Here is a 70,611-nt window from a genome sequence, read left to right on the forward strand (position 1 = left end):
GCTGCGGGGACAGAAGAGTGCCTGGGGACTGGCAGGGCGCGTCAGCGCTCGTTCGCCTGCCCAGCGCTTCGCTTGGGGGCAGAGACCGAAGCCTGAAGCGTCACTGAATTTCCCCTTGCAGTGTTCGGTTGGCTGCTGGCATCTTCGCCTTGAAGAGAGCTTCCCCTGCAGCCTGGGACGCGTGACAAGGCAGGAGACAAACGCAGCGAGGTGGCGGCGCACCAGGAGACCCGGCCACGCTGTGGGGCGCCGGCGGCCAACGCTGGCAGCCCAGGTAGCGCCCAACCTTCTGCAAGCACCGAGGCAAAGGAGGAGCTTCGCAAGGGACTGACGGACGCTAAGCGCGCAGCCTTGCGGCGCCTGCAGAGCGCTCCTGCCTGGTGGGACGGCAGTGGCTGAACTGTGCCCGGAGGTAATCCCCTCCTTTGGGGAATCTGAACGCTTTAAATCTCGTGGTGGAGAGTTAGCAGAAGGGAGATGCACCTTAAAAATGTGCCTTCCCCTCGGTTCCCCCGTCAATGCTGCCGGGTGCCGGGGACAGACCCAGGGGTCAACGTGGCTTGTCCTAGGGCAGACCGACCTGGCCTCACGCTGCACCGGTGGCAATGCCGGTGGGCTGTTTCCGTGGTGGAGACCCTCGTGCAAACAGTCCGACGGGCTGCAAGGGGCGTCCGTACGGTTTAGAGCCCGTTTCAGCGAGCTGTTGTTCTCTTTGCGCTCACAAGAAAACCTATTCAACATGTTCATCTTTCCAGCTCACATTCTTCTTACGCTTCATGTCGCCGGCAGCCACTTTCGCATCGGCAAGCCTGGCCACGCACGCAATACGGAAAGCGGCGTTTGTTAAGCACAGTCACCTCAGGATCTAAAACAACGCCTGTGAGCTTGGCTACGCTACAGCCGCTCACGCGCCCATCAGTCCTGATGGCAGATCTTTAAAAAAGCAAAGGCCAATTACATCGCTTCGGAGTTTGTAATGAACCTAAAACCGTTTGATCGCTCCAGCTCCTGCTGCGTGACCGCCGCAGAGGACGAGCCGCCAGGCCGCGGTGGCCGCGGCTCCGGCTCCCGCAGCGCGTGGCTCTGCTGCCTCTGCGTGGCCAGGACGCTCAGAGACTCGCAGCCGCTTTTCACAGACCGGGGACGATTCCTCCTGCTTTCTTACGGGAGCGCATACAGCAGCCCTCCGTCAGCGTATCTAAAGGCATTAAAACCTCCTTGCCACCTTAGCGAACAAACTGACTCGAAGCTGCGGTTAAGACCTGAACACGATGGACGCGCTGCTCCGGATTACAAAGCTGCTGGGATGCGAAGCTGCTGCGCTGCTCCACCCTGCACGGCGGTATCGCTACCAACCACTGTAAACCCACAGACACGTGCTGTAATCCCAGGGATTGCCGTTAATTACAGTCGCTTGCAAATGGGATTGCTTGGCTCAGGGGCTGCTGGTGGGATTTCAATAGCCAGTGTTACGGGAGAAGTAAAACTTGGTGCAAAAAGGAGAGCAAGAGAAGCATGTGTCGGGCTACTGGTTGTGGCTGGGCCTGAGCTAAGTGCCCTGGAGAGAGGTGGCAGCAAACCCCCGGGACATCCGGGAACGTCCGTCTCTGTGCACGACAGGAGAGGCAGATGAACACGATAAAACGTCAGGAGAGGGAAAAGGCCCTGTCTCACGTAGCGACTGTTCCTCTATGCTACGTAACGCAAAAAGCTGCGTTTAGATTGGGATATCACAGCTACCGCCCGGGTTAAGAAATAATCCTATTTCTGGCAAAAGTCAGTCTCCATTGCCGCCAGTGCTGCCAAGCCTGGCTGGCCACGCTTCTGGCTATATAAACGAAAGGGGGGACACTCTCCTCCTCCCGGGCCAAAAGCCCCTCAAAGAGTCAGGCTGGGGGGGTGGAGGTGCTTGAGCACTCAAGCGCAGGGACCTCGTCTTTGCATATTCCTGATGACGTGCCAGGACACGGCTAGAGCTGTATGTGTGCATATTTACACATACACACACATATATATGCATAAAATTCAAACTATTTCTAAGGTAGCTAGCTGCAAGAGGTGCTTGTGCGCGCAGGGGCACTTTGGAGCTGGAGCAGCCCACCAGCTGGCAAGGACAGGGCCAGCTCCACGTGTGAGCTGGGCCACCTCCAGCGTGACCTGTGCAAGGAACTAGAGACCGAGCTGGACTCACCAAGCACCTGATCTCTGCCGCTCGCTAATGCCAACCTTCCTGCTTGGGGAAAGCTCGGGGCACACCAGCACCGACACAGGCACCTACAAACCACGTTTCTACTTCCTTAAAGGTTTCTTGGGCTTCCTCATTCATAAATGAGCATTTAGCTGGAATGGGCCCACAGTTTCTGGGAATGCTATAAATTTGTGAGGGGGCAGAGGTGGAAACTGAGTCAGTCACGGCGGTCCCGGTGCAGGGCTGAGCCCAAAGCAAGCACTGCCCTTGCGGAGGGACAGCCCCTCTGGGACGTGCCTTGGGCATCACCCCAGGCTGGGCTGCTGTGCACGCAGGTACTTACTGCTCCCTCCAGGGCAGCTCTCCAGCAGGACCAACCATCCCTCTCCTCCTGCTGTTGGATACGGTTTGCACCCTATGACCCGCTGCTGCCTCTCCTCTGCTTTGGAGCCTCCAGTAGGTGACAGCTCACGGAGGAAAGTAAACCTAGGAAAAACCCATTGCTTGCATTTCCGCACAGGATGCCTTCTGGGTGAACAGCGGTGAATCGGACTATGTGCCAGGAGAGGGCACTCTCAGGAGCCTGCTGCCACCTTGCCAGGGTGGGAAACGGCGGATGGCCAGAGCAGCGGGGCTCGAGGCCGGGAGAGCTGGGCTTCGTACCACTCAGCGCAAATAAGTCACACACACAATGAAACGATGCATCAAAAAAATAGTGTTTTTACTAGGGAGAAGAGAGCTGAGAAAGAAGAGAAACAGAGAAAGAAGGTGAAGTCGTGAAGAAAGGCGACGTGGCCATCCAGCAGCAAACCTGCTGCGGAGTCAATGAGCACGTTTTCCCGTGCCTCCCCCTGGAGAAGGGGGTGTGCAGGAAGTGGTGGGTCACGGAGCACAGTTACACCACCAGCCCCTCCTCGCTACATCAGCAGGACAGCAGCTCAGCACAGACGTCCCCCAGCGCCAGCTAGCACAAAGCGCACGCTGGCCAGCGGCGCCCTGCGAAGCCCCGAGCCGGCTCTGCGCCTCATCTGCCTCCGTGGACATCTGCGCCACAGGGCTGCCGGTACATTTCCGGGACAAAAACCAGGTTGCACACAGATCTAGCCGACCAGCGATCTAGCCATCTTCTAATTTGAGGCATGCTAACTCAGAGTGTAATTTTCCCTCGACCTTTTTGCAGAGGTTTTCTTCACCCCAGCTTTTCTCTCTCTCACATTCAGTTTGCAGCCCCAGGAATTCCACTTTTGTAAAACCAAGTGGGAACAACCAAGTCTGGTGAAACAAAGCTTGCAACGTGATGGACCCAGCATTTGGGGAGCTACCAGATGGCCTAGCATACAAAACCTTCCCTCACTTCTATGGTAACCCAACGTATGGGTGATGGATACAGACCGGTTCTGCTCTTTTCATAGTGACCCATCTTCTCCACTTTGTCACAGACAAATCCCAGTTGTACGCGTTCTGCCTGAATAATTAAAAAACAAAAACCAAACAAGGATTCTCTCAGCTGGAACAGCATGTTTTGGACAGCAGACTATCCACAGCCTTCATAGGAAGGAGAATACCCAGTTAGTTCAGTAATCCTTCCTGTAAAAGTTTGAAGGAGTACTGCAGATCACTTTTCCCCTTCCTCTTGCACAGCGATAAATGCCTGCAGGGCTTTTTGCGTAACAAACCCTTGGAGAGCCTGGCACAGAAAAAGGAACAGAATAGGAAGAATTTACAGATGAAAATGCTGCTGTCCACCAGAGAGCCTCTTGGAGCCCCCAACACTAACAGCTGTGTTAATCCATTCGGTTACGATTACCGATGGCTGAATCTACAATATATTGAAGATTCACTTTAGACACACTTGAATCTGGACATAGTTGTTAATAATTAGTGCCAAGGGACCAGAATGGTAAAAGGCTTCAGAGCGTGCTTTGGTACACGGCAACACACTTCAGCCAGATTTAATATTTTCTGCCTACGCTGGGTATTATAGAGAAGCAGATTGCTGGAAAAGTGAAAATTTGAGGAATTGCCTCCTTTCCCTGTAATCTTTTTTAATTTTCATGGCAAAACAGAATCTATGGAACATATTAAACACCTAACACCCTCCAATTTTCAACAGTTTTTCAGAGAAAGTGTTTGCAACTCACTGCTTGAAGCTCCTTCTCCAATACTGATTTGCTTTCGGGGTGTTTTTGGCTCAGGTGTGAGAAGTATGAAATAGAAAGTTTTCACGCTTGATCCGCGCAAATCTTTTTATTCCTGACCAAACTGACATAAAGAGTTAGAGCCCACGAAAGGCTGAAATAAGTCAGTCTCCAAACCTGTAAGCTCCACATCACACAAGCTCTGTTAAGAAATAGAGGGGTTTCAAGCAATTTGTGGTGATTCTCTTTTTACTTGCTTGGAACGCATCTAGGAAAAAACCCACTGAGTTTATTTGCGGGAGGAACAGCAGATTGTGTTCATGTGAAAGGTTTGCTGGCAATCCCTCCCCAGGCCAGACATGCTGGCAGCAGAGGATGCCGTCCTCACGTCTCGCCAGCCTTCCTGCACACTTTTGCACAGGGGCGCTCCTCTTCCACATCCTTCCAGCCTTCCTCGTGCAGAGAGCACCGTTCCTCCTGCCGTGTGCTAGAGGGCTGCGGCAAACTTTCCCACAGAGCAATAACCTGGCAGCCAGAGAAGGATCCGTCTCTGCTCTTTCCTGCCTCACTTCCGGGAAATACGGAGCCTTGGACACAGACTAGTTAACAACAAACGCAACATAGCTGTTCCCATACAAACCTTCGCAGTTGTCACAGAGGCCAAGTAAATGCAGGAATTGAGCAGCTGCTGACATGTTCTTTGGAAATAACAAGCCCAGGACTTCTATCACTGGTGTCTTCAATCACTGTTTAACTGTTTAAACATCGGAATTGCTGGAGATTTTTATGGTCTGATTAAAAAGCAGAACGATTCCCCTTATGGAGAAGTCTGCAGCTACAATTACCCTTCTGTTGCAACCTGCCAGGAGCAACTGAACATGTCTCCCTGCTAAAGGGCCAGGGGGTACTCTGCCCGCCTTGCACACGTGCTGACACAAGGCATGGTGGCACCTGCAGGCAGCAGGACAGGGCACAAGTCAGGGATGGTGCGGGGAAGGCTATGACTCACACAGTGACCAGCTCAGCTCTTACCTTGCCTTTGCAAACTCTGCAATCAACACCATCAACACAACCGAGAGCACGTTAAGGAGAGATGGCAGCCTGGGTTCCCAGATCGTCCCCATAACCAGTACAGTCTCAGGGCACTTACTGACCCTCCCGTGCAAGCCAGGTTCAATCCCACATCCCCCCAGATTTCCTACCTGCCTTGGTGCAAGTTAATCCAACTCTCTGAGCCTTCGTTCTCCATCCGCACAGCGAGGACGACAGCAACGTGTAACTTCACTGCACCACTTCGAGGTCAACCGTGCTAAAAAGTGTGACACCTCAGATACTGCAGTACTGAGGGGCAGCCTGGTACTCTGGACAGACAGCCCAACAGCCCCTTCCAACCCCCAATGCTGGAACTGGGCAGAAAGCAGTAGAGGCTTCTCACGAGGACCACGGGCCTCCGGGACCTGCTCCGCCACCCTGAGCCACCGCCGCAGGCAAAGGGTGCTCCCTGTTTCCCTGGCCTGCAGCTAGGCAGGAAGAGCAGGAGAGCGCAGTCAGAGAGAGGTTAACAAATTTGTTCTATTTACAGCAGGCAGAACGAACAGCGGTGTGAAGGAGCCCAAGTGACTTCATGTTACATTAACAAACGGACCAAATTATTTGTTAATGTATTTCTAGGAGACTGTCAAGGGCACCAACTCGCTGGGCACAGAGCAAGAAAAATCAGAAAACCAGGCAAAGCTACACTATTTGACTTGCAAAACTCATTCATGTAATAGCAAATTAACCAACAGATGGCACTAAGGGAAGCAACTCCTCCCTCAGTCTTCTGTGGCTTTCACAGCCGTCACGTCAGCTTTTCTTTCCCTGCCGTGCTGGGTTCACAGGGGCTGACTTACCCCTAACTCATTCTGGCTCTGAATAAGCAGCCAAAGAACCAAATCAAAAAAGGTATTTAAGTTCACTTTATTCAGTAGCAACTGTAGCTGTTCTTTTTATCTGCTTCGCTCCCTCTCTTCGTACAGACGTCACTCAGCCCACAGATGTTCAATAGCTGTAATGAAAATTGCATACAGGGCTAAGGTGTGCTGTTACTGTATTAGCTGGCCTGACCCATTCCTTCAGGCTCTCCCATGAAAGAGCTGTCCTTTGCCAGGGCTTTGTCTGACTGATCTCTGTCATTTGGGGTAATCACCGGTACCTGTTTGCTGGTAGGATGGAAGGGTGCAGAGAATTTTTAAGCATCTACTTTCAGCTGAGCAGCCCCATTACCATAGCACTGAAAAAGATTGTTGTCTGGACAGAGAAGTCATCACAGCAGCTGAATAACCTGTGGAGTGCAAGTGCAATCAGGCAACAGCAAAGGCACAGCTGACAGCCGCAATCAGCCCCGAGGACAGAGGCTGCATGGCAGCAATGCAACAGAAAGATCACTGAATGGCCGCTGGGCTCATGCGCTATAGGATACTGCTGTGCATCTAGCCACAGAAAGGGAAAGGATGCAGGGAATCCACACCTTAAGGGGTGTAGCCTAGGAAACAGGCTAAGAAACAGCATGAACCCATGCGCGTGTCATCCTATCTCCTGCACCTGTGGTTCATTCACCTTTTGCCTGGCACACTTCAGACTTGCGGTAAGAGAGCACTCTTCACCAAAGGCATAATTAGGCACCGGCTTCCAGAGAGGTAAAGAGCCCAATGAAAAGGGCAAAGAAATTTCACATTTTTCTTAGAGATACAGCCACAGATTCATACGTTCACTGTATCAGATGCTCTTATTCTGCAACATCCTTTCTCCTCTACACTTTGCACAACATACAGCCCGTCCGCATCCCATTTTGTTTGCTAACCCCTACAGTAAGGGCTTTCTTCTAAACCTCCTGCCTGACTCCTTGTGGAGGATCTCGGGGCTGACTGTCAGCTCCGAGTACATAGCTGATGGGCTATTTCTATTACACACACTCTCACGGGCCTTCATTTTCACAAGTTATTTGGGGGGAAAACAGAGGATGACATTTGCTGTCGGGGAATGACTTGGAGCATAGAAACCACATTATCAATACCAAACAGCTGACTGAAGAGTTATTAACGAGTAAGAGGAATTCGTTGGTGGGCTGAGTGTCTCACCCAGGAAAAACACCCCCATATTCTACACACAGGTCTCAGGCACGGTTCAGCAGCTGTAGAAACACCAGGAGCCAGAGGAGCACGGACGTGGTGACGTCACACTGACGAACGACCATCTCCCAAGGGGAACTGCTGGTCACAAATACAGCAAGTGTTCATGTAAACAGGCCCCAAACATCACTTTCTGGAAAAGCTTCTCTTTTTGTTTTCTACGTTCTCTTCAGCTACAGACGATCCGACTAAATTTCTCATTATTATCTAGGGGAAATACAGTCTGAGCTCAGTGGAACAGTAAGGCTTTAAAAGCATTTATAAAAAAGAAAATACATAGCATGCAAATACTCACAGAAGAGGAGACAATAAGAACTTCCTATTCCAATAAGAGGAGCGGAAAAGAAGAGTTTGTTTAGGGGAGAGAAGAGGGGGCACCTCAGATCCAAGGAAGGGACTGAGTTTTGTAAGTGTGCGATAGGAAGAAAACTACACAGAGAATTAGGGTGCTTGCAACTCTTCCAGCCTCCCTGCCTTTGCTTGCACCAAGATCCATTCCAGCTGCAATGCTGTAGTTTAAGAGAAAAAAAACAAAAAACAACTTATGGCTGTTCTTACAAGCAAAGATGTGCCTTCACTCTCAGCTTCCTAGAAAAGCAGTGAACTGAGAACTATGTGCTCACTCTGTATCCAACAGTTTAGCACAAGCATCGCTATCTCAAATAGCCATGTCAAAGAGTGGGAAACAAAGGTGCTAAGCGATGCCAGGAAGAACTGGTACATGTAACGCACCTGACTTCAGTGAGCACGGGTCATCTGGGAGACTGTCGCCGATTCCTTGGGCTCTTCTCTTTCCAATATAAGATACTGTTGAAAACGGTTATTAGTGGGCCTGGAAGAAGCAAAACACTAAGAGCCTAATCTAAAGAACAAAGTAACTGAGAATAATTTGATTAAGATAATATTTGAACATGAGCACCTATATTTTATAAGTAAAAAAGCTAGCTTTGCCCCAGAAAACCAGAAGCTTGCTGGTTTTCCATGTTCCTTCTTTCAAGGAGAAGGAAGGAAAAATACAACAAAAAAGGGAGAAACCACACTGGCATTTTCAAAGCATGTCTGTGGAGAATTTAAAATGTTTTCCTATTCTTTTGTTGCTCATTTAAGGTCTCACCTGTGCAAGGGGACAGCCATCAGCAGAGTCTGTCGTCACGTTCTGCGAGTCAGCGTACTTCAGCAGCCTGCACACGGTGCACCACGCAAGACCACAGCAGTAGTTTGTGGATGCCCAGTGTACGTGAAGAAAGTCGGTGAAGGTAAAAACGTTGCACACGCTCTGAGCCAAACCCAAGGGGAGCCAGTGGGGAGAAATGCAGAAGAAAGTAAATGAGGCTCCAGGGAAATTAAGGCAAAGTAGAAGTCCTGGCAGAGTGGGGTAATAATTCCCTTTCTGAATGAGTAACTGTTGAGAATTTAACCAGGTGAACACAATTAAACCAAATTAATAGAAACTCTAGGTGCAGTAGCAAGTAATGAAGTGAAGAAGATGAACAGAGCCTAATTAACAAGAAAGCAGGATATGCCATAATGCATTGAAGTCTAATGAAAAGTGAAGGCTGAACTTCCCCTCTCAAAATTTTTCCAGATGGAAAATACCAGTGTTTTACATCTTACGTCTTCCGAAACAGCCAGAGAATTACAGTTCCTGAGAAGAACTGTACTTACCGTTAAGAGCCCCAGCAGAAGCGGCGCACGGGGGAGAGGGGAGCTATTTCCGCACAGCTGCGGGGGCGCGGAGCGACGGCTGCTCGGGACTGCCCGAGCACAGCGGCAGAGGCGGCCGGCCGGGGGGAGCGCAGCGCGGCGGCAGGAGCACCGAGCAGCGCCCCCTCGGCGGGCCAGCTCCACGCCTGCCTCCTGCCGCCCGCTGTCAAGGGCTCCGGCCGGCCGGCGCCGCCGCTGAGGAGCGGACGGCTGCAAGGGAGCGGGGAGCGTTACGCGGCCTACCTCCGCGGTGCCGCTCCGGCCCGCTGCGCGCCGGGCCGGGCCAAGGAGGGGGCGCACGCTGCAGAGCGCAGACCCCGCGCTGCCAGGGGAAGAGCCTGGCCAGGCGGCGGCGGCGGCTCCTCCGCCCGGGCCGGCCCGCACAGCTGCCCGCCGCCGCCGCCATAGCCTCCCCGCCCCGGCCTGGCCTCCCGCGCCGCACGGCGCATGCGCGCGCCCGCCCCGCCCCCTCCCCGCCGCCGCGCCTGCGCAGAAGGGCGGCGGCGGGCCCGGCGGCAGCTGGCCGGCGCGGTCATGGGCGCGGCGGCGGCCGAGGCGGACCGGACCCTCTTCGTGGGCAACCTGGACCCCAAAGTCACCGAGGAGCTGATCTTCGAGCTCTTCCACCAGGTACCGGCGGCGCCGCCCGCGCACTTATAGTCCGGCCGGCGATTGGGTTGGGGGGGGGGGGGGAGGCGGGCTCCCGGGGCCGCCACGGCGGGCGGGCCCTGCCGCGGCCTACGGCGGCCGCGCGGAGGCAAACCTCCGCGCCGCGCCCGCTAATGGCCGTGGCAGGCGCCGAGCCGAGGCGGCGCGCCCCGACCCTCCTTCCCCCCTGCACCCCCTCCCCGCGCCCCCACACGGCCCCGCCAGTGCCCCGACCGCCCCCTCTGTGTGCCCTGACCACCACCTACCCCTGCCCCAAACACACCCCCTATATATACTCTGACTGCCACCCGTGCCCCCCACACTCCCTGTATCGGCCCCAAACACACCACCTCTGCCCGCACCGAACAGACCCCCTATACGTGCCCTGGACACCATCTCTATCTGCACCGAACAGACCCCCATACGTGCCCTGGACACCACCTCTATCTGCACTGAACAGACCCCCTATACGTGCCCTGGACACCACCTCTATCTGCACTGAACAGACCCCCCATACGTGCCCTGGACACCACCTCTATCTGCACTGAACAGACCCCCTATACGTGCCCTGGACACCACCTCTGCCCGCACCGAACAGACCCCCATACGTGCCCTGGACACCACCTCTATCTGCACTGAACAGACCCCCATACGTGCCCTGGACACCACCTCTGCCCGCACTGAACAGACCCCCCCATACGTGCCCTGGACACCACCTCTATCTGCACTGAACAGACCCCCTATACGTGCCCTGGACACCATCTCTATCTGCACCGAACAGACCCCCATACGTGCCCTGGACACCACCTCTATCTGCACTGAACAGACCCCCATACGTGCCCTGGACACCACCTCTGCCCGCACTGAACAGACCCCCCCATACGTGCCCTGGACACCACCTCTATCTGCACTGAACAGACCCCCTATACGTGCCCTGGACACCATCTCTATCTGCACCGAACAGACCCCCATACGTGCCCTGGACACCACCTCTATCTGCACTGAACAGACCCCCTATACGTGCCCTGGACACCACCTCTATCTGCACTGAACAGACCCCCCATACGTGCCCTGGACACCACCTCTATCTGCACTGAACAGACCCCCTATACGTGCCCTGGACACCACCTCTGCCCGCACCGAACAGACCCCCATACGTGCCCTGGACACCACCTCTATCTGCACTGAACAGACCCCCATACGTGCCCTGGACACCACCTCTGCCCGCACTGAACAGACCCCCCCATACGTGCCCTGGACACCACCTCTATCTGCACTGAACAGACCCCCTATACGTGCCCTGGACACCACCTCTGCCCGCACCGAACAGACCCCCATACGTGCCCTGGACACCACCTCTGCCCGCACCGAACAGACCCCCTATACGTGCCCTGGACACCATCTCTATCTGCACCGAACAGACCCCCATACGTGCCCTGGACACCACCTCTGCCCGCACCGAACAGACCCCTATACGTGCCCTGGACACCACCTCTGCCCGCACTGAACAGACCCCCCATACGTGCCCTGGACACCACCTCTATCTGCACTGAACAGACCCCCCATACGTGCCCTGGACACCACCTCTGCCCGCACTGAACAGACCCCCTATACGTGCCCTGGACACCACCTCTATCTGCACCGAACAGACCCCCTATACGTGCCCTGGACACCACCTCTATCTGCACTGAACAGACCCCCCATACGTGCCCTGGACACCACCTCTGCCCGCACTGAACAGACCCCCCATACGTGCCCTGGACACCACCTCTATCTGCACCGAACAGACCCCCTATACGTGCCCTGGACACCACCTCTGCCCGCACCGAACAGACCCCCCATACGTGCCCTGGACACCACCTCTATCTGCACTGAACAGACCCCCTATACGTGCCCTGGACACCACCTCTGCCCGCACTGAACAGACCCCCATACGTGCCCTGGGCACCACCTCTGCCCGCACCGAACAGACCCCCTATACGTGCCCTGGACACCATCTCTATCTGCACCGAACAGACCCCCCATACGTGCCCTGGACACCACCTCTATCTGCACTGAACAGACCCCCTATACGTGCCCTGGACACCACCTCTGCCCGCACTGAACAGACCCCCATACGTGCCCTGGACACCACCTCTGCCCGCACCGAACAGACCCCCATACGTGCCCTGGACACCACCTCTGCCCGCACTGAACAGACCCCCATACGTGCCCTGGACACCACCTCTATCTGCACTGAACAGACCCCCTATACGTGCCCTGGACACCACCTCTATCTGCCCCACATTTCCCTGTGTGAGCCCTGAACCCTACCTATATTTGCCCCAAACTCACCCTGAGCACATCACCTCTAGGTCCCTGAAAGCGTCACCTACAGGTGCCCCAAATACACGACCTATATGGGCCGCAAACAACCCCGCAATGCCCCATACCCCCCACCGAATGTATGCTCCCCAAAGGCACCCCCGTGCACGCGCAGCAGCACCTGTGCTCGCACAGCTGTGCTGGCCGCCCCAGGACTTTGCCTGAACCTCAGCCATGTCCAGCACAACGCATGTGTGGGAGCCTTCGCCTCCGCTTCCTTATGAGTTGCTTGGCTCAGGTTTTTTTCTCCTTTTTTTTTTTTTATTATTATTGTCAGATTTAAAAGTTTTTCGAGCTGCTTCAATTTTCTTTAATGTCTTTTGTTTCTTGATTCGCAGGCAGGTCCAGTAATTAAAGTTAAAATCCCTAAGGACAGAGATGGTAAACCAAAGCAATTTGCATTTGTGAATTTCAAACATGAAGAATCTGTCCCTTATGGAATGAGTCTGCTTAATGGGATCAAACTTTTTGGAAGGCCTATCAAAATTCAGTTCCGATCAGGTACCCACAAAAAGAAAAAAAAAAAAACAACCCAAAACTATTAAATAACCTGATTACTGGAGAGAAAGCAAAGCTGCCGCCTTCTTCCCCCCTCCCAAAGTCTGCCCGATTTATATTTAATCCATTAATAGCGTTCATTGCACGTGCTTTGCATCACATTGTCACGCTTACCTAATTGTGGACAGTCTCATGGAGCATTGGGGTCAGAACAGGTCTGTGCACTAGCTGTTTTCTTTTGTCCTCTTGCTACAGCAAGGGACCTTTCTGTCAGCTGTGGCCAGGTATAACCCGTGAGCTGAGTCTTTTGTTTTATTGATGATTATCCTCTATGTACCCTTGGAAGCTGTTCTACACTGTCCCGTTAGTAGTAAAAGTTGCATTTGAGTTCAGCTAAGTGAGGCACGTTGGCCAGAACACTGCACCCGGTTGCATCTTTGCCATTGGGTATTCAAACAGTTGCAGTATCTTGTTTTGGGAATTTGATTGTATGCTTTTGCAGATGACTGATGAAACTCAAAAGCTAATTAAGCATTTGGAAACCATTAGCATCTGACAAGTTCGCTTCATATCCAAGTTACGCTAACTCATGTTTGTTGATCTTATGAAATGTTTGTTTCTCCTCAGGGAGCAGTCATGCATCTCACGATGGTAATTCATCTTGTTCCCCACATGGAAGTGCCAATACAAGCCCAGCCGGCACACCGCATTCAGCATCAAATCCTAGCAGGTAAGACCTATTCTGGTAAGCAAGCATTGGGTCCCTTTTCTTGTAGGCACAGGAGCATAGCTTGAATTAGGAAACAGTATCTGCACAGTTAGCTTTCCTGATTCTCCTTCCAAACACAAGGTAATCTTTCTTCCCTGTGGAGTAAGCGCTTGCGTTCTCAGTACTCTTGGAACTCGGCATTCTTGGTAGCTGAAAGCCTAATGGAAAAAGAGCAGCGCCGCCTTGAAAGTGGTTGTTCTCAAAAAGAGCTGTCTGCCAGTTCTTCTGGCCCAAGTGACTTGCCCGTTTAAAAAGCGTTTTGACGTGGCAACAGAAAAGATCCAGTGACGCGAAGTGGGGAGATGACCGCTGTCAAATACATCATGCAAGCACGTCTGCACTATTTTCACACAACAGTAGTAAGTTCCAGCTAGTGTTTGCAGGGTTATTATTTCGTAGTCAGAGTAACGTGACTTGGCTGCACAGGCTCCCTTAGACTGCAATAGTCTCGTCCTGAAATTCTTAATCTTTCTTTTTCTGCAGATATGATAGGAGTCCTGATCACATGGTAGCGGCAGGATTCACATCTGTGCAGAGGTCTCCCGATAACCTTCAGAGACAAGCCATGGTATGCTGTTCTCTTACGTTAAAATTGTCAAAATCTCAGGTCACCCACAGACGACAGTTGTGAAAGAACTGCCTCTAATTTTGAGTACTTGGACGTTGCCTTTGATGACCGTATTACATCACAGGAATGTGTTTATGGAGTGTTGAAACAACAATTCCAAAAGGTTTACAGTTCCTGCTGCTCTAAGTGTTTACTGTCTGGAAGCTCTTTGAACTTTAGGTGTTCAGCTATAGATAAAGCCATCGGTACTAGCTGTTCTGAAAGTTAGCAACTAGCCTTGTATTGTTGGCAAGTTTTCAAATCAAAGCTCGCTTGAAATGGGGTGTAAGCAAGGCGCTGTAAAGAATGGTGTTAACAACTGTTTGAATAAAAAAAAAAAAGCAGCTCTGATTTTTTTCTTTTTTTGTTGTTACTTGAATATTAACTCCTGAAAATCAACGTGTTTAATAGGCAGGAAGGAAGTCACTACAATACACAGATGACCCAGAGAAATTAAAAGGAATAACGGGTATCTTGGTTAAGGTGCATCACTTCAGTCTAACGTATACCTTGGAAAGCAACTAACTATGGGCTTTGTTTGATTATATTTAACATAATTGAACAATAACCGAAAAGGAGCAATAAATGGCATTAGAGTCTTCACTTAAGCACAGTATTTGGTGCTGTTCTTGGCACACAGTGCTTTCTCTTGTGTTTACAGTGTGGTTAATGTAGAATGTCAAGGCCAGCACAGGAGGTTAAAATTTGTCAAGCCCTTGCACCAAAGAACGGTTTATGCACTCTGTCAGTCAGGTACCAGGGAGAAAGTCCATCCAACCCACTAAGCCTTTTTCTCTTCCTTTTGCAGATGAATAGTGCTATGTGGCAGCAGCCTCAGTACAGCGGGAAGTTCGATCAGCCTGGCTTTCCTGTCTCAGGGTACCAGCACGGTCATCCATTTAATCACTCGTCAGCCCCTCAAATGCAGTGGCGCCCAGACGTACCTTCAGCACTGCGCAAGACCCGGATGAGTTCCCATCCCTATTTCCCGGAGGGTCGCCATTTCAGCCGCGAGCAGCGTTTTGGGGACCGTGGGCCCGACTACTGCAGGGGCAAAAGGGATGACTACAGCTACGAAGACAGAAGTCGTGACGCTGATCATCATTACAGGGGGAACAGAGATGACTCTGGCTACGATGACAGGAATCGCGATGGCTGGAGCCACGAATACGACAACAGAAGAGAGAACTACAGAGAGGGCAAATGGTGCCCATCGCGGCATTAGCGAGCCTTCAGGAGGCTTTAAAGAACTTGCTGGGAAAAGGAAGTTGAATCTGTTCTTAATTGTATATGTGTATAAAAACTCCCTCAAAGTTACCTTTTAACGTTTGTAAAACCATTAGCAGTGTAATCCTCCAAACTAGCATCTTAATTTTTAATGTGTTAACTCTTCACCTCAGGGTTTTGTGCAGGAAAAAAAAAAAAAACGTGCCACCATTTAAGGGAAATCATTGCCGTTTGCCTGTATTATAAAGAAAATCTGTTTGTATTTTTGTAGTGCAGTTGAAAGAGGAGCCTCTGTATCAGATACGGGCGTATGTCCTTTAAACAGATTTGAAGCAGTATGATGCTTTGTGGCATCTGATATATTTCAGTGTTTTGCTACAGAAACGGTCCCTTTGAACATGTCTTGGAGAAGAGGATTAAAAGTTTTCCTGTAAAATCGGTGGATAACCCATGCTCATTTAAATGTTTTGATAACACGTCTTGATTGATTCGATTTGCCTGCGTGTTTGTTCCTACCTTACGGCTTCTGATACTGATTTTTTCTAAATCGCTGTAGCAGTGGGCACTTTGGGAGTACTGCTGGTTTTGGTTAACCCAAGCCACGCCGGCAGCAGTTGCCTCTTGACCGCTTCCTTTTTTTCCCCCCCCCTAGGGTTAGAAAAGAGCAAGAATTTATAAAGTGCGTTAAAAATACAACAAACAAACAAAGCCTTATTGTCCGGCAGGCACAGTAATCCTTCGGCGACGTACGCTCCCGACTTGGTTGCGCCGGCGTGGCGTTAATCCAGCTAACGTTTCTGCCAAGCACGCAGGAACTGGGGTGGCAGCTTCGGGTATTCAAATGTTTAGATAACGGGGGGGGGGGGGGGGGGGGGCGGCCTTCAGGCCCCGGCGGGTCCGGAGCGGCGGCGGCGCCCAGCCCAGGCCAGGCCGCGGCGGCCGCGCACTACAACTCCCGGCAGCGCCCGGGGCCGCCGCGCCGCGCCCGCTGGGGCCGCCGCCGCCGCGGGGGCTGCCGGGAGGTGTAGTGCGGCGGCGGCGACCCCTCGCGGCCCGGCGGCGATGCTGGGCGGCGGCGGCGGCGGGCTGGGTCGCCTGCGGAGCTGCGGCGGGCGGCTGCGGGGGGGCTGGCGGCGGGCGGCCATGGCCGGCGGCGGCGGCATGGGCCAGCGGATGGTCTGGGTGGACCTGGAGGTGCGGCGGCGGCGGGAGGGCGGGAGGGCGGGCGGCAGCGGCGGGGCGCTCATGGCGGCCGGGCCGTGTGTGTGTGTGTGGCAGATGACGGGCTTGGACGTGGAGAAGGACCAGATCCTGGAGATGGCGTGCCTCATCACCGACTGCGACCTCAACGTCCTGGCCGAGGTGAGGCCCCGCCGCGGCCCCCCGCCCCGCTGCGTTTTGCCCCCCCGGCCGGTGCCCGGGCCGCGGCCTCGCACCTCGCCGCCCGCCCTGGCGCCACGGGCGGCGGCCCCGCTGGGCTGCACCACCCCGCCGACGCGGCGCCCCTATCCCCGCGTCCAGCTCCTCGCGACCAAAGCACCGCCGCCGCCGCCATCACTTTCCAGCTGCGAATGCAGGTGCTCATCAGTGACACGCGATCAACAGCTGCATGAGACATCACTGAGATGCGATCAACAGCTGTAAGGACCCGCTCAGGCCATCACCACCTTTTCTGCTGGCCTCACTAGTACCCTGTACCTACACGGGGAACATCTCCCACACAAACTTGAAGGCTGCTGCGCACAGCAGCCTTGCATTTTAAAGCTGAAACTGTCCCGGTTACCGTTTGGTATAAAACTCTTCAACAAGTCCATCATTGGGATTTGCTCACCTCTGTGTTTCTTTCTCACCAACAGGGCCCGAACCTGATCATTAATCAGCCGGACGAGCTCCTGGACGGCATGTCGGAGTGGTGCAAAGAGCATCATGGGAAGGTAACCATTCTCCCGCGGCCACGTTACAATTACTGTTTCTTTGTAACACTAAGAACGACATATAATTCAGAATTATTAGTTGCAGTACAGTCACCTAAAAAGGGACAACTCCTGTGCTGAACAGTTTGCAATGAAACAGAGGAGATAAAGAATGGGAGAAAGTAAGTACCGTGCTTATTTTGTAGCCAAGGAGCTGATGCGTAACGTTTTACCCAAGGTCTCACAAGTCGTCCATAGCACACCGGGGAACTGGTCTCGCGTATCCTTAAGCTTAAGCCTGTATCTGAACTGCAAGACTTTCCTGTAGCGGCCTACCCTTAGCTAGCTTGGCTTTTCAGAAAAGCGAGTGCTTGAAGCCGCTTTCTAACTTGGGAACAGAGAGCATCAGCAAAGGCCAGCAGTCAGGGAACGGACCCAAGAGATGTCTGGATCAACAGCTCGCAGGAAAGCCACGGGCAGGAACGAGACAAGCGTCCTCTGCTTGTTCTGTGGGTGCTTGCAGGGCTCTGGAGAGGAGCCTAAAAAAAAGGACCAGAGCTTTGCTGGCTCATGGTGTTACCTTCCTACTGTGTCAGCCTTGTAGATGAGCGAGCCTCGGAATAGGATCCGCCACTCCGATACGTGCAGCTAATTCCCAGAGTGAAAAATGCATGCTGAGCATTATGCCTCTCAGAGTGAGATTCACCATCCTGAGTCCAAAGGCAGCTGAAGGATCCAATTTGAAATGCTCACGAGAAAGCAAGTCTTGCAGCTGTGTCATCCTCAGGGATTTAGATGCCAAACTCTGGAGCCGCAGGGAGTACAGTCACCCGCTCATGAGTCACAGAGCCTCCGCTGCCCAGAGGCCGCTGCCATTCTTACCGTTTCTAAAAGGGTGGAGGCTCACTCCTTCCGTGTAAAACCAAACGTTTCTCCCACTCCCACGCTGGATCCTAGTGGGCAGAGCAGTCATGTGGTAAGAAGAAGCTGGGTTCAGTTCTCCGGTCTGCTTGCCGAGCTATCCGCCACGCCTGCCTCCTGCGGGAGCCCAGCTTGTAGGCCAGGCTGCATGGACTCCTCTGACAGCTGCTCTTGTTGAAGCCTGTGCTGTATTGCATAAAATAATTCAGAGATTACTTTGAACAGAGATCGGGAAGACTGGGTTTGAAATCCCAAGTTAGAATAGTTAAGAGAGTGGTGTTGAATAGTCCGGAGCTGACAAAATGGAAATTTATCAGTGACGATTTAAGTATCTGTAGGATCAAGCACAGCAATTTACTGCAAACATACTGGACTGTTATTTTTTTTTCTCCCCTATCCTCCTTAAGCACTGTAAACCTAGCTCATTTTTTCACCAAAAGCTTAAGTTTTGCAGAAATAGATTATTTTTAGCTGTTTCAGTCTCCAAGAAAGCTTCCCCCTTGCCAGGAGCAAAAACGTGAAAGGATTTTCCAGTCCCTCACTGTGAGTTGGAATTCAAGGTAGTTTTCAATCAAGTGCGGAAGTTTTAAGAAATCCGTAAACATCCCCCACCCCCTTGAGCATCCTACTCTCCCTGGGAAAGATGAGCAGCAGTTTAGAAAACAAAAATTCATTTACTACGACGGGTGCTTTTCCCCTTCTCCAGTGGAGAACTCAGACTCTAGTTCGCAAGTGATTGAGGATGGTAGCTTAAGCTACCACTGCTCCTGAGGAGCTACTTATTTTTAATTGACTAAGAAAAGAGAAGCCATTAAGATATAGATGAAAATGCAGCCACATAATGAATTTTTTAACCACCACTTGGATCTGTCAAGCAGATTTTTGCAGCACAGTCATGGAAATGTATATAGCACAGCCAGATGGAAATAAATCATTGAGAACACTTAAAGCAGATTTGACAGGATGACATTGAACTGTTTAAAAAAGGAAGGAAGGAACTTTTCTGATTCATAGGAATCCTGATACATACTCAAAGCAAGAGCTTCTACAGCTTGCACTTCTGGTTCTTTACACTACTCTGCGTGTTGGGGAGCTGAATGCCTGTTGTTAAACAGATAGAAGCAGTGTAATAATTAATCTCCTGGACTGTGCACATACAGGCATGTAAATGAAGGCTTGCATAAAGTCTCAGTAATTGAGAAGAACCCCCCTAGGGAGCGTAGCAAGCGTGTGGGGAGGGAAGTCACAGCAATTTCAATGTTGTCAGGACTGTTCTATTGTCACCTTTACTTTTGTAGATTTTTACTTAATGAGCGGTGCCCTCGAAGTCAGCGAGGCCTGCCTGTAAAGTTATCCAGCGTGAATAAAGGAAAGGAGATTTCCCAGAACGCGAGAGCACAGACTTATGTTGTCCTTTTAATACTTTCGGTCATGTTGGGGAATGAAACAACATTTTAATGGTTAATCTGTTGCTGTTGAGCATTTCTGGAAATATCTTTTATGGTAGTATATACTTGATTTATGATGGATGGCTCTTTCTTGCAGTCTGGCCTTACAAAGGCCGTGAAGGAGAGTAAAATTTCATTGCAGCAGGCAGAGTATGAGTTTCTGTCCTTTGTACGACAACAAACACCCCCTGGTCTCTGTCCTCTTGCAGGTAAAATATGTACTTTCTTAATACTAATAAGATCATCCCTCCTGCGGTTCCCAGTTGGACGCTGGAAGGCCTGTTGATGCACATGGCAGGGATGCTTTAGTTTTTTTACGCAGAGATCTAGCATGCAAATCCAAATCTGTTTACTTAAGAAAGGTTCAGTAATGTGATCACCCATTCTGCAAATCCTGCACGTCATTCGTGCAGGAAACTTAAATTCTTTTCAGTGTTCACGTTTCATTGTACAGTTATGATCGCGGTGGGCGAGGTAACTGCTGACAGCAACCAGTGACTGTAAAACCTGAAGAGTAAACGGAGCAGCGTCTTCTCCTCGCTGACCGCGTGTATCAAATGAAACACCAAATACTAATCTTCCAAATGTCCTGTTACTTGGAACTAAATGCAGGGCATTCACATACAGTCTTAGGAACATTGCTGAGTGAAATTAATACCGATGCTTATTTTCACTTGGTGGAAAACCAGACGCTTGTGTAATACTACTATGACAATTTCTGTCAAGCAGATATTTAATTATCAAAGTGAGTGAAGTGTGAGCATATAGGAATAACGTATTTAAAGCATGTGTGATCCTAAAAGGAAGATCTGACAAGCCTTCCCGATCACATTTACTAGAAAACGAGTTACATGAGCTGCTCGTGAACAGCTTTTTATGCCCTGTGATCTTTCCCCAGCTTGCTTAGCCTGCTTCTAGTTCAGCTGTCGTTCACAGTAGCTTTGGACCGTCTTTGAAGACATCTCTTGTTTTGTGTCTCTGTAGGCAACTCTGTTCACGCCGATAAGAAGTTTCTTGACAAATACATGCCTCAGTTCATGAGGCACCTTCATTACCGGATCATTGACGTGAGCACTGTCAAGGAACTTTGCAGGTAACTATTCCTCAAATTATAGACGGCTGCATAAAAGATAACCTAGGGAAGCCTGTTAAGTGGCACTAACACACCCTCTTCCAGAACAAGGGTGAAGGCTGCTGGGAGACTGCTGTGTGCGGCCCTCCTTCTTTCATCCGTTCTGTTCAGGCTGAGGCACGGAACAAGCCGTAAAGTACTCGGCAAGCTGTGCGCACGGGCATTTGCAACACTTCAGTCCTCAGGGTTGTCGCTTCTCTGTATGCCACTGACACTGAAATTCTTTCACCAACTGTAACAAACCCGCATGGACATGTTTTTGACTCTTGCTTTACTGTTAACAGCAGCATTTTCTTTCACTTCCAGACGCTGGTATCCAGAAGAATATGAATTTGCACCAAAGAAGGCAGCCTCTCACAGGTGAGGCTTCTACTTGCCTCTGTAGAATAGGGGTGCCATACAGGAACCATGCTCTTCACGAGCAGACTATGGAGCCGTGTGCCTCCAGACATGCTTGTTCTAATGCGGAAGATGGAGGTTGTGCGATTTGGCTCCCCATCACATAGTTTATATTGTGAAACGTGGTTAGGGTAAGGAAAGACATCATAAAAATAAAGAAAACCAGAAGTTTCCCTATTTGTTACGATTCACTGTTTACTGTTCCAAGCCGAGATACCTGTGCGGCAATGCAGTTATATCACTGCTGAGACATCACATGGAAAACGTAGCTTAATAGTGTTTTTTCGATCCTTGTATCGGGCAGGCTTGTTCAGAGATGCTAAGACTAGAGGACTGCAAATGGGGAGATAACGTTCTGTTCCTGGCCACTTCCTGAGGGCGTACTATGTTAAAAGAATCAGTTTGCCTTTCAGCGAAGGAGTTTAATTTTGAGTTACGCTCCTGTCCAGGTCTGAGGCATCCTTAAAAGTTTATTTGCTTTGAGGTTTTGGAATACAAGACACTACATAGGATTAGCACTTCTAGGCAGCTGTCTTTTCTAAGATTGTAAGCTGTTCTGAACAGAGGAAGCAGCGGGTCTCGTGCAGCGAGATCCATAGGCTTTGATGAGTTCTTACGTTTTCCTCTATACTGTAGGCACAGTAAGTGCATCCATTTTGCTCTTTTATCTACTCAGACTACCTATAGACAAAAATGCAACACACCTTCACACTACTTTTTGTGGGTGTTATTCTTTTGGTACTTACAGTTCTGGACTTTCCTAAGCGACAGTGAAAAAGAGCAACTGATTCATCTTTTCTCCTTGTCCTGACGTGGCCTTGCTAGACAGGAGAGGAGGCTCTGGTACAAAGAGAGGAGGAACGACTATTGCAGAGGTCTTGATTGAAATCCAGGATTGTTGTGCTGCCCAGTAAAAATGCACAGAAGTACAGCTTCTCTGGGGGCCTTAGCATCTAAACAGGCAAAGTACAGTAAGGAGAGGCGCAGCAACAGAAATGAATCAGTCGCACCTGTGTGTGGTACAGAAACCAGATGACTGGCCAAAGCAGGAGCTACCGCCAGGTCTCCCGAGTCCTTGTCTCTTGTTTGCTTTCTTGGATTGATAGTGAACTGCTTTCAATCGTTGAAGCCGTAGAACCTGTTGGCCTTCCAGAACTTGAACGTCACAGTGACACAAACTAATAAAGCTGTATGTTACTCCCTGACACGTCAGCACTAGTGAATTTTTACTGCTTTCCACATACCGAAGACTAGTGAAAGTGTCCTCCCCCCGCCGACGGACTCGTCATCCGTGCATATCAGAGTTATTTCTTATAGCCTGGATTCTTTTTTTAAAGAGCATTACTATCCAGATGTAGCTGAAGGTGTGTGCATGCGTTCTGAAACCCTCCTTAATTCTTTTCCAGGGCGCTTGATGACATCAGGGAAAGCATCAAAGAGCTTCAGTTCTACAGAGACAGCATCTTCAAGAGGAAAACGGATGAAAAGAAAAGAAAACTAATAGAGAATGGAGAAAGTGATAAAACTGCCAGCTGATTTCTCTTCTTACAGTGCCATCCCACAGCATACACTAGACGTATCTCCTGGTTCTTTTTTGTTTGCTGTTCTCTTGGGAAGCTGCACCCTTCAGTTACCTTGTTTCTTAACAGTTGTTAAAATGCAGACGGAAGTCTCAGTTACTGCTGCTTTTCTGTTTGAGCAAGGAATCTGCCCATGTAAGTCTTGGCAGCTCCTTCATTTGTATGTACTAGGTGAAATCTGCTGTTTGATACTCCTCTTCATCTGGTTTTAGATGCAGTCTTTCGCTACACAATAAAACCAGTTCTGTTGACATAATACTTTCATGCCTTCTTTCTTTAGCGTTAGCCACAAGGTGGTGGCGGCTAACGCTGCTAGGTGAAGCAGCCTCCCATAGGTCTGCGAAATAAAATGCTATGGGAAGTTTCTTTCATTCTTCATATACGGTCATCTTATGTATGCATTTTGCATTTGCGGGCATTTAACAAGAAAACCCTTTTTGTGCAGCACCTCCACTTAGAAACAAGCTGAGGTTGCACATCAATGAGCATAGCCTACCAAGCGGTAGGCAATGGAGTGGGAAAGGGATGGCCGTCTTTTCTCTCTCTCCAGCTTATGTGCAGCAATTCCAGTAACAAAGCTGTCTTCAGTTCCAAGGTGGACATTAGTTTGCTTTATAGAACTGCCACGTGGGCAGCATGTGTGTGTAAAGGAACTGCCCAAGAAACTTGATTTGTGATCAAGCAGATGACGTTCCAGTTTACGGAAAGACCCAAGTGCTTCAGGTCCGGACAGCACATACTGATACAATAGCTGGATCAGCCTTCAGTGATCACTTTGAAAATGTCTAGCCTCTAACATTCCCAGTTCTCACAACATACTCATGAGACTAGGCAATGCAAAAAGTTTCCATGATCTGAACTGACCTTCGGGCCGGGTTTAAGCAGAAAGCGTTACCGCTTTTTAGCTGTGCAGTGCAATCGCAAGTCCAGGAAAACTTACGTACAAAAGGGAATGCGTGTCAGGAGAGAGTCCTGAACTTTTCTCTGCAAGTAGGTCTATTCAGCAAGACTTCTCAGAATATTAGATTTAAAACAAAAGCATTCTTAAAATACTCTGTTCAGTAGCAGAAATTATGACATACTTTTCCATACTGAACAGCTAAATGCAAGTCTTACCAGTTTTTCACAGCTCTGTGACAGGGGAGGCAAATGCTTGCAGCAGGGACCACCGTGACAGCCCAGAAGTCAATGACACCAGCGTTAAGACTTCGAAAAGAAAAATGTATTACTGCTTATTGGACAAAACCACAAAAGTAATTGAATCATTCCACACCTGCATGTCCCTCATGTTTTCTGCATTGATAATTACTTCAGTGTCACAGCTTCTAAGGAAAAGATACTGCAGAGCTTTGCAAACATTACGCTCCTTGCCTATGAAAATATCAGTGGGAAAGGGTCTGATGGGCTGTCCCAGAACTGCCGTGATGACCGAGTTGGTCCCCTGGTAGCTTGTCAATTCGTGAGAAATGCTCACTTTCCTTAATCATATAATTACAGGCTGTGATTACGGCCTGTCTTTCCCGCCCCCCCCCCCCCCCCCCCCGAATTGAATGAAATATTTCTACCCAGTTCCACAGCAAGCAAAACCTAGACGTCTTCAATACCAAAGAGATCAAAGCATTTAAGCGTTAATGAAGAGACGAAACAATGAATAAATATTTCAATTTTTACAATTACTGCGGCTTTGCCTTGTATGAATGTAGCAATTAAAGTCTGTAACTGGTATTTCTGTGCTGCTTGACTGTCTCACAAGAATCGGTGCAAGTCTCCTCTCTTAGCTTGCAGCTTCTTCTACTTCCAAATTTTGCTCTGTGTTTTCAAATCTGCATTATGATGCATTGTAGTATACCGCACAAAAGCGCTCAAAAATCATGCGCTATTGTACACCTAAATCCTCGAGTCAGTCAGAGAAACGCACTAGGAACCACCGCGTCACAAGCTAGAGCCAACTTCCCCATTCATCCTCGCTTCACCGAGGGCGAGCCCTTTTCAACAGTTCTCACCTGATTTTGAGTTCCTGTTGAACTCCCAGAGAAGAGGGCTGATGTGCCTCCTTGCCTTCTGTTGAGAACTCAGATGACTCGCGTCTTGTATAAATGCTCGTTTTATAGTGAGCTATCAGCCAAGTCAATTATTAATGGCAAATAAATATTCAATAGCTAAATACAGAGGCAACTAATGATTAGAAAGTGAAAGCCTAAGGAATAAAATGCAAGTAATAGAGGAGGCCTCGTAACACTACCTTTCCTCTTGTTTCTAAGGAAACAGTTCCTGGCAGTAATTAAGTTAAACGGAAAAAAAAAGATGCTATTGTCTTTGTGAATTACCGCATTCAGCTTCATGCTATGGACTCTCCCAAAAGGTAAGTTCACCGTCTGATCAAGTACGCATTAATTTTGTGCGTGGTTTTTGAAATCAGATTCCTTGCAGAAAACAACTGCCAGCTTAGAAGCAACTAAAACACTAAAGATATTCAGATTTAGATTTGGGCACCTAAATCCAATTATGATATCTTTTTTATTATGATGTCTTGCTCTCTGATAAGCAACAAGTGTCTCCAATTTAAAACCACGTCTTTTACACATGATGGAAAAAGCAGTCATTAATAAAGCTGCTTTAATGACTACAATTGTATGTTTCCCTTTCTGCACAAGCACTAGAAACAAGAAATAAAAGCAGGAAGTCATTTGTATTATTAACCACTAGAGGGAGACACCTATATTCTGAACGGAAAAAAAATCGTGGGCAGAAGTAAGCGATTCAGAGGTCCGCAACAACAGGCTATAGCATTTCAGCAATGTGTTTTCCTCAGATCAAAGTAATTGCAGCACGTTTGCAAGCTTCATTAGAGGGAAAGTCAGAACACGGACGTGGAAGTCTGGACTTCCTTTTTTCAGCTAATTGCTCAATGATCTGAACAAACCCCTCCGAACCAAAATTTGGCCAAGTTGGGTTCCTAGACTAAGCCCTCAGAAAAAAGGGATAGCTTGAGTGGAGCCGAGTACAGAGACCAAGATCAGTGCCTCTGACTGGCGAAATCACTCTAGTCCGGGGCCTAGCTAGTGACCAGCACCGAGGACGTGGACTTTAAAGTTGCTCTGGCATTCGCTCAGTTGCCCCATCTATGAAGCGAGTATTATCCATCTCTAAGGGCGAGAGTGAGCCTGCGGTACTTTGCTTCCTAGAACAGTGAGAGTTGCACACAGAGTTGTGGTGCTGTACTAACGATTCATACCTTGTTGATCTCCAAATTGCCCTAGCAGTATCTGAACTGCAGGTCATGCAGCCCCTCAGGAGGCCGACTGCGCGTGCAGAATGAAAACCTGTGCAGCTCCCACGTTCCCACACACAGGCCTGTTTCTAGTCTCCTCCTCCTTTTTCCTCCTTTTCCAATTCCATTCATGGTCTCCGACGTCTCCATTCCTCCCTTGGCAGCGTGAACGAATGGGCTAGAAGCTTGCTAGGCACTGTGTACGAGCTTTCAGTGCATGAGGAGACACACTGACTTAATGGGGCTATTTATGTGCTTGTTGAAGCTGTCTGTGGGTCTGGTTTTTTTAGGGTGGAGCCCTTCACAGTGGGCCCGCTGCTCTAACTGACTAGGAGCAGCACCTGCAGCACAACATATTAAAATATTAGACAGTGCGAGTACCACTCAGTCTGATGGAAGGAGCAGAACCAATTTGCTTTCCAAACAGATGCATCTTCCAACTTCTACTTGACCGAATTAAGAAAGTCATCTGCTTACGTTAATTCAGTAAAAATGAAAAGAGTAGATGCAGCTAGCCCATCCACTTCTGCGAGCTTAAGACCACTAAGATGCATCTTGTGAAGGTTTGCCAGTTCATACTGTAGGCTCATCAGGACGTGATCTATCCCTGCGTGGTCTCTGTGCAAAGCAGGACGTTTAGCGCTCTCGTCAGAAAGAGAGGAAAGGGATCTCAGAGAAATACAGACTGGCATTCGTTACTGGCACTAGCAATACTTAAAACTAGCAACCAACTGGAAAGAGAACTACCTCATCTACAACCCCTTCTTCCTCTGGTCTGCGTCAGCAAGTTCCCTGAGCTGTCGCGGGCGAAGCAGCGTGCGGCACAACGCACTGCGGCAGCAAGCCCTACGCACCGGATCAGCATGCACGGGAGATGACAGCACCGTGCGCGACGGTCACCCTGCGCGAAGGATGCTTCAGGCTCCTCGTGAGCCAGAGAAACAGGAGCTGACAGGTAAAGCCTGGCAGGACACCTCGCCTGCCTCAGTTACCGGGGGAGAGGGGCTCTGTTGTAAGGGGCAGAACAGCTGCCAGCATGAGCGCAATCAGGAAACGCAACATAGGCCCAGTTTAACTCAGGGGGATCTAGGTAACACGGAAGATAAAAAATAATCTGCTCTTCTCTCACTGCATTTCAAAGACTACGTGCTTGGCACTAACTGGCATCTCAGTCCTCGTGCCAAGCTGGTGCTGACTGGGCCAGAAGAGAGGCAGACCAGAAGCAGTAGCACCTTTCTCAGGCCACCTGTACCAGGAGTCACTTACTTGACTGACACAAACAAGCTTTTACCCCTGTTACCAGAAACAGGGCAGATTTCACATCATCAAAGCCAAATCCTAAGTGAGGAATCATCACTACCAGCAACAAGCCCCCCTGGTTGTCCTTACCTGGCTATCCTGAGCTGTCAGCAGCAGACCCCCACCTAGCTCCTCGGTGGGGTCCCCAAAGTCACCAAGCTCCCCGGAGAACCAAGCAGCACCCAGGACCAGCCACAGCTGCCTCTAGGAGCTGCGCCCTGGGAGCTGCGCCCTTATATAGGCCTCTGCGCGGCCCCAGCTAAAGGGGGCTTGAGCCGCCCTCGTCAGGGCCCAGCTGGAAGAAGGTCCCAGCTCCCACGGATTAGGGCAGCCCACAGAGCACGTCAGCAGCAGCTGCACCTGCCTAGAGCTTCCCAGGAGAGGTGGAGGCCTCCTGGGCTGCCCCCACCCGGCTCTGCTGAGCTGTCCAGTCCCAGCAGCCCCCCACGACCTCCAACAAGGTTCCCACGCTGTGTGTCACTTACCGCTGGTCCTGCGGCTCGTCCTGTTCCAGCCCTCAGCAACGCCCGCTCCACCACTGTCCTCCAGCCCGTTCTGCTCTCCGTTACCCAACGCCGAGGACGGCGGCCGTGTAACTCAACGTAACGCGCAGGGCGGGCTCGGAGCTCCTCGCCGGTGCTGCGAACAGCCGTAGCCCCCCCGGCTCGAGTGGGAGAGGGCAGCATGTGGCTTATTTACCCGTGGGAACAAACGCCAGCGCAGACGAGGGGCGAGGCTGCGCTCTCTCCAGCCACAGAACCAACAACGGGAGCGCAGCCGCCATGCCTTGCCGTTTCCTGAAGTTCAATATCGGACAATTCGCCTGAGTTTTCCCTTCCCCCTTTTCCCCTCCAGCAACTTACAGACTCAACTCATAAAAAAAGAAAAAAAAAAAGCTATTTCTGCTTTTATTCCTGCAGGGACTCTAATGCTGTTCTCGGTGCCTACAAACCACACCGAGAGACGACTCTCAGCAAAGGAAACGGTCTCTCCTGACACGGAATGCCTCCGCATCTTTGAGGTGCTGCTGCTGCTGCAGCAACAGAGCTTCAACAGGGAAACATTTAACCTGAAGCTACAATAAAGTATCTTCAATAAACAGCATTAAAATCCTCTGAAAAAGACAATCAATAGCACTCGCTCGTGCCCAGAGAGGCATTTCATACCGGGGCAGATCAGGACTGAGCTCGTTACTGCATGAGGCACGACTGCACTTCAGACTGTGCCTTGAGTGCGCGGGCTCTGCGTGCCCACCCGAGATGAACAACCGGAACAAAACACACCCACCTTCCCCGGCAAGGGGTACTGTAGGTGGTAGTTAGGAAAGACGCTGCCGTTTCTTTTTCCTTGTGTAAAAGCACTGCACTTTGGCACATTGTAACCGGACCAAACACCTTGTGTTTTACTGGGTTTGCGCTTAAAAGGCCTTCCTGTCCTCACCACCCTGACACGCTGTGTGTAAGGGGTCCCTCGGTACGGCAGACGCAGCTGTTTCAGGTACGAGTGCGGCACGGGTTCTAGCTACGACCCATGGGGCAGTGCAAGCCTGCCCCAGCATGGGGCAGAGAGCGTCCTTCAGCCCCTTCCCTCTCCCTTTTCGGGAAGGATGCTGGAGAACATCTGCCTGCAGAAGAGTTTCTAGTGAGGCACTCACCAGTGACCCTGATCGATGGGTTTGTCCTTGCGCGACACCCCGCGCTTGTAAGCACAGCGTTATCGGCTCCGAAAGGCACTAGCCCTTCTCCGAGGTCAGGCGAGACAGCGGCCTGCCAGCACGCGCTGCAAAGGGTTAACGGTTTTCCGGAAGTAAGAATCACCCGAATTTTAACTGACACGTCCACACACCCAGCTGAAGGTCAGTACCACGGCGTGATGCAGAGGCACATTCAGAGGCTCAGTTCAGCGCAACGTTTCCTGGTCTCGCTGGATTAGGTACTTGCGTAAGTTCGTGCCGGTTATTAAAGTAAAGCCGCGCTCAGTCTGGGCACCTCGGCCAGCTTGCCTGTGAAGCTCGCTGTCCTCCCCCCTGCCCTCGCTGTCCCCGGTACAGACCTGTCTCCACCGGGCGGGGAGAGCAAAGGATAAACTGCAACTCTGCTCGCTTTAAACAGCATAGTGTTAAAAGGGCAGGCTCCGTTGTTAAAGCCAGCAAGAAATTCAGCAAGGAACGTAGCCTTAAGTGCGAATGAATAAATGAATAAATAGTAGCTTTAAAGCAAGAGCTTCCATTTTCTCTTGTAAAGCCTAAGGGCGAGATTAGACTGAGCTCCCTGTCCTGACCACAGGCCTGGGAGGCACAGACGAAGCAGCTCTACGCCGGCGAGCGCGCGCATCGCGGTGACAGCCCGGCGTTGGCGCGGCCGTGAAGCGCCGGTGCATCGCCGCGTCTCCAGTCGTGCTCTGCACCTTCGCCGTTCTTCGTTGGCCTGGTCCGACCCCCATCTGAGTCAATGACAAAATCCATACGGACTCTAGCGGCCACACGATTCGCTTTAGAGCACTTTGACATTTTTATGGTCACCTGGTAAACCCGAGTGCATGCACCGAAAGGAATAATTATAATCAAAGTGAATATTCACAGGCTTCGGGGCCAAGAGGGGCCACTCTGGTAGTCTAGTCTGAGCTGCTGCTTACCACAGGGCAGAGTATTTCATTCGCTTGCTCCTCTGGTGGAGGAAGTTCCGCATCCTACCGTATAACTTAACACTACAGAGTCCAATAACGTACTTGAATTAGAGCTTATCTTTTAGGAGGCCATCCAATCTCCACTTGAAGACTGCGAGTGATGGTGAGTTTCTCATTTCCTTTGTGAAAGTGCTCCAGCACTTAATTACTGCTGTTGCTGTGAAGGTGTGGGTCTTACTGCTAATTTGAATTCTTCCGGCTCAGTTTTCCAGTCGCTACTAGGTGTTACGTCCTCATCTCCTAGTAAAAAGATCCCCTTCATATTTGATCCATTCGCCATAGCTAGATATTTAGAGGCCACGTACGGTTACCTTGCTGGAAGAGCTGCTCTAGAGTCCTCACTGTTTTCACAAAGTACGCCTGAGTTTACTCCTCCCTGAGAAGTAGCAATAGTTTTAAATCAACACCAGCAAAATGAACTTTTATTTCTGTCGTGTGGGACTCAGTTAAGCAGTAGGTTCGCACTACAAAGGTTTCGCTGTGAGATAATTGACCACAACGTGTGCTATTTATTCTGCACGGAAAATGAAGGTACAAGTGTCTTCAAGCTCACTTATCACACAGAAACTTCACTCACATCGGGGGCTGTTGTGATCAGAGCGCATCAGTCAAATGTTTAAGCCATTTTTAATATTTTTGAAGTGCTTAAAATGTTTTCCTGATGTGCAAATTTCCTGCTGAGTAGCATGTGGGAAAATAAAAGCCTAAACCCTGATTGTTCCTGGAAGCTTCCAGCCCATCATGCCTGTGCACAGTCTCCACTCGGGCGGGCTTAAACTTGAGCTAGAAGCTCTCCACAAAACCCAGCAAAGCCCCAGGGGCTGGTGCTGATGAGTCAGTAGAGGCTGTTCCTCCCTCAAGGCTGCTTCTGCATCAGCGCGACGGCGAGGTCGCGGGCAGCGTGCTGCCAGGCTCCGCAGCTCGCCACGAGACGCGGCTGAGAAAGGAGCTGCAGATGAGGCTGTTCCAAAGGCTTTTGGTAAATATTTTGATAGCGCTCCAATGAATGAAGAACCCCAGCCCCATCGCCCGACGCAACCTGGACACACGTGCCTCCGCGGTAGTTGCAGCTCTGAAAGCACAAAGCGCTTGAAAGAGCGAAGCATCCCTTTCCCGCTGAAAGAGAAGAGGGGGCAGACACGCGGATGAGACTAGTTTGAAACATCACACCCACAAGTGCTGAAATTACTCTTGAAAGTGGGACTTGGGAACACACGACTTTTCAAAGTTAGCTTGCTTTTCATGCCAGCACATCTCTTCCTCGGGTCCAGGCAGACAGCCGGTGTTCGTCCTGCAGGGGAAGAGCAGTGCTTTCGTCACCTTCGATCCCATTACGCCGTACGGTGCTCCCATCTGCTTTAATCAAACTGTCTCATCCCAGAGAGGACTGTGTTTCAGCGGTAAGCGAACTGTTCCCTGGGCACAGATTACACCTGAGAACTTCCTCAGATGTTCGGAATGTGCTCCAATGACTTTTCCCGTCTTAGTTTAATGTAAATCAGAAACCATTCCAAACACATGCAGACTGTTTACTTTGGCCAGCAAGAGCTTCAGGGACACAGGCGGCACAGCCTCCAACCGCCCGCAGCTCGGGGAGGCCGAGGGCCTCCAGCTCCCACTCCCCTGCCGGAAGGAAGAACGGCAAGAGGAAGATGAGGGAACGCCTCCTCTTTTCCGAGCTCCTCGGGAAACCCTGCAGCTCGTATTTTACGGCTTGCCGCTGTCATTTTCCCTGACGTTCAACAAGCCAGAAGATTTAAAATCTGGAGCACGCATTCGCAGTCTGTAATTATTTCTAGGGAATTCCCAAGTATTCTCTCTCCCCTTTCCAGCCCTTTTCTTGAGTTCAGGCTCATTTATTCTTCCGGGATGCTTTTTGCTTCCTCCCCCGTCCTCCGGAGCCAATCTCTGCAGGCCAAAGGTGAGCTGAAAGGAACCTCGACCATCTGGTTTCTTTTTCCTGCTTATTTCTGTGATCACTGAGGATGAAGAAACAGAAGGGGGGTGCGTGGGATGCTATTAATGGAGTAATAAGCATCTTTTCTAAATGAGACTCTTTAACCTCAGCTGCCCTTCTCGTTTCAACTGTTCATCGCTCCCTTTCCTTCGTGAATGCTGAGCAGCGCTGCTGGCGAACGCTGTCACGAGATCCGTGCCCTTGGTCCCCAGGAGCACACCTTGGCAGCACAGCAGACGTGAACAAACGCCTTTTGACGTTGTCATTAAGGAAGTTTAAAGAAAAAAAGATAAAAGAAACGCTCGGGCTGCATAAAACAGATTCGTCCCTTGCTCACCTTGTACTTCACGGGCAGCTTTCCACCCTTCCTTAAGGGCCCAGGTCTATACTAACAAAGAAGGACAGCAAGTCCAGAAAGCGCACATTAAGCTGAATGGCAGCTCCACTGGCAGCTACGAAAGCGGCTGCTGGAAGCTGCTGAGGATGCAGCGCGAAAACGAGCAGCCAGCGCCGACACCAGCCCGGAGGAGCAGGCTGCGCCCTGCGGCTCGCCTCAGCCACCCAGCGCTCCGCGACACACACCCGAGCCCGTAACAGTTTCAAATACGCTGGCCGCCCGGGGGGAAGGTTTCATACCCCAGCAGGCTTCGCCCGGCCCAGCGTCCTCCCGCAGCGAAGCGCAGCTCGCTCCGTTCATCTGCGCGCCTGCTGGGTTCCTTCTGCGCGCTGCCAAGGATCGCCTAAGTAGACGTATGTCAGCATAACTCCACTGGCCTTAGATTTCTTAGCTGAGACACTTGCAATTCCTTGCCGCTTCTGAAAAGTTTGGCAGCAAAGCATTCCTCTTTTCAGCTCCGTAAACAGAGCATCTGCAAGTCCCTGCAGCCCCTGTGCAATCGGCAGTGGCTAACCCCCCGACCGCCTGCCGATCTCTCCAGGTTAACCTTACGGGTAAGGTCTTCGCACAGCAACTTGGAAACGCCCAAACTCGGGTTCTCAAAACAATTTTGGCTTGTGGTCCTTCCTAACAACTTCTTACTTTATCCCTCAATTACGGTAATTCAAGTTATTCCAAAAAACAGTGGGATGACATCAGCAGGCAAGTATTCGTAAGATACACTACTTTTCTATTGCTTTTCCATCCTTCCTTCCTCACACTTGTCTGCAGAGTACCTGGAGGAGCCGTTTGTGCAGGCCCAGGGCCTCCGCAGGGACTTTCTGCCATACCGATTTGGGGGCTAGAAACGGCGTACAGAGAAGGCTAAAAGGCCGACCGTGACCTGCACAGCTCTGCAGAGAGCGCAGGCACGGCAGGCCTCCCGTCCCGCCCGGCCTTCCTCGCGCCTGGGAAACCAAGGCGGTTGGCTTCCCTTCCACTCTGCCAGCGATCTCAGAAGGACACGTACTGCCCATCTGGCACTGGGCTTTTCAAAGCAAAAAATAAGCCCGTTTACCAGTGAAAAGTGGCCCAGTTTTGATCATATATGGCTTTGAATTGCCAAGATGTGCACGTTCGTGCCTTGTTTTAGAAAACGGCTATTTCACTGACTGAACAAAACAAATTCAGAGAAAAGGCAGAACAGCAAGCAAAGATAGCAAACGCTGTAGCTGAGAAAAGGAGACAGGCAGACCGGTTCACACGTAAAGGCCCTGTTTCTCTAACTTTGCTGTATATTTAGAGGACGGAGTTCTCTAGCATAGCTGCGGTTACTATGCCATCAAAGCCAGTAAAGCTGATGCTCGGCTGGCAACCTAAAATACTGAATACCGAACAGGGTGCAAACGCACCACATGACAACTTTTCTGGACACGGCTTGGCCAACAAAATGCTGAAGGCGAGACCAGGCCAAAGCAACCTGTCTTCACCATTGCAGAGTGCTTTCAGCCAGCAACGTTCCCTGCGTTGCTTCAGCTGTTTCCCAATGGAAAGCGGATCGCCCACCCGCGGGAGCGGAGCTTTCTTGGGGCAGGCACGGCCTCTTGCTGCCGCGAGGGCACAGCGCCAAGCACCGGGAGACCGGGAACCCACCACGGCCAAAAACAAACCCGAAAAACCCCCCAAACCCATCCCTTACTCTACAGAGACTGCTAGAAGCTGGTACGGTCTAGCTCCTGCAATGCTTTAAGAGCATCCTCTCCATCATCGTCGTACCTCCTCACTACCGTTACTGTCTAACTTTCCCTTGAGATAGTCTAGAAAAAGAGCTACCAGTCTACAAAGCTAACAGATACAGGAGAGCGCACGAGGTCTATGCTTCCCTGTTTCGTTTTTATCATCAGTATTAATAATAATGACCATCCAAGGCTTTTCAATCACTCTTACTATAACACCTGCTCTTCTAACGGTTGGGATGATTGTTACTTGAGAGAGGTAGTGAATTAAGGGTGCAAATAAATGAGTCTTTCAAATGCGTCTCTCCTTCGCCAGTGATTCCTAACCAAGTAGGCAATCGAGACGTGTCTTTTTTTATTTACCGTTTGCGGGTACTGAGGCGCTGCGGTCAGGCCCAGACCCCGTTTCACAAGGCAGTAAGAGGCCATCGCCGCTGCTGCGCCGTGGGAAGACGGCCGCGGCCCCTCCTCAGCCTTGCACAAATCCTGGATGTGGCTGTTTGCCGTGGAGGGCCCTTCCTGCACGGCTCGCTGAAGGTGACCGACATGCGGCACTGCCCTGTTTCCCGTGAATTTGGGCTGGGACCTTGGAGAAGTGCTTGCTTAGACCTGGGGATGCGCCATTCCCTGTAGCTCCAGCAGGCGCTAACAGAAAGCTGGCTAAACCCACTTCCCCATATGCCGTTAGGATAGGCTTTGTCTTCGATTTGCATTTTGTTAGTTTTTTCCCCCTTACTTTGACTTCTTTTTTTTCTGCCCTACTTCTTTTCATATTTCATTCTTTTTTAAGAGGCTTTTATTTGTCTTGTAGCATTTCTTTTTTACAGAAAATATGCCATCTGTGTTTATACATTTTTAAATATTGTTTATTCTTGCTTCTGAAGTAACTGTGGTATATAAAGGATTTTTATCTCCTTTCCTGTATTCTGCAATAGCTTTCCCGTTTTTGTACACTGGCATCTTCTGAGGTTCTGATTTAGTACAAATTTGTTATGCATCTTGGCAAACGGCAGATAAAACCCACCAAAGCTCTCAATTCTCTCCTCGTGGAGGGCCCGAGCCCAGCAGCCCAAGGCTTCCGCATCCCCTGCTGAAACGCATGGGACGCTGCGTCCTCTACAGCAGCAAGACTGACTCCTTCGCTACTGCTTGTTCATTGCCGTGAATGTGAACACATCAAGTATCAAAACGTGTCCACCTCAAACGAGGCATGAACAGCTCCAGAAATCACACCTTCTCTGGAAAGCCTTGATAACGCCTGCGGGCTTCACAGACATTAGTTTCATATTAGAAACAAATCTCTCCTCTGACTGTGCAAGTTCCACATAAACAACAGGAGAAAGGAATTGTCTGACCCCCTTGGCCGCAAATACCTGCCCGGGAGCAACCGTGCTTTTGTGAACGGCCCCCTTCATTTCTGTGGTATTATTTACATGAGGCGTTATTTATGTGCCTAACTCTTTGAAAGTTCAATCAATACAGCAGTTATGATTGCAGAGTTTTTGAATAATAAAATAACATTCTGCACTTGCAGTCTCATTATTTATTTAACCAAAGTGCTTTATGAAAAATTATAAGCTGATTGAATCAGACTTGCTCATAAATGACCAACAAATGAGACACAACAAAATCTCGTACAGACTGCTGTTAAAATACCTGTGCTAGAGGAAACCTGCTCTATGCTGTTTTGTATTGCTCGTCCACCCAGGAATCCACGCTAGTGTTAAATCCTCCTGGCATATAAAAAGGTATCAACCAAGTTCGAGTGAGAATATGTGCTATTTCTCCCTTTCTCCTGGTCTTTCATGCTTTACGGAGCTTTAATCACATGGCGTTGCTTGAAGAAACTCAACGCGCTTGCAGGGATTCTTTTGTAGGGATGATAGGAAACCTCATCAAACGTTCTTTCTCATCTTTCTTTCTCGTGTCTTTAAAAAGCAAATGGGACGTACATGCCGTAACATACACTGCGTCCCTTTGGTTCTTGCCAATTTACTTTAGGTGTGAAAAATGATAAGGATTTTTGTTTATTTTTAACTGACTTCAGAAAAATGCATCTGTGTCTTTGACTGGAGACGTGAAATGCAAAAAGCAGGAAGGACCTTGCCCAACAACATAGGAGCTGGAAGGCAGACTTTAAATTGTACTGCAATTCTTTACTGCTTCATTGGCAACAAAAACGTAAGAGCTAGAAAATCTATAGGTGGAAAAAACAGCTGAAAAAACAGCTCCCTGCACGTAAAAGCGGAGCCAACGCTCCTCCTGCCTCTGCTGCATCTACCTAGGCTCTGAGCAGGGCCCGTCTCTTCCTCTGCGGAAGCGCTGAGCCCGGCACATTGGCATTCCTCTCCCAGCCGGCAGCCTCTGGATACGGTTATATAAATAACAGTACATTTTTGGACATGGTAGTTAAAAGAATTACTTGAAGGCAAATATAGACTGTGTCTGGGTTTTTCAATTTAATTTAATAAATTATCTTGGCTCCAGTAATTATTTATTTGAAATAGGAATTTGCTGAGAGGCCTCAAGTCCTCTTAATACTACATTAATAATGTAACTACGGATTACTGAGTGATACAATTCTAAAGCAAAAAAGGCATCTAAAAAAAAAAAAGGCATCGCTTATTCTATGGAGGTTTTAGAGCGATACTTGCCCTGAATGTACAACTGTTCCATTTGGAAACATCCACCCTTAGCATCACTGTAAGATGCAGCGAAAGTATCATCTTGTCCTTAAAAAAAAAAAAAGATAACCCAAACAGAGCAGCTTTCTGGGATTCAGCCTCTCTTCCGCTCTCCGAGGGAGCAGCTTTGCTCTGTCTTGTTAACAACGGATCAGATTTCTCTTATGAAATTGAGCTCATGTCGCCCAGACTGACTGAGCAGTGTCCGGGAAGCGTCTCACTGAGGAACTGATTTGAAGGTTTCACTCGCAAAAGGTGGATGTCCTGTTTAGAGATTTCTAAAACGGTTTTCTTAAATTCTTAAAAAAAAAAAAAGAAGAGCAAAACCTCACTGCTGTCAAGGCATTTCAGTTGCATCTGGACACAGAAAAAAAAAAAATCAGCAAGGGATACCTGATGCCCCTCACCCATCTAGTAACACGATGTCTGACACTAGTCGAGTCCCAGAGAGCAATGCCACCGACGGCACTGCCTGGGCCCTGGCGACAGGACGGCATCTTTCTCATCCCCCAGCTCGAGGAAGGTGAGCCATCCACACGTGCGCTCCTTCCCCTAGCAACGTGCTCCGTTTCTACTAATTGGCTCGGATCGGGCCATATCCCATCGACTTCCTCAGCTTCTCTCGAACTCTTGCGTGTGACCAAAGCCGTTCCCGACAGCGCAGGGTTTTGTTTTAATTGAGGCCTTCAGATTGGAAGAAAGGGTGGCAGCCTGGCAGCTTTTTGAAAATCTTCTCCCCAGTGAGCCTCTCCCGGGTACAGATCCAGCCTGGACTGCTGGGATCCATCTGTACCATCTCACTAGAGCAGGAAGAGAGGAGCGAGAAACTCAGGCCTCAATTCCGATCTCTTGTGTGAGGCTCTAAATCAGGATTACTCTAACTGAAAAGTCAATAGATTTACACCACAGCAAAATCAGCATTACTCTTCAGCGTCCGTGCTCTGCTGTAACCACGAACCTCCCCCGGAGAGCCCCAATAAGAGGGCAATTAGTAGAAAACCTGAGATTGTTTTTTTCCTGATGACACCTGTTCAGGAGGAAATCAGCCGGCTCACACAGGCCACTGAGCAGCCGCTGGACTGGAAAAAGCGTTGGGTCGCTGTAGCCCTGCGCTGGATTTGAGCCAGGAGCTGAAGACTGTCTCATGCCATCAATCCCCCGAGCTGTCCTGCCTTGCACTCGGGAGCAGGTCTGTGGCAACAAGCCGGCCCTCTGCCAGACATATTAATTTTGTGCCGTCAAAAGGCAGGCAGTGCTTCAGCCCCTCTGCACGGATCTGGCTGTGCGGATCTCATGCTTTGGGACACAGCTGTATTTGCAAAATTATCAAAGCGGCTGCCAAAAAAATCTGTCAAGTGCCCCGAGCAGGTACATTACTTCTGCTCTGCCAAGCTAGGAGCCAAAGCCCTGTCAATTCTCATGACCGTCCTGCACGCTGCACCACTGCCTGCTGTGGGACTGCCTTGCAAAACGGACAGCAGCTTCCCTTCGTTTTCTGCCAGTGGGAAGCCTTCATTTTCCAGAATGAAGCCATTATTTACTAAAAGCTATAGTAAGCCATCCTTTTCTCTATAGGCTTCTATACTGCGCTTATCATCTGACTGTCAGCACGTTTTCAGATGTGCATTAAGCAACAAAAGTAACATAAACCAAACGCACTCTCATTGCCTCCCCGTGGGGAACCCACTCTGATGCATACTGACAGTAGGAAAGGCACGTCAAGCGACCTGTGGCTGGAACAGTGCGGGGAACTGCGCGCCGGTTCTTTGTTTCGGGGGCATCTCACTCTGTGTCTCAACCCAGCCCCCGGGCAAGACCGTCTGCCAAACCAACTTTGCCTAAATGGGGCTATTTTTATTGCGTCAGATGAGCAGAGAGGTCAGTTGCTATCTGCCTCCCTCTCTGAGCACTCGAGTCGGCGCTAAACACCCTGCTCGCCTTGAGCCTCTCAAGCACTCGGGCTGGCGAATCGGCCCTTGCCTTACAGCAGCATCAGCTGGAGCGGGACTGCAAAGCACTGCCAACAAACTCCAAGGCCCTTGCGGCGCCGGCGTCCCCCAACTTCTGCACGCCTTCTGACAGGGGCGCGCGCGCGGTGGTACCAGCGTGCTTCAGCGAAGGTATTAGCAAAGTTCGCTCAGGGAAGATTTAAGACCTGATCGAATTCTGAGGATGATATGTTTCAGGGCTAAAAATGAACCATGGCACACTCTCTGAGAAGAGACACTGTATCTAGCACTTACTGAGGGCTGGCGTGTACTGCTACAAGTCCTAATTGAAATCTACCCAAGTATCAAAATTGCATACTTTCTGGAGACAGGCCAGCGAGGCAATCTTTGGATCCAGTTTGGAGCTAAGCTGAAATTCAGGGCTGGGAACTGAAGATGCAATCCAAACGAGCACTCAGATTTAGAGCTGAGCTCTACGGCACAGAAATAGCAGAAGTTCAGCAGCTAGCATTAGGGAGGCTCACGACAGAAGGCCTGCGACTTCTGCAGCGAAGAGCCTTCCTACGGATCTCGCCATATTGACTGCGTTTATTAACAGAAACAGCAGCTTTCCCCAGCAGAAGAGGTTTACGGATAAACAACCATTTTTGTTTTGAAATAATTTTTGCTTCCCTTTTTTCAGTGACAAATCAGCATTTTTTCCCCACGCTCTATCAAGCTCTGAATTATGTCTATGCGGGGGGACGGGGCAGAACCGCCGCACATTTGTTGATTTGCTTAAGATCCTACAGGAAATTTTCAGTACGGACTGGAATTGAATTCCTCCCTCTTTCAAATCCTAAACCGACTCTCTGTCCACTTCAATGATAATGCTATTTCCCTCCTCGAACATAAGAAAAATCAAATTTCAGTTTTAGCAGAAACTGAAATTGCATTTTTTCCTTCATCATGGCTTTCTCTTCTACCTAACTGAAGGAAGTTGCGTATCGTTTCTGTTAACTCAGCTTAACAGGATCCCCCAGGTCTACCTGCGCTATTTGCTCTGCGGCGTCTCCTGCTGTCGTTTCCCTTTAGCTAACCTCAAGATCGCGCTCAGGGCTGTAACGCAGCTCACTCTGCTCCCAGGCCCCCAAAGCTTTCCTCCCTGGTGCATCCCTTCATCCTCAGCCGAGCTTGGCCTGACTAAGGGGCGATGGAGAGGACCGGTTTGCAGACAAAGAGAGGCATTAGCTGCACGCACTTTGGCACACGAGCACGTGGACAGAGGAGCACAACTGAAGATGTGATACAGAACAAAGAAGAAGGAGATTCAAAGGCAGATCTTCCGAGGGAGCAATTGTTTTCTGGGTACTCTAATTGCTAAGTGCTTGTAAAAACTTCCCTCCTAAGCTAATCTGCCATTAGATTTTTTTTTTTAATGTACTTTTAATGAATTAGCAGTAAGGATGGCCGTTCTTAAATTTCCTGGGAACCCTGCTACAGCAGGATCTCTGCACGGAAGTGCGCTCCACTGCCGCCCCCACCGAAAACCAGCAGAGACACGGGAAGCGGCAGTGACAGAGTCTAGAATGCGAGTGGATTTTCTCTGACTCACTTGTTTTTCCACATAACAGGAACCCCCTGCTTTTCGTCACGAAAGAGCACAACTGAGGCTGGGACCCATGATGCTCCACTGATTTCAATGGTGCTTCCTTTTACGGGAAGCAGATAATTCAGACTGGACGGTGAGAACGCAGCTGCAGTCGACGAAACCTCTCTAATAATCCTCCCACAGCACCTACGACCTGGGCACCTCTCTGTCCCTGCCTTGGGAGGTAGCTCTAAGGCTGAAGGCCTGAACACCCCTGTGAGCCCGTCCCTGTACCTTCACAGCACGTCCTTTGCCCTTCCCAATGCACTGCGCGTCCTCTGACCCATGAACATGCCTACTCTTGGCATGAGCTCCCCCTCTCCTGCTCCCACCAAAATATCAGTCTCTGCCCACGCATGTCACAAGGAAGGCAGGCTAAAAATTGCGGTCCATCATGCTTATTTGCATTATATTTCATACGAAAAGCCTCTTTTCAACGCCTTCCTCTAAAAAGTTCAATAAAAGAAACACTGAAGAACAGAAAAACGTGGGTTTTTCCTTGTGACTTTCATTTGTGCCCCTTTTCCTCTGCTCCTCTCCATCTCCCTTTCTTCCTTTTACAGTTCACTATTGCAAAAGGAAGGAAGAATGACAGAAAGGAAGAGTCTGGAAAAACTCATCTCAGTGTTTGGGGACACGTTGGTCTCAAGTGCTTAAATTTTTAAAAAATGGGAGAGCTGAGGGGAAGTATCATTTTTTCCTTCTGCCTTCCCTGATTTCCACCCTTCCTTCGTTGCCAGCGCTCACAGCAGCAGCGCTTCCTGAGCAGAGAGATGCTGATGACATTTTTCAGACGGCGAAGAAAGGAGGCAGTTGTGCCAGGATGCCTGCACTGTCACCTCCCGCTGTTATCACCTCCGTCTGAAACAACATCGCACTGTCTCTGTGCTGCAAACTGCAAGAAACTTTCAGTGCACTTGACCAGGGAAAGCCACTGTCAGCTCACATAGAGCTTTTGCTAGATGATGTAAAGATCTGAACCGGCACAAGCCTAGCGCGCGCCACTCGCAGATAACTAGAGACAGCGTGTGAACAGGGAGAGGTCACCTCGTCCCTCTGAAAGGCGCAGAGCAGAGGCGGGCGGCGCATCAATCACCGCGCCGGCGGGTCACCTGCGGCTAGCAGGGGGCCGGCACCGGGTCACGCCACGCTAATGTCCCGCTCCGATATTCAGACAAGGGCTCTCTTCGCTTACTGATTATTCGCCCCATCTTTCTGCTATTCAGGCTTCCAGTCCAGCGCAACTGCGGGGAAATTCCTGCACAGAGAAGGAGATAGGTTCCTGCAGGTCTGACTCAGTGGGGAAAAAACCGTGCCAGGTCTTCCCGAGGCAGTGGTGAAAAGGACGGGTTGGAGGTCCCCCATGTCTGCTAGGACAACACCCTCGTCGTCTGTTTAGGATCCATTCCAAAATATTTACTGTTCACGGCACAAAACCTATACAAAGAGTCGGGGCTTTGTTTCGCCTCTCAAAGCTATCGGAGGGGGCCGGAATGACAAGACTTGATATATACCACGGGGTCAAAGACCAAGTGGTAGCTAAGACTACCTCAGACTAAGTGGGAAGCTGCAGGTGCTGTGGCTGGCTAGACAAATAAAATAATGTTATATTGACTGCAAGTCGCAGACGGCACTTGGCGCGACCTCCCTCTGCAACCCCTTGCTCGACATGCCCCTGGGCTCCCGGTTCCACCTCCTCTCCTACCGTATTCACTTCTGTGCTTGGAACAATTGTTTTCCGCATGTGTATATGGTATTTTTTATGATCTGCTCTTCCTGGAGTCCTAAACTAAATGAAATATAGCATGGCCGTCATGTACTAGGGTGAAATCCATTTAATACACATGTAAATCTGTCTCCCTGGACAGAAAGTCAGTCATATAAATATAGTTAACAGCACATTAAAATCTGTTTACCACACAAGGCATGTTTGCTTTCCAGTTCACTGTGGAGAGAAAGAGTCCCTGCAGCTACACGCAAGATCAGACTAGTGCCTTTTCCCATGTGGAAGCTCCTTTGCAGACATGAGGCAGCTGAGTCTCCCAGGATGGCAGAGAGAGCGTCTGCTTATCTACCTATCCCTATCTACTCACTTTTTCTCTGCCCGTCTGTATGCCTGCCAGTCTATTCATCCTTCCACGCCGTACTATTTGGGCGTAAATCATGGATATCCTAGGGTAAATCCAGAAAAAAATATCAGCTTGCGCCACAGGGAAGCAAACGAAGATTGAACTAGACACTGCATTTTTCGCCTTCGCTTTGCTTCAAACTGGCCTGTTCCAAATTTTCGCTTCCCTCAAAGAAATCATCATGACCTTTTCTCCCTAGGCTCCTGAGCACAGCAACTGGCTCAGTCACGGTTTTTAAGAAGACCTTGCTGCACATCTACCGTCTGCCAGCATTGGAGAAGCATCTCCCTCACAGGGGCAGGCTAAGAAACGACAGACCCCGGGGCTAAATCCCCACCAACCAATTTAGGCAAAGTTGGGCAACTGTAACAGAGGTCGCAGAGCTGTTGCTGGCACCCCGGCGCTAGCCACGCACTGCCGGCGCCCCCCAGGAGCTTTGGCCACGGCCATGGGAGACGGCAGGATGCAGCTCTAAGGAGTCAGAGTGGCTGCAGTGAACCTGGGATAAAAACCGTCGGAAGTTTTTTTTCTCCTGCTGCTGTTGACGGTACCCTTTTGCCGGAATAACTCACTGATGCTGACAGATAAGCTTTTAGGATAGTGAAATCTCAGTGACACTTTAAGTGCCCTAAACGACAAAACAAGGACGTGCAAAATTATCCTGCACATGCTTGATAAAACATGCTTGTCAAAAACTTGCATGCTGTCTTCGAATCACGAGCCTTGTTAGCGATGGGCCGGCTCCCCTCCTTGCTGCGGGGCTATCATTACCACCCTGTCCGCAAAAGCTACTGTCAGGGCTGTCAAGGGGCTCGTGCAACGGCTCTTCAGGGGGCCCTGCCTCCTTCCCCTGCCGCAAAGTCGTCTCTATCAGCCCGGGCAAGGAGAGCTCAGAGGTCACTTCTAAGCCGGGTCCCCGCTGTGGCCTGCACTCCTGGGAGGACATTTCATTCCTCATCAGGTGCATCTGCTCGAGTGGCGGTCCCAGAGAGGAGCAGAGAGGCAGGAGCAGGAAATAGCACAGCCTAATCCTCCTCGCACCCTTGAGTCCCTGCCAGTCCCCAGGCGAAACTCGCCATTTATCTGGTCATTAGATCTAATTAAATTCCCACAACTCGGAGTGCTGATGAGTGGTACCACTTCTTCTCACCAATTAAAACGGAAAAGATTGAAAAGTGCCTTGACGCTTCGTCCTTGCTGTGGTTAGCTGTGAGAGTGCGAGAGCAGGAGGAGAAAGCACAATACACGTAGGCAGATGCAAGGAGAGAGGAAAAGTACAACAGCAGGAAGCAACAAGGCACTGCATCCATACGAAGAGAGTCTGCGGCAGACAGACTGCCTTGCTCCCAAGTTACCACCCAGAGACTGGTCCTGTCCTGAGTCTGCTGCACAATAGTAAGCAGCGAGAGCTGGGAGCTCCTCACTTCCATGAAAGGCCTGTAAGAAACCTAGAAGCACAGGCGCTTGGTCAAAACAATTGGGCCGTGGTGGTACCGTTCTGTTTTTGGTGCTCAGCAACTGAATTCCGTTAAAAGGTGAGAGAGGGCTGATACATGGGGCAGTGAGGGAGTGAAATCGGAAGGAACTCGACTAGTAGGATGGAGCCAAGGCTTCGCGGTGCCTGGCTGGTCTTCAGTGCCCAGCTGGCTGCCAGCGGCCTGCAGAACCGGTCCCTGAGCCGGGAAAGAGAGAGGCAGGCTGTGGCCAGGGCCAGGGCACCTCCTCAGGGGCGAGATCCAGCCACTGTTGCAAAAGGCCGTAGCCATCCCGGGTTCCCTGGGAAAGAGCCTGGGCTAATTTCCTCCTCAGAGGGACATTTGTGCTTTTGATCATGTGGTCGCAGGCTGAAGATTACACAGGCTTCCCTGCGCATTGCTATTCTGTCACTGCATAGAGCTGAGCCTGTTTCCTGGACCTGTTTGTTGAGCTAGGCACCAAAGGGAATACTTCTTTCTCCCTTTTCTCATACAACTGAAGCAGGCCCATTGTTGATGTATGGAAAACCCTCTTGAACTCTTCCTCCAGGAGACAGTACCCTGACCTGAAGATGAGGCTCTCGACACAGACTTGAGGAGACAGAGGCTCCTTCTGGCATATGGGATCCATCGCCTATGCCAGGCAAGCCTGCATCTCAATGCCCTTTCCCGCGTGATGGATGAGAACAAAATGGCTATAAATTGCTGGGTACTGAAGCAATGTTTTATCTGTTGTGCTGAAGGGAGCCACGAATAGTGGGCTTTGTGCTACATGCAGGGCACTGACTGTCAATCAAGTGTCAAATGACATTGTGCGGGAGAGGTGATGAAGATCAGCAACAAGTGCAAAGTGAGGCACGACTCGGAAGACAGATATGTGCTGGGTCAGGCCGTTAACTTACAACGGTGGCAGTAAATACAAGCGGATAACCCCCCTTGTACCTGTCGCATGAGAGAAGTGGGGGAAGTTCCTCTGGCTCAAACTGGAGGTGCTGCATGGAGTTTACCCTTGGCTACGGCAGCACTCGAGGAAATGGATGGAGGAGTCGAACAATTGTGTATCGCCCCGTGCTAGAGGGAAGGATGGCCAGGCCACGCAAGACACTGGTAGCACTGCGGCAAAAACCACTCGGGCCGGCAAACACTCCGCACCTTCCCTGCAAGGGGGGAATTTGCTGGCCCGGGGCTGAGACAGGCACGAAGGCCCCACTGCTTGGTGGGGCTGGAGAAAGCGCAGGGACATAACGGGCAAGAAACAGCAGCCTGGGCTGGGACGGGAGCGTGATGTCTCGGAGACAGGGTGACCGAGAGGCTCTGCCAGGACAGGCAAGAAATTCATCCTCTTTCGGTTAGTTAACAAGAAATGCTTTTGGCAAAACAACTCCTGACAGTTCCTTCCCATAGGGACTCTATCTTTCATATTTTCTGTGCTCTTGGAGAGCCAGCCAGGGTATAACTTCAAGAAACAGCAAGGAATAAGGACGAAATCACCTCTGTTCAAAGGGCATGAGCAGCAGAGCTAAAAATCACTTAACCCCCAAGTGCTTTGATCGCTATTAGTCGTGCAGAGATCGCACCTGCATAAACTTGGCTACTTGGGAGATGAGTGGGACGTGTCCATCCCAACACACAGTCAATGAGAGATCCAGGCCCCAGCGCTAGTGGGCTAAAAGGGGAAAAGAGATTAAGTGGGTATCATTAGCAGGACAGACAGGCTGGCAGAGCCCAGAAGAGAAAGCGTCTTGAAAAGTTTTTTGTTCGCTTTTTCTCTTAAGTCTGTGAGCTAAGAGGCACCTAAGTACCTCTCCAGCACTCTGCACTGAGGGAGGCTGACCCTAAATGACCAGGAAAACTAACACCTAGGGCATGTGAAAAATCACAGTGCCTTTTGCTGTCCTAAGACAAAGATAACACAGATGTGTTCAACTCATTCGCTTTACAATGGGAATTCCCTTTCCTAAGCAATCTCATGAGAGCTGTGGCTGTCCTACACAGTAACGTTATTTCATCATTTCCTCCTCTTAATGCCTTCGAGCATTGCTTGTTTCCAACCTTTTTCAAAATTCTCTGGGGACGACGACACTCTTTCTTTTTGTTTGCCTTTGTGCAGCACATAGCACAGCAGGGTCCCGGCCCCAGCAGCGGGCTCAAAGGCTCTACGGTAATATAAGCAAATAAAGAGCAGTAATGGTTAACTGGCTTGCAGAGTATATCTTGTGGGAAACCAATTAAGCAACGCAAATGAAGAAATACAATGATAACGTTAAGCAGCTGTTTTCTCTATTTGTATTAAAGTAGCATCTATGGACCCCAACTGCAATCAAAGCCTTATTGTGTGAACTCTTACAGGCACACGAGTAAGCGCCTTGCTCCCTCCCTGGTGCCACAACCTGCAGCTCTGCCCAGGAGGAGCGCGCTTCTGCGCTGGGTGTAGTACCCGGCGCACTTCCGACGGGGGAGCTCCAGGACTAGCAGAGAGGCCTTTGGCCCTCTGGATGCAGGGCTGTGGCTGGGCACTGAAAATGACTTTTACAAAATCTTTGGCTTGATACACTATCAATTTTTCCAGATGCCTTTTCAATATCTGTCTGCAGAACTGTATGAAATTACAGTAAATGCTACAGCTCGGCTGATGATGATATGGCGGCAGAGACAAAAATCTGTAGTCATGATGGGGCGAGCAGTTATAGAAACTGTGCTTACCTGGACTGACCTCAGAAACTGCAGAATTTTAATCTTTTCAAACGGTCCAAGGGAAGCCCTAGGTGACTAGCAAGTCACCTTTTCCTCCACTACCCGAAGAACGAGGCTCCCACAGATGTTTTTTACTCCCACTAAAATAGAACTGCCATGAGATGGAGACCGATGCTTTTGAGTAGTTGTCCCCAAAGCTTACTTGCACACAAAAAGACACAGTGCCAGCGACTCTTCTGCTCATTTCGTATAGCTTCTGTTTATTTTGCATTTTATCCCAGCAGTTAATGTTTTATTCTTTTGCTAAAGTATCACCACAGGACGCAACAACATTCTCCACCTCAATTAAAAATTTCAGTACGAGAAAAATTTAACATTGGCAGGGTTTTCTCCAAAAATAACTGAGAGCAATGTTTTGGCTAAGGACAACGTTAACTTCAGCCTCTGCCAGAGCAGCCCCGAGTTGCACTTCTGGAGCTCTAATGTCCCCATTGCAGGCTGACTCCTCCCAGGTAACCCGCGCTGACCTGCACGCGGTCCCTCCCGGCGCCTGCACGGCCACGGCACAGCTCAGAATAAAGACTGCCATCAAGCATTTCTAGTAACAGAAAGTGCAGCTGGTTGAGGTAGTACTCAACATGTACAAGACACGTTTCTTTTCCTGTAAAGCCAATGCTTTAAGAGTGAACAGACACACCGATAGATAAAGGAGAGGAAACAACAACAGAGAATGTCTATTTGGATCAGGCAGCAAGAAGTACATTCACTCTAAATCAGCTCTAATCCAGCTCTAATCATCAATAATCTAAATTTATTGATTTTGAAATAAAATCTTTTCTCTGTGAAATCACATTCTGAAACAAACGTCCAGTTTGTATGAAGGCACAATGGGACAAGCAGCCCTACAACCTCCTCTGCCCTTGAGTGCAAGCCTTCTCTTGCGCTGCGTGAGCCTAGTGCAATAAACTTGAACAAAATAAATTATGCTGTAAGAAAGGCAGAGTGAAATCCCAACTCTACTGCAGTACTCGGGGCAATCTCGTGCTGGCTTCCATTTGGCCAGAATTTCTGCCCCCTGCTGCTTTTCAGTGGATGACATCACCTGACCCAAGCACTCAACCTCTTTCTGCTACGCATCCAGCGTCGCGGCTTAGTGCTTCCTGCTGGCCGCGTAACAGGCTCTCTCGTTGCAAGGGAGAGGAAGGAGCTGAGACGGCGCTGATACTCTCCGCAGAAGGCAGCACACCCTGACGGCAGCTGAGATGCTGTCGGAGACAGCGCCGTCCCTCGACACTGTGGAAATAAAGCCCCAGGGAGCCCTGGCCCCGAAGCTGCTTACCATGCTCACGCAGAACTTCCCCCGACAAACATCATTCAGGCATTGCCAAGGAAGAAAGGCTGCTCTCATTTTAAATGTACATCTTGGCCCTAGATAACTAAGGATTATTTGTCTTACAGCCTTTCCTAAAGACCCCAACCTACACAAATTTTCTGGAGCGCCAAGTGCGGAGCACTTCGATAGTGAGAAACAGTCCCTGGCCCCAAGAGCTTACAATCCAGACAGACAAGACCAGCCAAAGATAGGAGGGAGGAGAGTACTCTCCAAACTTTGCAGACAGGAAATGAAGCGCAAAGAGATTAAGTGACCTGCTTAAGGTCACATGGGGAATTTGTAGCAGCGCTCAGAATTGAACTGAGATCTCCAGGGCCCTCATCTATTTCTTTAACCACAAGATCTTCCTTCCTCTTTCCCTTTAGATAGCCAAGTTAAAAATAAAACCGTGTTTCATTTCCATTTAGCAGGAATGTGACTTTTCAGCACAGAAGTCTATCCTGTTAACTGCCTAGACTGCAGCATCACTAAGATGTTATCTGTTATCTCTCTGCAGAGCTCTCATTCCGTGTATGTTTTAAGGGATGTGTATGTGTGTTTAGGTATGTGTGTTTAGGTATGAGAGTGTGTGTGTGTGTGTGTGTGTGTGTGTGTGTGTGTATTAATTAGGTTGCATGGCACTGTCTTCCCCATAGTTAAAGTGGAGTCGTCTCACAGGCCATTTTTAAGTGAACCTCTGCTGGTCAGGAGACACTTTCCACCGTCAGCCAGTGTTCTGCCGCACCTCTTCATATTGTTCTCTTCAGCCCGGATAAAACTCCTTCTGATAACGAAGGAGAAAAAGCCTTTCAGTTCTCTGTGCTGTCACACACACAAAGTCTGCCTGCGCTAGGGGTGTGAGGGAGCAGACTGTTAGCCTCCTCACCACTCTCGAGATATGGGAAGAACAAGATCATGACGGCTTTGACCGTTTGGTTTAACCCATACTGTGAAGCCAGACGTGAGCACCCTTTGGGGATCGTTGCGGTGAGTTGCAATTTCGTGCTGATGTTGTTCGTTAAGGAAACAATAAGCTTTGATTGCTGTGAGCCCAATTAAGTGTTCTCCAACGTACAAGGGTAGGCATGTGTTATGTGCAGCACTGGCTCCTATGGGACAGAGTTTGGCATGCCGAGAAATCCCTTCTGAGAGCTTTGTATTTAGTTATACTTCCCCCGTGAGCTGCAGCTATGTCAGATCTCATTGCAAACCAGGCAAGCTCTCCTGGACTTGAGCTTGTTTGTGGGGCTGATGCCAAACCCTCTTTCTGGACGGGATATGTCTGAACTGATATCTGCAATAAACCTTCAAAGAACCCACAGGACTGGAGAACAGCTGTTAGAAGGCTCCTGTGCTTTGCCTGCTGCTTATCCAGACAATTTGTATTATCGCATTGTCCCCCTGAGTTTCGCAACCTGTTGTGTCCTCCTGTTGTCTGCTGCCTGCTGACTAAGATCTTTGGGGCAGGACTTGTCTTTTTGCCAGAGCTGCATGACTGGGAGCCCTCCGCACTGACAGTGCCATAGCGGATAAAACAAAAAAGAGAAGCATGATGTATGAGGAAAGGCTGAAGGACAAAAATATGGCTTGGGTAAACAGAGAGACAGTACCAGCCGTCTTGCGTTCATGCCCGGGACAAACTAACCTTAACGGCAGGTGGGAAGAAAGCAAAAGATGTGCGTGCGTGCGTGCGGAGCGGAGACGTCATGCAATCTTAAAGGAGGCCTGGACAGACCGTGAGGTTGGAGACCAGGAGCTTCCCTCAATCAGTTTGCTCTCTAATCAGCATTACTCCTACTATATCACGCACTCCTACAGTGCTGTGAATACCGAGCTCCCGAGGACACGGTTACACAGAGTGCAGCATATATACTCTATCAACAGATCTGGCCTGAAAAATACGTGAGTCCATTTAAGGGAGGTGTAAAAGCTGTAAGATTTTACCTGCAAGTCATATCCTTAAACACCTCTGCGTTGTCCCTGCGTGAGTTTCGATATTCTAACCTCTGCTTGCAAGCAGAACCGCAAAATAACAACCAAACCCACTCACCCAAGCGATGCCATAAGCCTTGCGCTGCAGGCTCTCTAATGGGCTCACTGCTGTTGCTGCAGTTGGTCTTGAGGTGTCTCCCAAATACAAACAGCTGCAGAGCTACGAAGAGAGTGAGAGTGAAGAAAAGCAGTTTGGATTCTTTTTAGGAACCATGTCGATGAAGCTAGGATTGAAACACTGTTCAGAGCCCACAGGTTTCTCTTTGGTAGTTATTTTAAGGATGCAGAAGTCCTCTGGTCAAATGGAGGTATTAAAGGTACCTGCTATCTTTACAGGTATAATCCCCTTGTTTCAAAACAGGACGAGAATCTCCTATAGAAACGAATATTGTTTGGTTCTGTCTTTGCAAAGCGGAGCAAGAGAAAGAAGCTCTGGCTGTACCTCTCTGTGCTGTGTAGGTGTCTGCACGAGCCTGGGACTTTTGGCCTGCGTCAGTGAAAAAGACAAAGGTCCCGCTTGTTTCACTCCTTTTGTGATCTGTGTCAGACTTTTCACTCCTGCCTTCTCCCCCATTTTGGGCACGTATCCAAGGCTGCAGTGCACGTTTCTGATCATCTTTTCAGTTGTGAGTCTGCCGGGCCCAGTCCCCAGAGCTGCAGATTGGTGCAGGTGGATCATTCCCTTCGCACCAACGCCAGCGTAGCAGCGTCCTCCTACAGCACCCAGCGCCAGACACAGAGTGTGGCCCCCTCCTCTACCTGAAACAGGAACCTCAGTGTGCGCAGACCAAAAGCCGAAGCCCACGAGAGACCCCTGTCCCTGGGCTGCTGGAGCAGGGGGTTCTGCCCTTCTCACTGCTGGAGGTACCCCTGTGCTGCGACCTGGGCAGAAACGCCGGGTGAATGTACAAGCCACAGGTCCAGCACGGAGAGAGAGCGAATCACGTGGATGGTCTCTGTTCTGCCTGGATACTGCCAGAGGGAGAGAGAAATCCTTAGTAATCCTTTACAAGAATGTCTTGTTCTTGTAGTCAGTGAAAGGTTCTGGGCAGATAACCCGGGAGACTGAAGCCCTTTGTGCATCCAGAGCAGTGCCGCAGCACAGGCAGTCAATGGATAAGCTTCTCCTGCCTCCTCTGCCTTCCTACAGCGACTGACCCGCTTCTGCCTGAGCCCAGATGCTGCCCCTTTGCCACCATGCTGCCGTGCATTTCCTATGCTACTGCAAATGCTGACTGGAAAGAGAGGCTCTGCTTTCTCTGGAGCTGCCAAGAGTTCTTCCTCGCACCCGGGGCAGTGACAGTGTGACGGGCAATGAAAGGAAAACCACCCTCTTTTCTTTTAGCTGCAGGCACATGCGCCTTCAATATTTAATGAAACCCAGATGCTTAATAATAGATGGGAAGCATGTTTACACAGAGTTTCCTAGCACTGTAGATACAGAACAGCACCTCCAGGACCTGTTTTTAGCTCACTCTTACGCTTCGCCGCCAGTAGCTAGTTTGCTGAACAGGCTCTCCCAGGCAGCTGCTCTGCTCCCGGATGCCCTGCAACGCCAAAGACAGCCTCTGTCAGGTCTGTGCTGGGGAGAGCGCTCCTCCCTGGCCTGCTCAAAGACACGCAGGGCCCACGGGGTGCACAGGCGACCACGGCGCATACAGAGGACACAGAGTGCAAAGACGCTTCTGCTGCTCCCTTTCGTTACTGCCTTGCTCTCCTACGAGGTGTGACAGCAGGGCAGCGATGGCCAAAGACTCCCTCAAAACTTTGTGCTGGAACATGTCTCCTGGCAACAGAGGCCTGAAGGCAGTGCTGCCCTGCGTGCCCTTGTCTACAGAAGGTCACACTCCCTCCTCTGGCCAGCGTGCAGGCTAACCACCTGCGGTGAGGTTGCCAAGCCTTCCTGCGGCTCCCAGGTCTGCGGAACTGCTGCTCATCGTGCGGGATGCACCCCAGGGGCAAAACCTTCCCCAGCTACTCGGCACATGCCGTCATGGTCATCTTGGTGAACGCATAGTAAAAGGAAGAGCTTTGAGAAGAGCGACTGGATGCGGAGCGCTGACTGGCCGGTGGCGATGGCCAAGACACAGGCATTGACAACGGCAGAGGGGAACCTCCCATCAAGAGCTCTGCTCTTGTGGACCGCTGCTCACAGAGGAAGTGAGACGCAGCATGCCTACAGGAGAGGAGGAACCGCCTTCTCGCAGGCTAAGCCCCTCCACCCCCCCAGCAATCCGCTCCTGCCTATTATTACACAGGGAAAGCAACAGTGATAGCTCTGTGGGATGCGCTTTCTGCCAAAATATTTAACAAGAAGGAGGGAGTGGTGGCAGCTCCACGAAATGTGGACTCCGACCTGCAGGACGTTTGCCTGGAGATGACAGGAAGCGCCATCCCTTCCTGTTTCTGCAGTGGCCATTGGCAATGACCGCATGGGTGGGCCCCCCAGCGGATTGACTGCCCAAACGTTGGAGGCACCATGGCTTCTCCGCTACAAGTCCGAAGACTCTCCAGCACTCTCCTTTCTGCTCAGAGATGACAAACTGGGAACGGCTCAGAAAGAGAAACAGCTATGCTTGAGCCATTTGTTTAAGGGACTGTTCATCTCAGAATGTGGTGATTTATCTCTCAGGCTTTTTAAAATGACTGTATCATCTCTTATTGCTCAGCGCTATCCTCCAGTAAGGCGTTTAACCAGAGTCTGGTGCCTCTTCTCCTTTACTCTCCTCCCTGCTCCCTCTTTATACAGCAGAGAATTGGCTCGGGAACACGAGGAATGCATGTTTTGATCTTCCCAATGAAAGGGGATTCCCTCTGTTAGCAGAAGCGTGGCTACCTCAGAAGCTGACAAAAGAAAGGTTTTGCATTGCTCATTGGGTTTCTCCTCTCTTCATTTTACATGCCCCAGAGCAGCCTAACCAGCGACGTACCCGTAACACCTCTCCTTGCACTTCTTCCCAGTGCCAAAGCAACCTTCACACTCACAGATAGGAGAACTGCTGTTCTCGGGCTCCCCCCCGAGCAACGGGTAGTGCTCCACTGACAGCTCTCCACAGGAATTAAAAAATGCAGATACAACGCCCAGCCAACGTTGGCTTGATGATATCTGCTGACAGGCCAAGCCTATAGCTTTGTGATGATGTCCCCTAAAGAAATTCAATTCAGATATAATCCTATTTGAAACTCACAAGCATAAGGATCCACCTCGTCAAGTATCACTGGCAGCTTTTAAAAGCTCTGAGTAATTTTATAACCATCAATAATATGAGTAGATAAACTAGGGATAATCAAATCACCCACTTCAGAACAAAAGGTTATCAGTAAAAAAGATGAGGGGAAATGTATTCCTTTCCTGTAGAGCTTCACAGAATTAGCCGAGAGTGTTAGGTACTTGTGTTGATAGCCTGGGAATCGCTGAGGTGTGTATGAGGACGGACGCTGCTCTGCTCTGCTCGGGCATGCCTCACCGCACCAAGACCTCCAAATGCTTTGTAAGGGACCATTATCTAACGATCAAGTTGGGTCATCCAGTGGGTGCTTTGGACCCCTGCCTTGGATTCCCAGGAGAACGATGCAAACGCAGCTTTTCTTAACTTTCCAGAGCACAGCTGCGATGCTCGCTGGATGCCAAAAGCACTGATGCTGTCCTAGCACGCAAGGGTTCAGAGCGAGCCCTTCCACCACGTAACATGTCTTCGGCTCCTGACTCACAGAGGCAATGATGGGAGCTGGAGCCAGCTGAAGAGCTTTAAGATGAGCTCAAAGAAAGTCTTTCTAGAAATCGCCTCTCCCTAATGGACCACCTGTAATCTCAGGCAGCAAAAATGCAGACAGTATGTTTTGGGACAATTATTTCTCTTTGCAGAGAGACAAAGTCCCTTGGCCTGGTGTCCTCATCGTGTCCTCTGATGTGTGTTCTGATAGCCCTGAGATACTCTACCTGGAGTGAGCCTTAATACCTAATTATATACCATTAGCAATGAGAATAACACGACAACTGCTCTGGATAATGACACAGAGCACGCTTTCTGCCAGTCTCCTAGATACCACAGACTCGTAAGTATCGGTCCCGTTTTTAGGAAGGAATATTTCGGAAGAATTATTTAAAGCCAGGAATACAAATTTCAGGCACGCAACCCTGGTTTCATAGAGCTCAAAAGAAAACCAAAGGGAAAACTCACTGCAAAGGCCAATCAACTGACATGACTTTTTTTTAAACCTAACTAAAAGCAGGTTTATCACAGCAAAAAAGGAAAGCAATCTACAGAAAATTGACATGCATGCTCTCAGCTTGCCCCCTGGACAGTGCAGGCACTGAGTTTGGGATGGACTGTGTGGTTCCGTGTTCACCAAGGAAAACCCTGCAACAGTTTCTCCTTCTGAGAGCACCCAGTCTCATAGCAAGAACAAAAGATTAAGAATGCCAACATAGTCTAGACGTGACGGATCGCAACCATCAGACTTTGTTGTTTCCTGGGAAGAGATAAGCAGGGGTACGTGGCCTTGAGTGTCAGACCCTTCGGGGCTCTGCCAGGAAAAGACAGAGAACCAGAGAGGCAGCTGGAGGGGTGGGGAGAGAGAGAGAGGCCATGGGTTTGAAGGAACAGCTGCCTTTCATCCTGAAAAAAATTCCTGCAGAATTCAGTGAAAGTTGCTAGACTTTTGCAAAGCAATAGCAACCTAGTTCAAGTGTATTTCTAATTAAAGCAAACTACCTGTTATCCAGTTGACAGAAACAGAGTAAGAACTAGAAACGTAGGTGAGCTGCCAGAAATTTCTGTTTTAATTTACAATCACCTTTGCTTTAAGAATGATCCTCTGCCCAGGGCATTCCTGTAAGAGGGACACTGCTAGAATAAGCCAGATCAGGCCTTCACAAATAGCCGATTATCTTGCCTTTCACACCAGCTAGCACCAGATGCTCCAGAAGAAACGTTTTGAGCTCAAGGTCAGAAGGGACCATTCCGAGCGTTTAATCTGACCTGCTGCTTAACACATAGGCCAAAAAAAAAAAAAAAAAATACACCAAGCAATTCCTGCGTTGAGCCCTGTGGCTTCTGCCTGAGTTATAGCAGATCTTTCAAATGGATATCTACTGTTGATTTAAAGACTTCAGGAATCTGTCCTGCCATCCCTAGGTAAACTGTTCCCGTGCTTTATGACCTTAATGCTAAGCGTTTCTACCATATTTCTAGTCTGAATTTGTCTAACTTCCATTTCTAATCAATAGATACAGTTTTGCCTTTTCCTATTCTGTTAAAGAGCCATCCATCTACTATCAGAAATCTCCTTCCCGTTTAGGTAGCGGCAGAAGATGAAAGCGGCCCCACAGCAAACAATTACAGAACAACTTGACCGTTTCTTTTCTTCTTCCAAATCATTTTCCAACACAGAAGATGAGTTAGACTTTTCCAGAGTTATTCTTCACTGCTTTCTGGAAATGGTGCTTACCATTACAATTTCACCATGCAAAGATCACCGAATCACAGGAGGTGACCATGTAAAGATCTTACTCCTGAAGCTGAGGCTGTGCCTGCAAATTTCTTTCTTGTCAGAGGCCCAAGCACCCCCGTCCTTCCTGGCTCACTTCTTTCAGGGCCCCCCTCCTCTGTCCTCCTGACAACACCACTTGGGGGTTTTATTCCCCCCACGATGGCGAGATCAGCGGCATGCAAAATGCCACAAGACGTTGTAAAGACTGTCAGGAGGGCAGTCCTCAGCTCACCAGGGATCTGATACGGAGTCGTTTTGCTGACTGCCGCAGACCTTATATCCCTACACCCTGTATCACCTACTGGGTGATACAGCTTCGGCACTGAAGGGCTTCCTTGCGACAGCGCTGACATGTGAAGATAGCACAACGCATAAGCAGTGTTCTGCAAGCATCCACGTCCTACCCCGTGCCTCTAAAGCCCTGCCTTGCCTGTCCTACATGCACTTAGTGATTTCATCTGCTGGGTCACACTTCTGCAACTCTTTTCCTCTGAAGTATTTTTTTAAACTGAAGAATGACACTGTCAACCAGCCCCTGGTGAATAAAAAAACCAAACAACAAAAACCTTCACAGGTGCTCTGAGTCCCAAGGACAAGGCTGACTGCTGCCAAGGTCGCATGCATGATGATATTCATCTTCATTCTTCACCATCACCATATAGTCTTAGTGAGCTGCCTAGGAGAACTGAGCTATTTCCAGGCTGTGCATTTTTAAAGGATGAGGGAGCACAGAATGGTTCAATAGGAGATTGTTTCATAAGACAATGGCTGAGCTGATAATGCCAGCTAAAGTCATACCACTGGGGACCTTCTACAATTTTAAGATCCAATCAACTTCAAAATATTACTGTCTCAGACAGGCTGCGAGTCTTGGAATGGAGAACAAGTGATCCCGTTTTATTTACAGAAAAAAGCATGTTCTCCCTTTCTTCACCCACACATTGAAATATTAACAGCGTTTGTGTGTGTGTTGCTGCGTTAACATCACATTCCCAGAACTCAATCTGTACTACCTCTGGTCCAGACATTTAATACCATGCTGCAAGCCGCACATAAGGAGCTAATCAGCTGAAGAAGGTAGGGAATAGCAAGGACAAGTAACAAATGCTTCAGGAAGAAGCGGTCCGCATCTTACTCCCTCTCCCCTCCAAACAGGAGATCTCTCCTCTGACTCGAGGCTGAGCCTTTGCCCATCTTCCTGATGGCCGGACGTCACAGGTCTGGAGTGGCTTTTCTGGGAACAGTGGGGTATACCAGCCAGTGCAATGCTAGCGCTTTGTGCGGGCCAGGCCAACTGTTAGAGAGTTTCACACAAACGAGCTTTGTATAAATTCATTGCAGCATAATGGCCTGCCTTGGAGGGGCTGATCTAGCACTGGTAGCTGCACATTATCTGATATTAACTCGTCTGTCTGTCCTAAGTAGCGTATATACGCAGGCATTCAAATCGGTGAACAACAAGAGAGCAGATTCAAAGGCTGCAATCTCAGTTCAATGAGCCTATTGGGAAACTCCAAAATACTCCTGTGTATCTGACCTTCTTCACCCCTCCTGATCACCATGCTATCACATAAGAGTCAAGCCTTGCTTGCAGAAGTCTGACCTAGCAATAGTCACACAACAGCAGCCCCATGTTTGTATCTCTGTTGTATCATGCTGAAATCTCCCGTACGTTGCCTATCTGCTGCAACGGTGTTATACAGCACAGGAGCCTCTTTTGCCATGAATCTGTGCACTATATACCTCTGTTACTAACCTGAAGTGCTTCTGTGATGCGTCATTATTTTGCCTTACTCAGTAGCCACAGTGGGAAGGCAGCGGTGATGACAGCATTATGTATTTTATCATAAAAACAAAAGCAACAACTACCAAAAACTTCCTAATAAAAATGTGTTCCTCTTGCTGCTGCGGAGCATGAGTTAAACACTGTGTAACATAAAGCAATTTGTAGCGCACGCACAGGCTGTCATGCAAACGTCCCCAAAGTGCCCCATGAAAAAGTCAATAACATCAATAAAATCAACAAGAAATAAAAAGCAGCCTGGCTTGGCTGCAAGCTCTGTTCTAAGGGAAACATTTCAGCTGCCTTTCAAACAGGCTTAGTGAAGGAAGCGTCCCCATGAGCCGGGGTGGCGGGGGGAGGACAAGCACTCTCTGCTGCGAGAAGCATGCGGCAATGGAAATTAATAAATAAATACATGCAAAGGAGTATCATGCCTAGTCTCATGCCTCATGCCTAGTCTCAGAACCAACATGAAACTCCAGATTGTGAGACTCAAGCAACATATCGGCTTCCTCAGGGGCTTACTACTACCGTCTGATATTTAGTATCACAGTACCTTCCAAAGGCACCATGTCAGTCCAGATGCCTCTAGATGCTATTGTAATGCAAGCAATAACTAGGGACTGTTGTTGTGATCTACTGCTGTCTACTGTGGTTTAAAGAAAGTCTACTAAAACTCTTAACTTCTGTACGGCATCCCACTCCTGTGCCTTCAGGACGCGTGTTCAGATGAGGAGGATCAGTGCAGAGGTCAGAGCAATAAGCAGACGGCCTCGCAAGAAGCTCGTGCCTCAAAGGCTCCTGCAACAAGCACTGGAAACCGCCTGCCTACAGCAAGGTCCCGGCAACACACAGGAAAGCATCGTGCTCTCTTTTTGGAGAGGAACGCTGGGCGCACAGACGGCGCTCGAGCTCCTAATGAGACTGTACTAAAAAGGCCTGATCTAGGGAGGCTGCCACATACCCTTCATGGCCAGGACTTAAACAGCATTTGCCTTTGACACAAGACACACCCCAGAGGAGACGGAGAAAATAAGGGTAAGAGTACGAACGTGCAGCGGGGCTGGAGAAGCCTCAGGAGGGCTCAAACGCACAAAAACTTGCTTGTTCCTTCCCATATGGAGAAAGCAGGAGGAGCCCTGCCTGTCCCCTGCAACGGTCCAGCAGACCCAGCTCAGGCAGAACACGGGCTGGGCAGGCACGTTATTCTGTGCCAAGTCTCCCAAGAGTAACGAAGGCTCACTCGACTCAGAACAGCTCCTGGCTGGTCTCGGAGTGGAGCAGCTTAATCCTGGCAGCCCAAGGCACGTGTCCTACATAACACAAAAGCTTTGTCCATCAATGTGGACAAAGCTCCGCTCTGGACAACTCTCTAGGTAGCTCAGCACACAAGAAGCTGGAAGCAGCACAGCACCTCCAGAGTCACTGCCCTGCGGCCCCTAGCAGAGGACAGGAGCTACCACAGGGCCTGAGCGTGCTCCTCTGCCAGGAGATGGTGACACCCTCCATGGGAGCAGACCTAGGACACATGTGGTCTCCTGGGACATCCAGAGCCCCCGATGGGCCTGACAAGGACATCGCTGCCGTTCAAAGCCCTCACCCTACTGCCTCCGTGCTGTGACTTGATCAAAATCCACACAGAACGGTATCTGAGAGGGCACGTATCGGACGGGGGGGAGCTGGAAGCCAACCACCGCGCTGCGATGAAGTGTCTGAACCGTGCAGTGGTAAACGTGGAGCAGGGCGATAGCCGGGCAGGGCAGCACAAGGCAGAGGTGCTGCACAAACTCCAGAGGTACAAGAGCAGCGTGCACAAGAGAAAACAGCATCAGGCTTTGGCGACAACATGAGCGAGCTGGGAAGCAGGCACAGCCAGGCAGACATCCAGAGAGGAGGTGACTCGGCACAAGGCCCCCAGGCCCCAGCCGAACACTTTACACAGATGGACTAGAAAATCTCGAGATCTTACGGTTCATTTCACTCTTTCATTGTGGTGCAAATGGGTGAAATTGAGAAAGAAAATATTTATGGCAAATATCCGCAAGCTGATTTCGGTGTCTAACCCAGAGCCTGGAACGGCTTGCTAGAGAAATGGCAGGGTTAGACAGGCCACTAACAAATGCTCAGCAGGGAACACAGCCATCAGGGCAGCGGCTTGCAGCTCCAGTAGTCCCACAAGTCTTTCAATGCAACGCTCTCATAACCCCCAGACAGGCGGGAGGATCAAGCAGAGCAGCAGAGTGAAATCCAGAACCGTAAGATGCCCTCTCGGTTTCACTGTAATCTCAAAGCCTGACCCAAAGTTGGAGTTGTGAGTCAGGAACGGATTTGCTAGGGTCAGAAAGCTTTTGAGCAATCCGTTGCCCCATTCCTGAACAAACACCGTGTCGGCTTAGGCCTCTGCTCTGAAATTTAACCTCAGCCATATCCCTCCTCAGCTGAGGGTGTGCATATGACTGACGCTGACAAAATTATGAGGGTAGCGGATAAGGTGAACGCACTTTAGCAAATGCTGCAATACCACAGCTGGGAGGGCACTCACTGAAGCCAGCAGAACACGGGTTTAAAACAGATGAAAGAAAGTATGCTTTTATACTGTGGGCAGTAAACTTCGGCGATTTGCTGCCACAGGAGGTTGTGGAGGCTGGCAGTAGCAGGAGGTTCAAAAACAGATTAGACAAATTCATGGACAACAGGTCTGTAAACAGAGGCTGAAGGACACCGAGGGAGTTATAGCCTCTCACATTCCTAAGAGCGCGGCTGTGGCACCGGTGGAGCACCCCGAGTACTGCGGGAACAGACCAACGCGCGCAGCCGGGTTTGTGGGCCCTCCCAGACAGCATGCTGGAGGACGACTGCTGGGACAGATGCACCTGCTCTGACCTAGTAAGGTACTTTTTACGTGTGCCTACGGAAAGCAACGGATTCAACTGAGCTTCCTTTCGATTAAAGGATTCAGCCAACAAAATGCTGTCTGAGCGATAGTCAGGAGGAATGAGAATCCAGGAAAACACTTGCCTGGGGCTCCCTGTGAAGCTGAAAACCTCTCTTTCGCAGAGAGAAAACCTCAGAGGTCCCATTCAGCTCCAGTTCTGCTGCCTTGCTAATGATCCTCAGCTTGCAAAAACTGGCATAGCTCTGTTCCAGAGGCAGCTCACTGCCGCTGCAGGTGAACACCCACCCGTCTGCTGGCCCCTGCCTGCAGCCTCACCCCCAGCTTACGGTGATTCACCCCCAGGGTGAGGGTGTCATACACTGCCGTACTCTTTTCACCTGTCAGAACCTAAGTGCACTAAGTTACGTTTCTTCTTTTATTATGTATCCATTCATCCATCCCCGAGATTCAAATTCATCCTCCTTTATGAAGAATTAACTTGTTTGAGCTGATTTATGAAGACTGGCAGGCAACTACGCTGAAGCAATGCTCTAATATGTTCGTCATGAAGTCCTGTAGTTATTCCTAAAAGGGCTCACGTTAATGCTTCACATTAAAATTCATATTTTATTTCTACATAACTAAATGAACTAAATGTCTCGCTGCACTCTTTAAAGCATGCCCTTCAAAACCTGGATACTTTTTTCTGGTCAGAGATGGAAGCTACAAGGGTGACAGTTTCACAAAAACAAGTGATGGCACTGGCAGACGCTAGCAGGTCGTGCATATGCCATGTGTTATATACTTCTGATTTGACTGACAGCTAGGACGTGCCTTGTCAAATTACTTCTTCAGTCAAATGTGACTAACTTTTGTTAGTGCAGATAACAGAATGATTTTTGTTTAAATATAACCTTTTCTAAATCAACTTTTATTAACAACAGCCAGATTTCACTAAAAAAACGGAGGCTTTAGTTTCACATTCTTTTTAAAACACTCTTCAGTTTGCTACCGCTGAACTGAATATGAGTCTACGAGTGTGCTGAAGGAGCAGCTTCAAGAGAGCCTTTCATGTGAACCAACTCAGAGAGGAAGTAATCGTCATGAAAGCAGAACTATAGGGGGTAAAGTCTTGAATAGTTTGGTGGGAATACTTTTTCTCTTTCAGTCCAGACATATTTCATTCCCCTAAGTCTCTGGTACAAATGAACCCACTGAAACCCATTGAATTTGGCATAGTTTCTGTGCAAAACTTAATTGGCCTGAGTTCACTCCAGCTGGCCCAACAGACCAGCCCAGCGCCATGTCTCCTCACTCCCTCGTCTGCTCATGTGTTTTCGTGATGCGTTTCCCTTTGAATACCAAATGCATGCCTGACTGGTAGCCACACTGTGCTTTTGCTCTGGTTAGGGCTGCGATAGGTGTCTGAATCCCTGCCCAGGAAAAGAAAGCTGCTCTGTTAACTCAACAAAACAGAGAAGCACACCCACCCCAGCCAGCTGGCTCCAGCCTGCTCTTCCTCGTGACCGCTGGGTACCCCACCTTCCGCCGGGGAGTACTGCTGGCCATGAGCAGCCCTGCTCAGCATTCCCCCCACCCCCTTTTTTTTTTTTTTTTTTTGCTCTTAAAGCCAGACTGAACAGCTCCTTCATCCATTGCCACCTTTTCCAGAAATCATCACTCTGATGATTCGCGTGATGATCAAGCGGAGGAGGTAATGTAAATACCAGGATGGGGCAGCAGACATGCTCTTCTGGCAAGGAGTCCACTTTTGCGCTGTGTATTCCCAGTGCTCCTGCACAGCCCCATTTCATGGTTGGCCAACAGCACTGTATCAGACTCACTTCAAATGTCCTCGTTTACCCCTTATGCCCTGGGCTGTCTTTCACATTTTGTAGCTGCAAACCCTTCAAGCCAACCTGCCACAGCCTCTCTGATTCCTTTGTAGTCCAGGACTTTACTCCAAAAGACTCTATCAGCTTCTACTGTGTGATTCTACTATCTGAGTTGTTACCTAACCTCAGGGGCTTCTCTTCTTCCTTGCCTTTCTCACTCGTTCCCTACCCTCACCCCCCTTTTTTGATTTGACATCTTTGTTCTTGACCTGAGTCTTTATACAACAAGAGCTGGAAATCTTAACATCGCGTCCTGCTTAACTGAGTGACTTCTTTCATACAGATGCAAGACAGCGTGAGGAAAGTGCAGTGGGGAGGGGAGATGAGGGAAGAAGGACTGGAGAGGGACTGGAGAAACACCCAGTGGCTGCCGATTTGCAGCCCCTCTCCTTCAAAGGCAGATAACACGTGTGGGATCACTGCAGCTGTACCGTAGCTGGGATGCTTCTCTGGCACAGAGCATCGGTTTTTGCACATTTCCCCTCCCTCCCTTTTCTGACAGCTGTGATTAGAGCGAGGCATTCAGACAGCAAGAAACCCAAGCGGGCATTGAACTTTCTAAGAAAACTGCGGTCTGGAAGCAGGGAGGCATCTGCCTCACTGGCACAGCGCAACTCTCTCCTGTTCTCCCTTTTGCAAACAAAGAGTGATCCCAACCCCACCCTGTTAGGGAATAAAGACTAAAAGGACGCCACAGTGGGTGCACCCATCCCTTGATAACCCGGGACCAGGGGCTTGATGCTGGACTACAGCTGGCCCACTACACTTAATCTGATACAGTAGAAAGCAAGAGAAAATATTAGCTGGACCAGTGGCCTGATGCAATGTGAGAGGTAGTAGGCTAGTGGCTTGATCTGGCAGGAGAGGAGAAAGGAGAGCAGGCGAGATGGACCAATTATCAGATCCAGAGTGACAGTCCCTCCGTGCTTTTAAAGCCTGAACTATTTGGGAGAGGGATGGTAACAAAGTCATGCGTGCTGCCACCAAGCCCCGAAAAAAGAATTACACTATGTTCTTTCAGTGCTCTCCACTGACACGACTTACAAAGCAGGGAAGTTGCCCCGTTCCGAGTTAAGGAAGGAGAGCTGCAGTGCAAGATGGTGATGTTACCTGTTAAAAGGTCTCTCTTCCTGAAGGGGCAGGCCGCAGAGAAATCTCTGGGCTCCCGTGTCCCAGTTGAGGGCTCCAAGGGACAAGGCTGGGTCAGCTCCCCCAACAAAAGGATGCCACATCACTGCCCATTTCCAGTAACAGAGCATGCAACATCAGGACAAAACTACCCACGAGCAGCTCCACAGTAAAAAGAAAAAAAACCCAGGGATTTGGGCAAACGTAGGCTGCAGGCAGGAAAAGAACAGAAACAGGCGTACCACGCAGCACAAAGCGCTCAGCCGAGCCGCAAGGGCCACCAGCATCACAGGGGCAGGAGCTGACTGCATCTCCTTGGTGATTCCCTCGTGTGGCCTGCGTGGTTCAGAGAGGGCCCCACGGGAAACTGTCAGAGGGAACAAAGCAGCGCTAGCTAATAACTGATTCCTAGCGTTCTGCTGTTGATCATAATTGACCACTTAAAGCCTCAGCTACAGTACTAATTTGATAGGACTGTAATCAATTGTGTTTCTCACTCTCAGACGTTGAGAAAGAAAGAAAAGAAAAAAGAGTGGGAAAGTTAATCAGAATTTTTTTGGCTACCACTGTGTCCCTGCAGCAGAAAAGCTCCATCCCTTCTCATTATTTGTTTGTTAGGAGCAGATTACTTGGTTAGTAACGCTCCAGACATGAATGTGGATAATCCCTGCTCCAAAGAAGGTCTGTCCTAAGCAAGACAGACACGGAGACACTCTGCTGCAGGGGCAGCCTGGAGGCCGGAACGGCTGCCAGCAATATTTTAGCTTTCTGCAGTGATGCAGTGCTTGTAAGAGCCAAGAAGCAAGGGCAGCTTTGAGCAAAACTAAGCGGGAGAGGCTAGTGACTCTCCAGAGCTCAGTGTCGCTCGTGACGGTCATCGCACAGGGCATCAAAGGAGGGAGTGAATGTCTTAATCAGGCTCCTGCACTTGGACGTGATCCAAAACAGATCAAACTCCACGGAAATCTTCCCACTGACTCCACTGGGCTTCGAGCCAAGCAGTTAGCACTGTGATAAGTTCCTAAGGCACAAGACAGAAAGACGGGACAGACAACCAGAACTGAGCTGGCACGTGACCCTCGAGCAAGCAGGAAAGTGATTTGCCGAGAAGTCTCTCTCAGTATTCAGGAGGATATTAATAAAGCTGCTAACAATAATACCTCCACTGGAGGAATCCCAGCTACTCTAGACGTTCCCATGGAAATCCCAATGTTATCAATGCTCTCAAGCCACTTCTAAGCCTTCCTCCAACAGACTGCTAGACTGGGCTCTTTCCCCTTGCACACAAATCCATTCGCTCTGTGGGACGTGACACCCAACTGAACGCAATCAGGCAGGAGGAAATGCACACAACTGGCCTCTGTGGAAGAAAGTCGACACGAACCACACATGGCAGATGTCAGTCTTGCCGTTTCACACGAGACCAGACGGTGTCCACGTATTATAATGAGGAGAAGGGCAAAGAACCGGAACAAGTGAAAGCGACCTGGATTAGTCAGGCTAGAGCAGAACCTTCTGCCACTGGCGCCCCACGGGTGTCGGGGCTCCAAAGGAACGGGCCCGCTCATCTCTGTCTATTTAATTTCATAGGACAGTGCAGAAAATGATAGTTAATAAACTGTCTGTCAGTGCCCTCCTTTTCCCATGTCCTTTAAAGCTAAACTAACCGGTTGCTTTGAACCCCCTCTATTTCCTATATGCAGCAAAGCTTATACACGTCTCTGCTGACATAAATTACGGACCATTAGTAAAAAGAGGAAAAGAAAGATAACGCAAAATGCCCTCCCAACTAACTCTGCTAATTAAACCACCTCTGAATCCATCCTAAACATTCCTATGTTATGACAATGTGAATAGCACGTTCCAATGAAACTATTAAATTTATATTGTGCAGATAAAATTCAAATGAAACAATTATTACTTTGTAATAGCTGTTGAGCCACAGTGTCACACCACATATGAACAGTACTTTATTCACAGCCAAGGGATGGACTTTACAGAGAAGCGTCTAGCCTCCACCGTGAATCTAGGCAAAAGCACCAACAGCAGACGCTCCGACTATGCTTTCCAGTTTCTGAGACTTTTAATTGCTTCAGTTAAATATCTGAAAGGACTTGCTTTTTAGAGGGCAGGTCTCTCCTACTTACGGAAATATCTCCTACCCGTTAAGAGACGTTTCAAGGCGAGGTACCCCACATCACTGTTCAGCAAGCTTGACCAATGAGAAACTTTTACGCTACGCCAAGTATTTTCTTTTATATTCACGGCTATGACGACCAATATAAAAATGCACCTATCTATCTCCTTGAAAGACAGTGGAAAGATGCGATTCATGCTAAATAACAGGATGGTCTCTAGAGCTTTTGGTAACACAAGTCCATATGCTATCAAACCTACTCAAGCATTCCATGTGCTTAAAAACCATAAAATAGATATTCTCAATTTCAAGAGCACAAGAACAGCCACTTTGGAGGAGGGCAGCGATCCGTGTGCCCAGCACACACCCAGCACCAGATTCTCCCAGGGCTGGGGCGAGAGCCGGCGTTGTGGCGCCAGGGTGCTGGAGACCCTTTGCTCCTACCCCCTCCTCGTGAAAAGCTGTCCCCACCTTGAAGCAGACACAGTGTTTCAAAGGGGGAAATGAGAGACGCTTGGGAACAGGAATGAATTCAAACGGTACGAAAAAACAGCAAGCAATCAAAGGGCAGCTCAGTGCCTCTCTCCCCACATAAGGAGCGACGGGATGAGAGGCCACTCCGAGGATTTCCTGCAAAATACTCCGCGTCCGCTACAGAGACTTTCGAGCGCCCTAGCAGTAATGGCTGAGACAGTCTCGCGGATGAGGAAACAGGACTCTCACAAAAACGCAAGCGCAGCTCCCGACAGCGGCTCGTCCCGCAGCAGTGGGCATACTGGTATTTGTCAGAACTCTTAAGCAAACATATGTCCAGTATTCCCTGCAAGGTCTCTTCACAGTGGAAGACGATAACTCCTTTCATTTCGCTTTTCTCCCCCAACCCCACTAACCCAGGGCGTTTCACAGAGGGTATTCATTTAGTCATGAAAAGCAGAAGCTGATCATGAAAACTATGGCCTAAATACCCAACTGGTACTGACTTTATTCTCCTGTTTCTCCTGCAGGCCCCTGGACTGATCGTCTTTTTCTGCAATGGTCCCGCGGTACACGAGATCTCGAGGGAAAAGGCAGAAGCTGTTACTGCAAACGCACAGCAGGCAGCAGTGAAAGCATCTAGGCCCGGCCGTGCACAGCCACTGCAACTTCTGCTCCTGAAAAACCGACAAGATGGACAGCTCTGCTCCGTAGCACCAAGGGGAGAAGCAGGGAGAAGCATCAGGCCATGGTTTCATGCTTCCAGGCTCCCAGCTACTGGGAAACCACGGCTGCACAGGAAAAATGAGCCGTAAGTAGCCGTCAGATGAGGAGGAAGGATGAGAAAGACTGCCAGTGGCCTGCGGGCAGGCAGCGTGCTCTGCACCACTGAGGCTGGAGAGGGCGGCGAGGGAAACCAGTAAATCTCTGCCTGGCAACAGCCTCTCCCTTAAAGATCCAAGACTTTTTAAAACTTGGCAATGTGCTTTCATTGTAACTACTCTAGACGCCCTTGTTTTCCAGTCTGTTGCCAATACTAGGGGAAGAGAATTTATTTCCTTTGCAATTTTTTTTTTCTGAAGGACTGAAAAAAGACACTGTCTGGTAAACGGTGGAGTTGTCCCTTGGCAGAATTCTGCTCTTTATCCCACTTCTGAGGAAGAAATTGATAACACGCTCATCCATCAAGGATTTGAGAGCGACTCCACCTTCCTCTGGAGCAGAATAAAAATGTCACTTGCTGGCACTTAGCGAGTATCCTCCATTTACTTTCTATTACCCTCGTGACAAAGAGAGTGATCCTTTAAGACATCCTAAAGGAAGAGGAATCCCTCCGAGCATAGGTCATTTCTCCTTCTGCCATACCCACGCCAACATACCTACAACAAAGATCAAATATATCTCCACTGGATTTTTCCACTAGGTTACAGTGAATGGCAGCAAATCTTCAGGCTTTCACATTACAGCATGTAAAATGGGAATTGACTGTCATGACAAGAATAACATTCACTCTGCAGGTTCACGTGCTCCTGCAATTAAGTTACGAAACACAATGAGTGTCACGAGGATTAGGTGGACTTTTCAAGCGCTGCTCTTTTTGCAGAGCATTTATTATTACCTTTAGCTGAAATAACCTCTTAAAAACTGGAAAGCAGCATCCTCTCCCCATAACCCTCCAGTCACTTCAGTCCTGCACTGAGCATGGACTCTTCACAACACTCCCTGTTTTTCCTGCCACTCAGAATGACCCTGACTGTGTATTTCTGTGGAACCAGTAAGAACAGAGACAGCAAAGTTACAGACTCCTACGTGCCTAGGAGGTCAAATAGGTAGGGCTTGTAGGAGACCTTAGAACAGGCTTAAAGAACGCTAATGAAGGTCGTAGGCACTTCAACTTTGAGACGCTAACAGCTGAAAAAAAAAAAAAAAAGCTTTATCTGGTAAGTACTCATTTTAAGCACAGTGAGGAAGTCCCTGTCCCAAAGAGCATGCTGTCTGAAGAGACTGGTGGTGGGATTATGGATATATAGTTACTCTCTTCAGAGAGGGGAGGGATTCCGTTTGTAGAGGTGCAGCTGTACACTCAAGAGTGATACAGAAGACAGCCCTGACAGAGTCATCTACTCACCGCAGATACCTCAGCTCTCAGTCCCTGGCTTTAAATAACAACACCAGGCCATCTGTGGTCACTACACTTCCCAGTTTTAGCTTTGAGACGTCGTTATCCAGCTCTGGGCAAAAAGACCTCCAAGCGCGAAGACTCCTGCACCTCTAACAACCGCCGTCTCCAGGTCACTAATTAGTCCTGACAAAGGACAGCACCGGCATCACAGAGCAAGCCTAATTTCTCACCGATATTCTTGCAGCAACAACCAATTTCATACCCGTTTAACTGTTTGGGTTATACAGAAATATTTTTTCACTGATTTCTTACACTGTCTGGGTGGGATACTCTGGAAGCCTCTTTCTCAGGTTTACCGGAAGAGTATGCTTTCATGCCACACAAACTAACAAAAATGCACCGTGAAACCTGCAATTAGCTTGTAGCATTATTTCTCTAGAGCGGATCTCACATTTAAAACCAGTACCAGTGCCAAGGCTAAAAACAGCAGAGCCAAGTATGCCAGCACCCACCCATCACTAGTACCGTGGCCATGCAAAGCCCCGACCTGCTCCGTCTCCAGCTCCTTGCAGTCATTAAGGAAAACCAAGGGAACACGGAGCCCTTTGATCCTCACTCCTCCTCTGCTCTAGGGTAATTGTAATGCTCATCACAGGGACAGGCATGCCAGGAAGGATAACATAAACCTCACAAAGCAACTGTATCAACCTGGTGGTTAGAATCAAAGAGGTGTAATCACAGGTTTCATCGGTTATCCGCAAGTGACACCCACCAGTGTCACAGTAACTCTTGCGGGCGGTTCATTCAAGGCTCAGATTAGAGTCCCCAGCTTCACGATTCTGCCCATAAATCAGGGTTACAGTCCTCCTTCGCCTCTAGAGCTGGGCCAGGAGAAAATGGGCAGGTTCAGCTGGCAAACAAAGATTCCAGATCAGTGAATACATGTGATTTACACAGTGCTGGACAGGGCGCAATGCTTTATAGCAGCCTTTAGAAAGGGGCCATCCTATGCAAAGAAAGCCTCAGCTAAGCAGAATATTGCCCATCCACGTTGCCCCTTGAGATGACCTACTCCCCTAAAAAAAGAGATAAGCACAATACAGCATATTTATATCATCCCGGGAGAAACAGTCTCAGAGTGTGTCGCTCCCTGCTAAACGGCACTTTCAGATCATCCCTCCGAGATAAATGGTACCATACAGATTTAATTCCTATCTAAGCACAGTACTGCACATTCATCTTCTCCCCTGAGATACATCATCTGCAAAGCACAAACTCCCAGGTAAGCCAGCTATACATTTTCATGCTACCCCCCCCCCCCCAGGATCCAGGATGCACAGACCCGTAAAGGGAGTTTCCTTCATTCTTTTCTTACAAACGTCGTCCTGCAGAAGCCACGTGAAACGGTTCAGTTAGTTCGGTATAACACTATGGGCTGCTGTCCCACGTGCTTAGGAAGGTGTGTGGGCAAAGGCGAAAAGGGGGGGGGAAACGGGGAAGGAAAAGACACCCTTTTCAATTAAGCAGAGCCCCCCTAGAAAGCTGGGATAAGGCAGGCTGGCTGCAGCTCAGCAGCGCTTCTCACTCCGGGCGCCCGGGTCAGCCGCGTCCTGGACTTCGCTCTGAGAAGGGCTGCAGTAACAAACGCCGTGCGGTAAATATTTCAGTTCACCTTGGGAGGCAAGACTCTTTGTTCCCCGTGCCAAAGCTCAGCCTTGCGAAGCCTATATTTAAGAGTTGTTTGAGATAACAGTATTGGCCCAAAATAGCCTATATACTCAAAGATGTTCCAGGCATGCAGTAAAAGCCATTTATTTCAGCATCTTTCGCTGTTGTTGGTTTGTGGATTTGGAGGGTGGGGAGGGCAATTCTTGAGAACAGGTTCCTGAGGGGGAGGAGGGGTGGCTTCAGGGGCTCTTCTGCTGTTCTCATTGGTCAGCTAGCTGAGTTAACTCGTTATCTGGGTGTGATCATATTTTACTGTCGGATGGGCATCATTTGCAACTGTAAGACTAATTAACTGTAAGGCCCTTGGAGCTTTTTGTCTGGGTGTTTTTTTTAATCATTATTACATCTACACAAACAGCAAATACAAACAATTTCCATTCCTTAAATTTAAGCGATGGGAATTTTCAATCAAAACACAAAAGAAAGACTAACTTGAAGATGACATTTTATGGGGCTCAGTAACGTCTGGATAATTTTGCACGCGTTCCGGTACACACATGCATATATGTACTTATATACGTGTATATTTATAGTGGCCTCTCTACCTTCAGATTCCAGATGATGCCAGAAGCAAGCGCGCTGAAATTTGACAAGAGACGCTATAAAGAAGCAACAGCAAAGAAAGAAGCCTGTTCTTGTGACACCTTTGCCTCCAGGCCTGCAAACCCTGAACGTATGATAATTCTGCTATGGAAAGACACCTACGTACAGCTTCTATATTTACAGGGCAAGATGGTTTGGAGAGAGATCAGATGACATTCTGAACGCTTATTACTATTTATCCTTTGTATTTCAGTGGCGCCCAGGGGCCCTGGCTAGTCATTAGCCTCCACGTATGCACAGACATGCAAGTAAAGGGCAGCTCTCCTGCAAGCCAACAACTACCAGGTGGACACACAGACAACCAGAGGACGCTCATGGCACCAGCACGTCAGGCGCGGGTACTGCAATACGCGCAGTCCACAACACGCTGTCAAAGTGTTTCATATGCACCACAGCACGTATCCAGACGTTGGAAACC

At 49.5% G+C, this 70,611-nt stretch overlaps 2 protein-coding genes and 1 long non-coding RNA gene across 5 annotated transcripts; 2 read left to right on the plus strand and 1 right to left on the minus strand.

Moving 5' to 3' along the window:
- Window positions 1-6,269: 6,269 nt before the first annotated feature.
- LOC104140993 (uncharacterized) lies at window positions 6,270-9,625 on the minus strand. Of its 3 annotated transcripts, XR_011135864.1 has the most exons (6): window positions 9,162-9,625; window positions 8,611-8,772; window positions 8,229-8,328; window positions 7,792-8,005; window positions 7,446-7,703; window positions 6,270-6,373 (listed from the first exon to the last, which is right to left on the minus strand). It is a non-coding gene; the product is annotated as an uncharacterized lncRNA (long non-coding RNA). The 3 variants fall into 3 exon arrangements; XR_011135865.1 differs by lacking the exon at window positions 7,792-8,005 and having other exon boundaries at window positions 8,229-8,303; XR_011135863.1 differs by lacking the exon at window positions 7,792-8,005.
- Window positions 9,626-9,675: 50 nt separating this feature from the next.
- RBM7 (RNA binding motif protein 7) lies at window positions 9,676-15,806 on the plus strand. Its single transcript, XM_068916429.1, has 5 exons — window positions 9,676-9,830; window positions 12,551-12,713; window positions 13,338-13,440; window positions 13,963-14,047; window positions 14,895-15,806. The coding sequence occupies exons 1-5, from the start codon at window positions 9,735-9,737 to the stop codon at window positions 15,309-15,311; spliced, it is 864 nt and encodes a 287-aa protein (XP_068772530.1). The 5' UTR covers window positions 9,676-9,734; the 3' UTR covers window positions 15,312-15,806.
- A 536-nt stretch (window positions 15,807-16,342) lies between these two features.
- REXO2 (RNA exonuclease 2) lies at window positions 16,343-22,964 on the plus strand. The gene is made up of 7 exons (XM_068916430.1): window positions 16,343-16,507; window positions 16,592-16,675; window positions 17,170-17,247; window positions 19,693-19,804; window positions 20,580-20,688; window positions 21,034-21,087; window positions 22,533-22,964. Exons 1-7 carry the CDS (start codon window positions 16,376-16,378, stop codon window positions 22,660-22,662), a joined length of 699 nt encoding a protein of 232 aa, XP_068772531.1. The 5' UTR covers window positions 16,343-16,375; the 3' UTR covers window positions 22,663-22,964.
- Window positions 22,965-70,611: the final 47,647 nt, after the last annotated feature.

Source organism: Struthio camelus, chromosome 22 (assembly GCF_040807025.1).
Source record: "Struthio camelus isolate bStrCam1 chromosome 22, bStrCam1.hap1, whole genome shotgun sequence".
Taxonomy (NCBI): Eukaryota; Metazoa; Chordata; class Aves; order Struthioniformes; family Struthionidae; genus Struthio; species Struthio camelus.

Excerpts from the sequence above, each read along its gene's own strand:
- RBM7 (XM_068916429.1), top strand. The coding sequence starts at position 9,735 with ATGGGCGCGGCGGCGGCCGAGGCGGACCGGACCCTCTTCGTGGGCAAC. Across the intron at positions 12,714-13,337 it reads CAAAATTCAGTTCCGATCAG|GGAGCAGTCATGCATCTCAC; the intron begins GTACCCACAAAA and ends GTTTCTCCTCAG. Across the intron at positions 14,048-14,894 it reads ACCTTCAGAGACAAGCCATG|ATGAATAGTGCTATGTGGCA; the intron begins GTATGCTGTTCT and ends TTCCTTTTGCAG.
- REXO2 (XM_068916430.1), top strand. The coding sequence starts at position 16,376 with ATGCTGGGCGGCGGCGGCGGCGGGCTGGGTCGCCTGCGGAGCTGCGGC. Across the intron at positions 20,689-21,033 it reads ACTGTCAAGGAACTTTGCAG|ACGCTGGTATCCAGAAGAAT; the intron begins GTAACTATTCCT and ends TTTCACTTCCAG. Across the intron at positions 21,088-22,532 it reads AAGAAGGCAGCCTCTCACAG|GGCGCTTGATGACATCAGGG; the intron begins GTGAGGCTTCTA and ends ATTCTTTTCCAG.